The sequence below is a fragment of the Pagrus major genome, chromosome 16, assembly GCF_040436345.1.
Source record: "Pagrus major chromosome 16, Pma_NU_1.0".
NCBI classification, from domain to species: Eukaryota; Metazoa; Chordata; class Actinopteri; order Spariformes; family Sparidae; genus Pagrus; species Pagrus major.
Window position 1 is genome coordinate 26,264,407 of NC_133230.1, and position 65,544 is coordinate 26,329,950.

Here is a 65,544-nt window from a genome sequence, read left to right on the forward strand (position 1 = left end):
ATATAATTTTCTTTGCAATTTTGCTATTAATGCTATCAATTAGGGTGAACGAACAACTGATTCATCCAAATGGTTCCTGTAGTATTACATTATTATATATTTTCTGATTAAAGGGTAAATTCGTCCAAAAATGAAAATTCAAAGGTAAGTGTAAAATGTAAATGTAAGTCTCCAGAAGCCCTAAGATCCCAAATTGATTTGAAAAGATGTTATTTACACCATTGATGCACTGGTGATCTTGTGCACCCACTTCAGACAGGATGCGCACTAAAGGACTATTTTCTATAAACAGTCATAAAAGACTTGAAGAGACTATGGATTGGACCAGGGGCACGTGTTTATACATCTCCGCCTTGTTATATGGTATTTGTTGTATGTTTTGCTGACTGAATATGTAAAATAAAAAGTGAGTTAAAAAAAATAAAAAATAACTGATGTATTAATGCACAAGCAGAAGTAGCTGTCAAGGAGTGTTTCAACCTACTCATAGGTATATGGCTTTGTTGTTTAATCTGTGGTTATAAAGTTATAAGTTATATAAGTTTTAAATATAAATCTTAGTAACTCCAACCATCAAATAAATATAGTGTGGTATAAAGTATCATATTTGGCTCTAAAATGTGATGTATATCTTTTATAAGATGGTAAAGTAAAAAGAAAGTGTGCATGAACACTGCAAGTACCACAAAATTGCACTCAAGTTCAGTATTGAAGTAACTGTACATTTTACCACTGTTGCTCAATATCAATCAAAGACTATGTGCGTGATCATCAATTCATATTTTTTTGTGGCTGTTTTATTTATTTTGGCATCTCTGCAGAATTGTTGCCAACAAACTACACTGTCTAGAATGCAGCATGATTTAATTTGATAAATGTACTTAAATGCAGGAATATTATTTGAGTATTTTTGTACATTATGAAACATATCACACAGTATATCCGGGCTGATGGTGGTTCATTTTAGCTTAAGTGAATGGTGATGGGTTTTGCTTTATTCAGTATAACATCAAACAACAACCATGTAAAGATTTTTACTGTAGGTAAAACAATTTGAAAACACTGATTAAACTGCAGAGGTAAGACATGGCTGAAGCAGTTTGACAATATTTACATCTTAATAATAAGCACCAGGAGAGCAGCTACGTATTCAGCGACATCAGACAGTTCCCAGCTGGCTCCACAGTGTGCTTCAGGTTCCACATGTGACTGTATCATATCAAAGAGGCCATTTCAATATAAGATTGATGCAGAAACAAAGTACTCTTATTTGCAAAATCTCAGTGTGTACCTCAATATAAAGGCACGTACTCTTTAACAAACAAACAAACAAACAGAAAAATATAATTCAGCCTCCACCTTCACAGGCTAGGCCTTTAGTTTGAGTATTTCTATTGCATGTCTCAATGTCTTTCTGCCCCATCAGGGCTATTCCTGGTACTGCCTCTCTGTGGCAGTGAAGAAATCCTCCAGAACGCTCCTCAGGTACTCGAAGGTGGGCCTGTCGTCTGGGTTTTCCCTCCAGCACAAACACATGATGTTATAAAGCCCCTCTGAGCAGTTTTCTGGCCTCGGCATCCTGTAGTTCCTCTCCAGGTTCTGGATTACCTCTGGGTTGGACATACCTGAACAACAGGTAAAATGTTGGAGAGTTTTGTGATGAACTACAATGAGTCAGTGTTGTATCCAAAAGTCACACTAAAAGTAAAGATATCATGTTAAAATATTACTTTAGTAAAAGTGAAAGTCACCCACACAAACTGTACTTGATTAAAAAGTCCTATAGTATCTGAAATTAAGTGTACTTAAGAATCAGAAGTAGGTTTCTGGCAATAAATGTACTTACATATCAAGAGTACAAGTAAAGGTAGAATAATACATATATTTACATTTGTCCGATTCGTCAACTTTGACCAATTTTCTGATATCTGATATTGTGGGCTTGTTGGAATCAGGTTTTTTGGTGTATATTTTTGGTATAATATGCACCTATTTTTAAAAATGCACTATGTTGGCTCTACCTTCCAGTAACTTAATTTTCAAATAAATGTAGGTGTAGGGGTAAAATTACAATATTGTCCTCCAAATTGTAGTGGAGTGTCAATATAAAGTAGCATTAAAAGGAAATACTACATAAAGTACAAGTACCTCAAAATTGTACTTCAATGTACTTAGTTGTAAATCATAGCTGGTATGAGTACAGTGAATGAGTATTTACCAGGGTAAGGAATGCGTCCGTATGTCACTATTTCAGTCAGGAGGATCCCGAATGACCACACATCTGATTTTATGGAAAAGGTGCCGTAGTTAATAGCCTCTGGGGCAGTCCATTTGATGGGGAACTTTGCACCTATGAACACAGGGGCAGAAAAACAAGCATGAACACTTGGTGGAGCTGCTGCACAGATTTTCATCACACTTCAATATTTGTGTAGCAATTGAGATCTTTCCTTGCCAAATACACTCAAACAAAAACTTAACTATAATACAACAAATAATATTCCATGTGTGTCATATGAGTAATCTCTACAAGGTCCAGTTACCCTCTCTTGCTGTGTATTCGTTGTCCTCAATCAGTCTTGCTAGTCCAAAGTCGGCAATCTTACAGATAAGTTCATGAGACACCAGGATGTTGGCTGCTCTCAGGTCTCGATGGATGTAATTTTTAGCCTCAATGAAGGCCATGCCGTCAGCCACCTGCAGGGGACAGGACATCATCAGAAAAGCCCTACTGTGTGTGCGTGTGTTCAAGCAGGAAAGTGTGAGGGACATGCGTATGATTTAGTATTGTGTGTAATATTTGTGTGTGTTGGACATAACAACAAAAAAGATTCCCAAACCAGGGAGTTTACCACTTCCTCGGGTCAATTCTTATACCCTTTACCTCCACACTCCACCCACATACTCCACCCAGGTGCAAAGCTGTGTCTGCTCTACTTCCTGGTACTTAAAGCTGCAGTCTTGCTTTTACTTTACTGTAAGACAGACTGGCTGATTTATCCTGTGACCGTGTTTATGGTTTAATCACACTGCATGACTCATTTCCTCATGGGTAGCCCACAGAGGTAAATTCATAACACACATGTATGAGGCATTTCAGGTAATTGCAAATGATTTCAACAGAAACCCCCACCCACTCTTAATAAGCATCTGTGTCATTGGTTTGCAGTGTGTGTGTTCAAATATGAAACCCTTTATGTTTTGCTGGGTCAGTGGTGCACCTTTCAGACGTAAGAATCTCTCACATAGGTCCGACTGGCCCTGGGGGTCTTGTCAGAAATGTGAGATGTACGTATGCAGGGGATTTGTAGCTCATAAACTAAATTTGTATTTCATGACCGTTGTCATGACTCCCCATTCATCTGACATAATGCCTCTTTAGTCTCAATTCCTCTCATCTGATTGTGGTATGAATCAATCAATGAAGTTGTAGGTGTCATCAAGTCATTAATGAATTTAATTTTCATGGTCCATTACATAACGGTTAGAGTTACTTGCCAAGCGCTTTTACTGAAAATGCTATCAGTGCAGGATGACTGACTTGAAAGCATCTTTCTGTAAAATATATTCACCACAAAGCCCTGTATGAACCCTGCGTAAAGCTCTAAGGCGTCAGAGAATCGGCCCACTCCGGATGAAGAATATTCTCTCTTGTTTAACTTCAGTCTGTCTTCCTGTGGTTGTGTTTCCATTCCCACACCCACAACACATATAAGTCAGAGTTCCTATAGCTACTAACATGTAACATTTCAAGAAGTAGATGTGGTAATGATTAGTGTTTGACATTTCGGGAAATATGTTAATTCACTTTGCTGTTGAGAGTTTAATAAGATGATTGATCGTACACGCTCTCATGTCTGCAGCTAGCTAAAAATGAAGCTTGAGCCGGTAGCCGTTATATTAACATAAAGATTGGAAACAGGGATTCAGTTCGCCTGGCTCTGCCTGAGGGTAAGAACAATGTACCTACCAGGTAACACATTACATTATTAGGGAGCCCCAGTGGCCATAGAAAGAAAAAAATACATCAAGGCCATGTTTTACTACATCGCACACTCAAAATGCTAGGTCAGAAAACAGACAGTTTATCAGCAAACTGTTATGGTTGCTTTGTTATGCAAGTTGGGCAGACTGTGTGTTGATAGCCTGTGTGTTCCACCTGGGTTCATGTTGATGAAGAACTTGGACTTCAACAAATCATCCACAGGCTTGAATAGGCAACCGAGAGAGACAGGGAAGGTCTCATTTTTCATGTGATGTTGCAATCCGCTCACATATGGCCCATAAAAAAGTGATTAATATGTGTAAATTGCTACAAATTGTTAGAAAGAGAACCTGTAATTGTTTGCCCAATCATATTTAACAGACAGATATGACAGTGGTATCTTTCTTCCTATCTCATTATAAAAAAGAGAGATGAGCATTCTTCCCAAAATGTCAAACTATCACGTTGACTTGCAGTCTGTTCAAACCCCACGCTTATACATCTGGCTTATCTGACCCAATTAGTCATATGTCAGGCTGTTACATGAACATAACACTACACAATCACTTTGATACAGCTGTGACAGAGCATCTTAATCATAGGTTGATAAAGGCAGCAAGACAAATTCAAAGAAATTAAAAGGAAAATCGCCAACATGCTTTCGGTTTCAGGTTTTGTCACCCATGTCCGGATTTTGACAGTTTAGCTGAGCCTGCACCTTGGTGAATACATAAAATATTCTGCATGGCACGCACCCCTGCACACACATCCATCCAGCTCTGCTGATGTTACAAGACTAGTGTTGAATATAAGCCTCTGCTTTCTGTGAGGATCATGGTAAGAGAAAAGCAAGTGAAAGAAAAAATGAAAGGGAATCTGGTAAATGGGATGAAAGGAGTATAGACACAGAAGAAGAAAAAAATAGAGGTGTCTTGCCTGAGATGCCATGTCTATCAGGGTGTTCATGGGCACATTGCTTCCCTCCGTTGTTTTTAGGTAATCCACAAGGCTACCTGTAAAAATGACATTAAAGTTATTTCTCTTCAGAAAAGCCCTTTCACATGTTTTTAACGACTTTCTTGTAAATGCAAACTGAGTGGAAAGATTTCTTTCACAAATCATGTCAACCCCAACAGGTGGTTAAAAAAGCCAATGGGCAAACTAGGTTACCACCACCAGCATGTGCTGAGTACTACAGATGCATACACTTGTTTATTGTACTGTATCTGAAGGTTCTACATACGGAAGATCAAAAGTGTGATATGTAAGTATGTTAGTTAAAAACATTCAAAAATTCATTTAAGTTAAAATACTAACCAGCAAGCCCCAGGCCTGAAAACCTCTTTCTCCCAGCGGCACAAATCTCCAGTGCTAGCAGCGTAAACACCAACACTCCCCTGATAATAACGTGCTAACAGTAGCTACACTCATAGATGTATAAAAAGAATACAGTTAGCAGCAGTAAGCATGTACTCTGGTGATCTGCTTCCTCTATTTGTTGGGAGTATGAATTCCAGGTGGCCAATTCTTACATATTGCACCTTTAAGCTCCAAATAAATGCAAAAATAATAGCAACACCCTGATTCCCCACAGACATAAATAGACAGAGTTAGATCAAAATAGCCGTTTCCAAATCAGGGACCATAACACAGTGAGGAAGTACACAGAGCATCAGTCAGGTGGATGCATAGTCTCTGACAGCTGACTTTGTGTTGGGTTTGATTAGCGCAGAACAATACCTCTGCACGCCAGCCAGCCAAGTCAAACCAAAGGAAATACTTTAAGAGGAATGACCGTGCCAGGAAAGAGGAGGCCTTTGCTCCTCTGCTTAAGTCCGGAAGACTGCTTTTGAAGTCTGAGAGCCAGAGGACGACTCTTTGTCAAGGTCACAAAGGGAAGCTAGGATTGACACGCCTGTTATTTTCCATCTTTGTTGTCTTCGATAATAAAAAAGGGACAAATTGAAAAGACGGGAACTGTGAGCCATCCTTTCTCTTGACAACAGAGGCGACGATTGTGTCCTGTCCACACGTAGATCCCAGACAAAGAGGCAGCTTCATGTAGAGCCATTGCTGGTGGTTTACAGGCCACACATACAAGATTATACAAAGGCACTCCATTCAATTCAGCTGTAAGGCAGCTGCTGTGTTTGTGACAGCATCTCTCCATGCATTTTGTTATTGTTCCTCCCAGTGAGAAAGAAACACAAAGACGTTTGAGCTTAAAGTGAGACATATACTGCATCTCTTCCATATGGCTGCCATTTTATAACTCATGTTTGTGATTCACAGTAATTTCACATGTATTTTGTTATCTAGGAAGGTAGGGGAAACGATGATGATGCAGTGGAAAGATGCTGAACAAACTGCCATTGTTGAAGTTTGTTTACTACCACAACCAGTATTTCTGAGCATGTGTCCGTGCATGTGAGTTTCTGTGGACGCATGTGCCTAACACATACTTTGGAAGGTAGCCAGGTCTCATCAGGGCTGAACAATAACCTGGTGATTCACCCTCTCCTCTTTTAACACCGTCTCGTCCCAGACTGGCCAGGAGAGACTTCCCCTCTGCAAGTAAACAACAGTAACCTGTCTGGAGGGGCTCGGGAAAAGAAGTGAGAGTTCATGTTTGCTTTGAAACATTTTAGCACAGAGCGGCGAATACAAGAGGGTCATGAGGAGAAGCTGAAAATAGCCTATCAGAAGGTGGGCCACTTCAGCAGGGCAGAGCAGAGCAGAGCAGCATGCTTTGGGTGGCAAGGCTCATGACTTAATCTGCCTTATTAAGGTTTGCTCATACAGCTACATTCACTTACAATCTCATCTCTTATCGTTCATCAAACACAAATAAATAAGAAGGCAGCTGTGATCAAAAAGCTCATTCAACAAAGTCACTGGAGTGTAGCACACGTCTGACAACACTGTGACTCATAAAAAGGGTGAAACACATTGGGCAGCCCAGTCTTTTGTTTGAACATGTGTTTTTGGCACCCAGAGTCCGATAACAGATCAACATGTTTGATCCTGACTACAGACAGTTTCCTTTGTCTTTGCTCCAGGCACAGAGCTCACCCTGATGATACCATCTTTGGTGTTCAGGGTAACAGAGCGGGAGATTAAGGAAATGATCATTTCAGACAGGCTTAGACATATTTAGATGACTAAACTGAACTGGAACAAGCTGGTGTGATCACTTAAGGATATCTTTTTCATTCATGTCCAATTAAGCATTAATTTCATGGAAACACTGTGGGACTTTTTCTTCTCTTTTGATGCCTTCAGTGATATCTGGAATTTCCTCTAAATGGTTGCCGTGATTACAAAAATGTAGTGAGACGGAGTATTTCTACCTACCATTTTCCATGTACTCTGTGACAATATAGATTGGCTCCTGGGTAACGACAGCAAAGAGGCGGACAAGGCGTGCATGCTGCAAGTTCTTCATCATGTTCGCCTCTGCCAGGAAGGCTTCCACTGACATTGTACCCATCTTCAGGTTTTTGATTGCCACCCTCCTGTCATTATTGTAGACACCTGGAAATGTACATGTAAACATCACTGGGTTGTTGAAAGGCATTGATTAAAACAAAACTAAGAGAGTAATGCAGTGATATGAAGCTACATGCTGACACCCAAAACGTATTGCTGCGTGATGGGCGTGACGTGCTACACATATGAATTGTGCTGACCTCAACTTTCACAGTTGTGACTTTTGTTGTGACTTTTGGCAGCTCTGTGAGGCTGTACTGTACTGTGTAATTGTGCTTTGAGCTTAACTGCTGTAACTGCTGCTAACTGTAGCTGCCATTAGCTAGTTAGCTCAGTTATCCGTGCAGCTAGTAGTCTAGACTGGGAGCTTGAAGCACCGTCGAGTGTTGGTGTTTACAACGCTAGCACAAGAGCAGTTGGCCTGGGATGGGCTGGGGCTAGCTGCTAGGCATGCTAAAACCAGTAGATATCTCTACTACACTGTACTTAGACGTCATAACGTCAAAACTGTTATATTTTCAAATTCTGACGATAATTTTAGTTTAGTTTCTTCATTTAGCTAATTTTTAAAACTGTTTTCAACTAAAATTCTCACATACTGCACCTTCAAGGCTAACATCAGTATGCTTGCATGCACGATTCCAGTGCTCACATGCTGAGGTATACTGTACCATGTTGCCATATAATTTAGCGTGTGAGCATTTGCTGAGTAGCACTAAACTTATAGTAAAACTGAAGCTGATGGGAATGTCATTCGTTTTGAAGGTATTTAGTCATAAACCAAACTATTGGACTAAACTGAATATTCACTTGGTAATGTTGGTAGAGGAAAAGGGATTAAAACAATTATTATAATTAAGTAAGGGTAGAGGGTCTTGAGGGTAGAAGGCAACATGAAAACAACTTGCTTAGTCTCTTTTGTGGTGATGGGAATCAAATCGCCCAAAAATTTGACAAAAGTTTTGAAAAATGTCAATTCACACCTGCACTTATCACCTCTGCATTGACTGATTAAAAACCTTGATGCTTGCGATTGAGTTGCTTATTTGCTGTTTGTTTTGGTATTTCATCTTGAAGGGAAATAGGTCAAGGGTTGGTGAGAAATTCTGCCACAAAACCACAATCAACCTCAGGATGATGCTAGAGGAAAAGTCGGGGAATCACATTGTATCAAAGTTTGTGTCGGTTCATCAAGTAGATGTTGAGATATTTTATTAGATGAACGAAAACAATGACCTTCTGGTGATGCTAAACAAACAGGCAGAGGACACCGAAAGTCATTGGGATTCATCCTCTGGGGACCATGAATATCTGTAGCAATTTTAAAAGTAATCCACCAGATAATTGTTGAGTTATTTCATGGTACCTTTGCACCCTTGTGTTAGCACTAGAAAAGAAAGTCAGTAGGCTTCATCTTCTGTAAATGTCTGAACAAAATGTCATGATAATCCATCTAGCAGTTGTTGAGATACTTCAATCTGGTCCAAAGCGGTGGACCAACTGACATACATTGCCCCCAATAGAGCCATGCTGCAAGCAGGACTAAAATGTTTTGTACACACGGATGAATACACTGCGTTTAATGTACAAGTAAACCAGGAAAATGTTCATCTCAGCTTGTAAGGATCATGAGTTGTGATCAAATGTGTGCTAAACTAACAAAGTTCCACATGACTCTCATGCAAACAAGATCTCATTCCAGCTCTGGTACATTAACACTCCCGTATCATGTTTCATCTTCAGTCATAAAACACTGTGAACATCTCACACCATGCATCAAAGGTTAGCAATGCTGGAAAAAATTATGATCACTATTCAAAGCATTCCTCCATCTCTTTTATCCACAATGGAAATCTTCTCGCTATAGAATATGGTTATCACATATTTTCATGCTATCTAACAAAAATAAACATTACAGAGTAAATGACAGTCACTCCCATTATTCAAGTGCGTCCAATGTTTGGACGTGGATAAAGACACAAATACAGTGCCCAGACTACATGCAAGGAGATACTGTAAATAGAAAGCGGCTGTGAAATGAGGACATAGAGCTCCATGGTTGGCAATGTTTAACTCTAATACAGTGGTTTGTTTGGGATGCTGAATTGTGCTGGCAAATGTGGATGGAAAACAGTAAGAGGGCTGTGGCTCAGATTATTTCAGTGGATACCCTTCTAAACAAAACATTTTTCCTTCTTGTTTACCTCAATATTCCACTATGACAATAGACATTCATGTGCCTATTGTAAAGAGACAATTCCTCCAATTCGGGAGCTCATTTTAAAGGTGGGTTCATATAGTTTGAGTGTTGCTGTACAGGGAAAAAACCTCACATCACTCTCCAGTTTACCAGCTCATTCAAGCCTACAATTAAGGCTGTGTGGAGGAAACTGTTCTGCATACACTGCAGAAAAACCCTGGCAAATGGCTTGCTAGCAGACACAAATTCAAACCCACAACTTGATTGAGCAACTGGGCTTTGTACATGTGATGTACCAAAATCAAGAATACATAGAGATATCTGCCTTCTCTTCAATATTACGGACATACATATGAAATACTCTCTCCAGAAATCATGACCCGGTTACTTAAAATAATCCACAGAATCCATCTCCTCTGTCACTCACCCATCCAGACTTCTCCAAACTGTCCCGCTCCAAGCCTGCGCTCCAGCTTCAGGGACTCTCTGGGAATCTCCCACTCATCCTGCCACCAGGGCTTCTGCGGCGCCCTCGACTGACACGGCTTCATCAGCTTTGTGCACAACCCATCTGCATCACCTGGATTGGTAAAAACAGTGAGGAGACATGTTTGAAATTATTCAGGTAAGGATCAACACATTAATCTTGATTAATCCCCTCAAGAGGGTATACACGCACGTGAGTGATGCTGGACTAGCTCCTTCAGCGAGTTAAAGGATATCTTGGCTGTGATGTAGAAGCCGCCATTGTCCATGTTGCGGATTCTGTAGTGCTTGACTCCCTCGCCAGTGTTGTGGTCCAAGTCCCTGATCGATAAGGAGTATGAGCCTGAGAAAAAGAAGAAGTATAATCGAGTGTGAAATGATGCACATTTCACACAAATTCATATGTTTAGCATTTTAACATCATTAAATACATTTCTAATTATATTTCAGTAGCACAGGAGCAAACGCGATCAGACTTAACACTGATTTTATTCTTCAGCTGACCAAATTTCTTTTAATTCTACTTCTTTACAGTGCAAACATATTGATTTATGGTAGTACAAACTTCCATATAGTGGAGTTTGTGCTGCATGTCTAACAGGAATAGTGAAATGAAGGAAATGCACATGCACAAGTCTCAACATTTTCAACAATAAAGCAAACCTGAAATTAAATAGATGAAGCGAGTTGGGAAACAGGAAAGGGGAATGTGGGAAATGGGTCTTATTTTAGAAACGCTGCCAGTCATAACGAGAACAAGAGGTTCCAAGTCATTTGAAGCATTTTCTCACTTTAGGATTCTTTAAAAATGCTACAGGAAGGACCTTTAAGCAAATGTGACAGACCATACTTATGTAGAAACAACCTTGTGAAATAGATTATGTGTAGATTGTATATGAGTCAATCACCTGGGGTCGTCTCACTCTCTCGAACCAGGAAGGAGCCCAGCGTATTCCCGGGAGCCAGGAGGAGCCTCATGGCTTCGTTTCTAGAAATGTTCTTAAAGAACCACCTGCAGCACAAATACACAACATGCTTCATGCTTTGAGCTAACCACTTCCTTTACACTCTGGGACACAGCATGAATTTTGTGAGATGGTGCATAGGTTAAGTCACATGGTGCTGAGAAGCGGTATCATTATGTTTCCTGTATGACGTACGGTTCAGTCTCCACTGTGGTCATTGCAACAAAGTTGTATGGGATGTAGCCCTGCTGGCCTGTGGTGAGAGACTCTGCCAGATACCACTCAGGATCCTCCCTGGGTGTTAAAAGAGACAGCAGTACATGAGTGAGTACATGTCTGTGATGCCTCACAGCAGTCTAGACTATCTAAGATGAATGGCTACACCTTCAGTATCAGTTAGCCCCTACAAGCAAAAGGAGTCTTTGTAATGAAAATGAGCATTTTTTTGTGTACTACATCTTGTGACACTTTGGTCTGGTGCCACGTATGCAGAACACTAAATACTTTCACTTTGATTTAAAAACAAATAGGGGTCAGCATATCACTAGAGTAACTGCTGCTAAGTCTATTTAGCTGGTTTAACTGTGCATCTAGTGGTCCAGACTGGAAGCTCAGAGCACCAGATGAATGTTGGTGTTTACACTGCTAGCACAGAAGTGTTGGACTGGTATGGGACAGGGCTAGCTGGATTGCATGCTAACTAGATATCTCTGCAACACAATATATCAATACCACAACATCAAAACTTGTATTACTTCACACTCTGTTGATAATTTTTAGTTGATTTTTGAATGTCTCAAATAGAAAATCTGACATACTGCACCTTTAAAGCTACTACAAGGAAAATATTCCCTTTTTTTCTTGATTCTGGTGGCCCCTAAATTTAAATCTAGATTACCTTGTGAAAACATAAACAACACACAAACATGACCAAAAGACAAGACCTTGTGGTTCAAATAAAACCAAATAAATCTTTCCTCCTAAGCTTTTCACATTTCTAGAGACTATCTTTTGATTTATTAAAAATTAAAATAAGAAAAAAAAGATTGTCGCATTTTTCTTCATAGTGCGTTACCCAAGTATTTTATAACTAAACAATAGCCCTGCAGATTTGTACTGTCAGCACAACATGTACCTTTCTTCCTGTATTTATGTGTATTTGTGTGTTACAGGAGTATAGAGGCAGGGAACACGGGGCGAGAGCAGGGGGGGATTGACATTCTGTAAGTCCCCACTCGGAAGGGTGATTACATGATCTGTGCCTTCGGCCACGAGGCCACCGTGAAGACCCAGGTTAGATTTTTGGAGCAGTAAATGATAGCTAACATAACTGGTAAGCATGTACAGGGGTTATCTTGCTGTGTATGTAATGATCCTACACACATAATTATCTTGCTGTGTATGTAGTGATACTACAAACTTACATTACGTTTCAGGTGTTGTGGGCAGTCTGAAAAAATGATTTAAAATTACGTTTACCATGGTTTACTATATATAAATCAGCCGCTTACTTGTTGATGATCTTAAGTTTGTCTCCCTTCTCAAAGCCCAGGTCACCATCATGGTTGGGTTCATAACTGTAAATGGCCACCACGAGGTTGTCTGCAAGAGGAATATTATAAGCTTGAGTTAAAATTCCTTTGATATTAACATTCTGACAAATGACTATTGCTAAGCATGGTGAATGGAGAGAGTTTGTGATGGTTAGACAATGTTGATCGGGTGGCTAAAGGTGAGGCGTACAGAATCAGAAACCCATTTAATGCATGATTCTCCAACAGCATATTAATACCCAGTTTATATGTGATTCTCCAATGCCATACTTTTCTTGTGTGACAAATGGAAATTCCCAGTTTAGTTTGCTCTTTAAGGCATGTGCATCAAATTGTTTTCTTTTGATTTCTATGATTACTGATGTATTTTGTTTCCAAAGAGCCTACAAGGAGCTACAAAGAATTCCAGCTTACAGCAATTAGCTTTTTTAACTTCAAGGTTGAAATGTAATACAGCAACCACAGATTGATATGAGACACCGGGGGATACCATGAAAGCAATAAACGGAAATGTTCCCAGGAAATTGGTGGGAAAAAGGGAAAATGTTGTGTGGGTGAAATATAAAAGGCTCACAAAAAAATTAAGGGGTGAGAAGTTGAAAGATTTGAAACAGATAATACATGGTGATGTAAAACATACGTACATACATATATGTATATATAAATATACATCAATTTGATTTTGGGGTAAAGGAGAAAATAAAAAGCTTTTGAAATGTATTTCGATTTTGTAATATTATTTCTTTATATATTCAATAATACCTTCTATAAAATCTTAAAACTCTGCCTGAAACTTCACTTGAATCATTTTATTATACAAAAAGTACACACACAAACACATAGAGAAAAGTACACTGTCTCACCAGGTAAAGGAGATGTAGGAGGCGAATGATTTGATGGCTGAAAGGGAATCAGCTGGTCTGTGTACTGGTGAGGGAAAAACAAGAGTAGACTCACATTTTAAATTCAACTTTCCATAAAAAAATTGAAGATTCTAGCTGGAACTATCACATGTCACATTCATAGTAAAAGCCAGCTCCATTTCTGCTCTATTGCACAGATCTCATCGCTAAAACATCAGCAGTTTTGTCCCAGACGAAATGTCTAGATGTATTGTGGCACACACAGGTGTTTTTCTCCTTTATTTCTAATCTAATGGTTCATCTAACTCATGGAGAGGAAACAAACAACATTGAGAGAATAATTACACTGCCATTTAATTAGACACAAACAAAAGACAACTTCCCTCGCACTTATGTACGTTGTAAAAGTTTTCTGGATCAAGAGCAGATTTTACATAACTTTCTTAGTTATGTTTATGTAATTTACACAACTTGAAATGAATTGTGGGAAATGTGATCACACCCTCTCACCTCATGTGTATAAGAGGTCACTCACATTCAACCACACAAACAACCAAAAACCACCCATGTCAAGGTCATTTACACACTTTAACACACCACATAGTACAATGTGCTGCCCCTGTTAAACAAATAAAAAACAAAAAACAACAGTTACAGGTCAAATACAAAATGTGTGTAGACACTTACTGGATTACATGACTGAGGAGATATGGGACAATTGCAGTGTTCACAGATTTCATCCAAGTTCTCGATCCACTCGCCGTCTGAATAGTCCGAACTGCAGTTACATCCCATCTTTCCTGCAATTCAGAGGTTCAAGCTTTTTTTAAAAATATCGCGTATAGGCATCAAAGTGTTAAAAAAAATGACAATGACATTTTTTTAATTGCGAAAAATTCTCTAACGGAAGTATTTTATTTTTGACCGGCAAATAAATGTCTCTCATACCAATCCAAGACAGTTTTTAATTGAGAGACAAACAAATACTCTTAGCAAAATAATGTAATTTTTCCCAATTTTTTTTTAGACCTTTTTCATGGTTGCATTTCAAGATTTACAGGTGAAGGACGCTTAAAGAAAATGTTTTCGTTTCAGAAAACTGCTTGAATCGGATGTGACTGAGGGCCTCGCCTCAAAATGGAGGTTTGACGGTGAATCGAGCTGGAAACTAAGAGCCGAATACCTGTAAAAGTTTCCACTTTAGACACTCTTTTGACACTGTATAAACATTTACAGAACAATGATGTAAAATCACATGCGGACCTGCGACAAACGACTACCGTTCAGTGTTGCAATACACAGGCCGTTACATGTTCTAATTCTAATTGAGACTTGAATATCAGGCTTTACTAAAGTCCACAAATACTAATCTTGTATAATCCAACGTCTGCATGTGCTCTGCATTGTGTTTTACACTGGTGCCCTGTACAAACAGGTTTTTCTCAAGCTCACTTGGCTCCCATTGGGCCACTCGTGGAACAGGGTCAGTGTGCTAATCGCAGCAGTCGTCTGTCCCAAGGGCTCCAAGCCGTGAGAAAAATCTGAGGAGGCCTGACCCGGTAATAACAACACACCACTGACCAAAGGAGCAAATCATTGGAGGATCACCAGAAGTTTTTTTGGAATGATCAGCACTCCTACGCCTGCAAGTGAGCACTCAAGGACAAACAAAGTCAGCATTTTCCATTGAGGGGCTACCCTCTTCTTTTTATGATGTGCAGCTGAAGGCCGTTCCAAACAAATAATGAAGATTGTTACTGTTTGCAAAGTATTATGGGTATTGAGAAATGAAGTTAATGTAAGAGGAGCTTGTGGGCTAAAACTGTATCTTTTCAAAAGACTATAAAACGAGACACATTTACACAAAAAAGACTTTTTATGGTTTTTTTTGGTGTTGCATCAGTTTCACATGAACAGTTTGTTGTTCCACATTCTGATTTTATACTTCACATCTTGTCATTATCTCTTGCATTTAGACATGTTGGTGTGACAGCTAAACATTTATAAAACACATAATTGCCTGATGTTTTTGTTAGATTTTTATAGTACACTTATGAGATTAATAAGATAGAGTGTATGTTTTATTGCAGTGCAAAAGCATCCTTGTTCATATGTGATCCCGTATTCTTTGAAATAATGATTTTTAACAACAGTGATGATGACACAACTAGTACCTGAACATGTGTTTTATTGCTAGTTTTTATGTTGTATCATATTGAACAAAATATGTATTTTTCACAATTGGCCATCACTTCTGGGTGCGGCCATACTCTGCTCGTACAATACATACTCGTACGATTTATTTTATAAAAACATCGAAAGATCAAATGTTTTATCTACTCTAACCAACCCCTCTGCTTTATGTAACATATTTTATGTAACAAATATGATAATGTAATCTACCTACCACAGTCTTTTCTTTCTCCATTTTTAACTATGTAACACCGATCAAATCACAAGTTTGAAACTTACCTCTTGAAGTTTGACTTTTCTCTTCAAGTGTCCAGTAATATCAGATTTCAAGCACCGCCATAGAGATATTCTTTATTCAATAGTTCTTTTTTTTTGTTAGCAGTTTTTGAGTTTTTCACCACCGGAGCCTGGGTGTGAAGTTGTCATCATCCGCTTCTCTTATTGCTGATATGTGTCTGTACACACACACACACGCAAACACAGAGCGTAGAGGAGTGGAGAATAGCAGCCCAGAGAGCTTCCTGTCGTTGAAAGGTTGAGGGTTGCTCTGCAGGCTTCTAACAGGTGCTTTACCATGCAGCTGTGTGTGAGCAGAGCGAGGGGAACGTCATGGGCTCCATGGTTAACGGGTCAGGACAGCACCACTCCCAAAGATGTGAATGTTCCAATACAGTTAGACAAGGAGGGTAGGAGACAATGGTGGGGTTATATTTGTGTATGTTTGTGCTACTTTTGTGTGTAACAATTGTTAGTCTGTGACCTTTAAAGGTGAGGAACACCATCAGGGTTGAGGTGGGGGTCCAGGGTTATCCAAAAGCAGTGATGAGTGAACATTTACTAAAGTACTGTACTTTAAGTACAACTTTGAGGTACTTTGAGGCACTATTTCAATTTTCTGCCACTTTTTCCGTCCACTCCACTACATTTGGAGGCAAATGTTGTACTTTTTACTGCACTACATTTATTTGATAACTTTAGTTACTAGCGACTTTGCAGATTACATGATGCATCAGAGCCAAAGCAGCACATTTTAAAAAAAATTTTTTTTATCTGCCATCAGATTAAAACAAAAAACAAAAAAAGAAGCTGATTCCGATAATCAGAAAAATGCTGAATATTAGATCTGATAACACCATCACTGATAACACCAACATCTGTAACACCAAGTCAATGCCAAGTATACAGTTTATACATACATGTAAATATATGTTTAAATTACCTTTAATTGTACTTTTGATGCCAAGTACATTTCATATCAGATACTTTGTATGACTTTTGGATACTTTATACAACACTGTCCAAAAGAACTTACCATGTAAGAGAGTATTTGATAAGACAGCATCAGATTGATCTTAGCAGTATTGTAATTAGTTACAAATGATTACATTAAAGCCACACAAAAGAGCGTTTAGTGATTTGGAACTGTTGTGTTTCCTGTTAAGTAGTTTCAGGCCATCATCAAGACAACAAGACATCAAGGCTATTGGTGTCAATCACACATGTGGTTTGTGTCTGCTCTGTGGCCAGCGACCATTCAAAAAAAGACCCCGACCTTGGTTTTTACGAGTCAAGTGTAAAAAAATGGACAAAATCACCCACAGAGACAAAAATAAACACATATCAATCAGTGAATGACCCTCTTACAAATCAACACATCTTTGTTGAGCAGGGGCCACAGCATGATAACTCTGAGCCCTGAGAGGAGACATGAATTATAAAGTCTCTCACACACTCTGAGCCTGTGCTGTCGCATTCTCTACCTCTCAGACAACTCTGCTGCGGGCCGCATCTCTTGTCTTGTGGTGAACGGCTGCTGCTACAGAGCATGCACTGGCAGGAAGTCAGTCCAAACATTACAGGAAGTGCACAGAAAAATGTGCTTAGAAGACTGCCACAGCATAGATTAAGTCACTTGCGATGAAACCACCTGAGCTCACTCTTTTTCCGTTAAAGCACATAACTGAGAGGGTGTATAGGAGGATGGGTGAAGTAGTCTTACCTTTTTAGACATTTTGATAGTGATGTATGCTGCACACCCTTTTACTGAGCTCATTACAATAAGACAACAATAAGAAAAAATAGCAATGGTATTTTATCTGTTTCTGGCGGAAGAATTTTATCAGGCACAAATTCATCATTAATCTGATGGAATAATACCGTAGATCATCTTGCTTCATCATCTTCAAGCTCAGTTTTTGGCAGGCTCTATGAGCCTTAAAGGGTATTCCTAGTTTCCCCTCAACCGCAGTTGTCACTACTTCCAAATGTGGTTGGAAATCACATTCTGTTACGCAATCAACAGAGATAATATCAATATGTGGAAAGTTTTCCAACCCTCCTCCCGCCCGCTTCTTGATGCAGGTGTTGGCCTCTTTCATGTGAGCGAGCGCCGCTTTTGTTTCCCTGCAGATGCATACTCACGTACCCTTTAAAAAGTCTTAAACAAATTCAAATACCATGCATTTTTAAGTTTGCATAAGTTCAAATCAAAACTATGTGGTTTATTTACTCCCTGATATCAACTGCTGCTCGTACGATGACATGTGGTATGATATGGGGAAAAGGTCCAGGGAAAGTATCTGCAGGGCAGAGCTGAGTGGCATGAGAAACACAAGTCTGCAGCGCTTTCTTCCAAAAGCACTCACCAAAGAGGCCTGGAGGTACAATACCTCTGCTTCTGTGCATTTTCCATAGATATTCATTTCCACTATTGAGGTCATCACATGAGGTCATGTGTCCTGAAGTATGCCACATTATGCACATTTCAGCAGTCTATGACTGTGCTCTCATTTCACATAGTGACCACAGTCTGCTAAGGCATATTTGGTTTCCTGTTTAACTAATTATGCCCAACAATGTCTATGGTTCTGCACATCCCTGTAGGGCCCCATTCATATGTTTGGATAGTACACCAGGTCATGAATGTGTCGCGGAAGAAAAGAAAAGACTATTGTGCAGGTTGATTTTAAGAGCGAGGGAAGGATTTGATGGATTATATGGTGACACTTGGCCTAGATAATACTAATGGTAAACTGTGCATTAACAAATGCAAATAACCACTCCAAAATACCAACTGCACATGTAATAAAATATCACAACAAACGAAATAGATACAGTTAAGTTTATTTAATATTGTGTTGTATGTGCAACAGAAAATAACAATTTACATTTTAAGGCCTTTTTCTTTTACACTCATTTGTCATGTAGATACATTCATATTACAGTAGCATGATCTAATAAGGCTAATTGTAGCATCTTTTTTATATTAACAATCAACAAAAATATCTTCTTCCTCCTATTTGTTGTTAGTAAGCTATGTGATAAATGATTTAACTCTCCCTCAATTGCCCACGCAGCAACAACATATACTTGGTCACTTGTCCACCCATATATAGTTTCCAAACCGTGCTCTGCAGCATCTGGACATGGTAATGGAAAACAAAATGCATTAAGCATAGTCTCCTGGGTGCTGTCACTGCAGTGGTGAGGCTATGGAGATATTTTTGGTTTGTGAAGAAGAGGTGTAAAAATGCTGGAGTGTGACCTCCCACTTCCCTTGAGGACAAAGTTAGAGACAGTCACCCAGATGAAAGTGTTGTTGAACATTTCCTTTATCTGGCCAGTTCACACCAGATATGCCACCTTCATACTGTTTTTATTTCAGCCACCTCCACAAAAAATGTACTAGTACTAGTAATGTAAAGCAGTGGCTCCCAACCTTTTCATCTTGTGACCTCTTAAAATGAAGCGTTTGAACGTTTACTTAAAACCCCTTTTTGAACTTGCATGTTTCATACGTATCATCAACATTTCTATAATATCTGTCATATCACATTCACATTACATGTATATGAGCTGAGTATCATGTCTAGAGGAGGAGGGGTTGGTGGTGGTATGACAGCTAGGCCTTTCAACACGGGGTAAGCATGAAACCACTGAAAAATTTTTATGAGAACCACCCTTCAAGACGGCGTGTTAACATCTGTACTGCTTTTAAGTGAGAGCCCGCTGTTTGAGACGTCGTTTTAACATCTGTAAGAGCAAAACCACTGGATATTTTTGATGAGAGACCAGTGTCTGAGACGGTGTTTCAATATTTGTACTGCTGCAAAGTGAGAGAGCACTGTTTGAGACGGCGTTTCAACATTTTTACTGCTGTTAAGCGGGAGACCACTGGTTGTGCTGGTGTTTTAACATCCGTAAGAGCAAAACCACTGGAAATTTTTGACAAGAGACTACTGTTTGAGACAGCATTTTAGTATTTTTTGCTGCTGCCAAGCGAGAGATAGCTCTTTGAGACGGTGTTTTAACATTTGTAAGAGCGAAACCACTGGATATTTTTAATGAGAGGCCACTGTTCGAGACAGCGTTTCAACATTTGTACTGCTGTTAAGCAAGAGACCACTGTTTTTTTATGGTGTTTTAAAATTTGTAATCGTGAAACCACTGGCTATTTTCCAGTCCTGTAATTGGCAACAAAACTGGATATTTTTGACGAAAAAACAGGATAATTTCTAGCTAAAAACTTTACCAAGACGTCTTGACAGAACCACATAAGCCCAAACATGATCTTTCCGTGACCATAACCAAGCGGTTTTTGCGCCTAAATCTAACCTGACCGTAAGCATAGTGTTGTCAAAACATAAAAATGAAAATTGAACATATAAAATGTAGTTTTGCAACATATAAAAAGTAAAGTTTCTGAAGTTTGCAGAAATGTACAGTGCCAACATTTATTCTGGCGATTCGGTTTTAATCAGCTCACGGCCTCTCAGATTTGTGTTGTGATGCCTTGTCTGGGTGCTGACACCTAGGTTGGGAACCACTGATATACAAAAATAAGACTACCTGTCAGAAGACACTGTCCTCTATTCTGAAGGGAACTTCTTCTTATTTCTATGACAGTCTTCCTGCAAAAAAATCAGCGCTACTCTTCCTGTAACTGTCTTGAACTTCTTTGGCACATATGAAACTTTGTTTTGTACATTACCAAATCATTGGAAATAAGATACTGAACATAATGCCCATTCCATATCTACATTTACATTTCAGTCTAGCTGTTACTCTTCATCTAAATACTCTAATGAACACTGCACTGTGCAAAGAACAGTTAACAGTGGCGCAGCAGATGCGCCGTCCACCAGGAGGGCATGTTTGTATTAAGGGTGTGTGCCCCTGCAGGTCTGCATGCTGACACTTCTTCATGCATGTCAGGCCAAGGTGCGCATCAAAGGAGTCATTTTCATTTCCTCCTAGGGCACCAAAACTGGCAATCTCCCTTCACTCTAACATGAAACACACCTTCCTCCAACAGAGGAAATAACCCTACTAACTAGCCAATACAAACACATGGGAGGTGATGGGAATGTCCTGAATGTTACATGACTAGTTAGAGGTTTTAACACAGTGAGAAACGTCTGGAGTTGATGTTCATCTTGGTGAGGCCCAGGTGTTTAAGTGGGGTGGACAGAGCGAAGGCAGCTTTCATTGGGATGTCACACAGCAGGTCCGACTCCTCACCGCACTCCTCCAGCTCATACGTTGCATCGTCCAGCATCTCCTTGTGGCGGTCGCACACTTGCTCCACTTTCAGCCGGTGGATCTCCCCACGCAGGTGGATCAGCTGGCGGGCCAGATGGTTGTCCTGAACCTGCATCTCCCTCTAAGGGGTGAGAGGTTGTGGGGGTAGGGGTGTTGGAGAGAAAGTGAGCATCAGTGAGAAACCAGAAAATATGTGGAAGCTCGCATTTGGTTTATAGCTTTTATCTTCTTATCAAGGCGTGTAAATCACTGGCATGAGTAAGATACCGGCTATAGCTGAGAGCGTGAGAAAGCAGACACCATATTGTTTGACAAACAGTTTGTTTAAGCTGTGACGGCTGCATGAAGTCAGTCATGCGATTCCATAAGTCAAAGATAACTATCTACCTGAGAGGTGAAGCAGGAAGATAGATCTATTTCACACACATGCTGGAATGGGGAACTTTGGAAATCCATTTTGACACAGTGAAGTTTTCAACATTATCAGAGCTACAATGATAGCACTCTCCAGCAAGGGCGTAGGTTTGGTCTCAGCTTTGGTAGTGACATTACCAGGGGTGGACTGGGACAAAAATTCAGCTCTGGCATTTTCTGTCCAGACCAGCCCACTATATTATCAGCGGACACCACGAAGAAGTCCACAAATCTCGTGGCGTCCTTTCTCACACATACTACAAAGGAGAGTCATATTCCTTGATAGCAGTTAACAAATAAAGCACGTAGCTATGAACTCAAGGACTAAAACTGACAGCTATAGCAATCAACCAATCAATCTTTGTTCATTATAGTGTCAAATCACAACAGAAGTTATGTTATGACCAGGGGTGGGACGAGACTAACGGGAAGAACCCAAAACCAGAGACGGGGTGGAGTTTTTCTCACATCATTACTTACATTTGCACAACAGTTGGTGCATTTCTCAAAACAATTAGTACAAACTGCAAAACCTTGTTGATAACCTGCAAAAGCATGTCACATGCTCAAAATAGAGGTCATTCCTCAAAACCAAGTATTCCTATCAATGAAAGTGTGTGTGTCGTAAAAAAAAGTCCTGACACCATCATTTATGAACAAGATAGTCAAATGGCTTTGTCGTGTTTTCATTAGGACACTTTACTAGTGTTTCCCAATGCAAAAAAGCCAGATCTTTGTGACCTGAAAATGCTCAAGACTATACACTAACACTATACACAGCCATTTGAAAACTACAGTAAAAGTAACACATTTACACACAAATTATACCTATTAGATAGTTATCACCTCAGTAAACAATAAATGAATTGAAAGATTACAATAAATTCAATGGTAAATATTGCAAATTAAATTTATTATTTGCTACAGGTTTACTTGTGTTTTGTATCTCTGTTTACAGCTCATCAGGCCACGTGAATGTTTACTGTTGCTATGGCAACAAGAGACCGCTGACGTTAGCATCTGTTAGCTAGCTTAGCTAAATCATCTGAACAATAATAACCCATAATATCACAATTCGGCGTATTTGAACAAAATCAACCACAACTACCAACAGTCACAGCCCTTTAACTCTGGGCTGATGTGCTGCCACATGTTAGATTGTCAAAGTTAGAAAATAACGACTTCAGTCCCTGAGGAGCTACGTTAGCATTAGCGGCAGCTACGTTAGCATTAGCGGCAGCTGCGTTCATCAGTATGCAGTTAGTGAGGTCGCATCACATTCAATGTAAAAACGTTTTTTTACTTTGTTTTGGACGTGTCTCAAACATTTAGCCGAGCCAGCCCCAGGCTGACGTTACTGACCCTGTCTGCCTCCACTCGCTCATCATCGTCAGGTCCTCCTCCCTCGTCTCCCGGCGCAGCAGCACCTGTGGCTGCTGGCGGGTCGGTGTTACTGGTCCCGGCACCAAAAAGCTCCGTCAACTTCGCACATTTAGCAGCCTCCACCTCCAGAGACTTCAACTTTTTAATCGCTGTTTCTCAGCTGTTTCTTCCTCTTATCCATTTCAAGTAGCGGACACAGTTTGGAAGATGCTCACTACTACCACTCACTAACGTTACTACTGGCTCAGCAGCAGACAAATATTGGTAGTGACTATTTTGCAATCCTCGAACATTGGTTGTGACATGTCACGACCATCTATATAGAAACCTACGCCCATGCTCTCCAGCAAACAAAATGCACTCACCAGCTCTTTTCTCAGAAACTCCAAAGCATCATCAATAGTGTCAAAGCCACAGATGTTGCGCACAACCACCGCTGGGTTGTCATTTCTCTGAGTTGCAGGCATGGAAACTTCTTCTCCTCCAGACTCCGGACTGTGTGCTGAATAACTCTCAATCCACGGTCGGCTCTGTACCCGCTCCTGCCACTCCAGATAGGATGGTCTGCGGGTCTGCAACTTCAGCTTCTCTGTGAGTGCTTTCACGTTGTCCAGATCCTCGGTGTCTCCCTCGGAGGACTCATCTCCAAACTCTTTACAATCCATCGGCGCGGTGATGAATGCGCTCCTTGAGGAATTCGCTGTCTGGATCGGCTGCTCGGCGATTAGAGCGCAACAGGTCCTCACCTCCTTTATAAGAGGCAGTGACCGCCCATCCCGCAGAGGACACACAGGCTCGATCACTTAGAGTTTTTTCTCTTTTTTTTCTTCTTATGTAAGGAAGTGAGATATCCAGCAAAGCCCAGGGGTCACTCAGTCACATTTGGATTGAAATACAAAATAAAGTTGAGAACTGTGCGTTCAGAATTTCAAAATAAAATCATTTTGAGATTTTGGAATCAAGTGTGATGCAGATTACTCTGTATACACTAAATCTACTGTTTTGTGATTTGTTTTAATAAATTCTAAGTACCTAAGTTACCAGCCAAACTTATCTAAAGAATGAAAAATACAATTATACATTGCAGGAAAATGGCCGCTGTGAGTGCTTTATTAGTGAAGTCAAAGTATGAAATAGCATCAAATGAAAATACACAAGTAAAGTATAAAAGCACCCTCAAAATTCTATTCAAGTACAGTACACTGGTAAATGTTGGCCTACTTTTGGTTTAATTCCACCACTGTACTACATATACAAAGGAAATATTATACTTTCTCTGAGGAGTATATTAAAGTTATTTTAGTAGTTTAGTTACTCGTCATTTGCAGAATAAATGTCCCATATAAAAGTGACCAACTAAAATTCTATTTTATAAAGCTTCAGCTAACCGATTATAACATTAAAATGCTGCGTGCACTCTTGTGCATCAGTAATACCAAAACAATAACATAATATTGCCTGTATACATATAATATAAAAACTTTAAACGGAGCGTTCTAGCCTAAGTGTAATAATATAATGCTCTATATGGGGCATTTTAGCCTAAATATAATAATCTAATACTTTAAATTCTACATGTGTACTTTTAATGCTTACTATCCATACACTGTGGTGATACTTTAAGTAAAGACTCAAAAACTGCTTCCACCACCGCACTGAACTGAAATATTGTTTGGCGAGTCGCGCTCGCGATCGACCTACTGTTTACGTTTGACTATGCCGCCATCTTGTGGTCGTCTATCATACAACAAGCACATCACTCCTCCGCACAATGTCGCCTGCAAAACTTTTACCAGCATTTTGTGACACATCTCTGTGTTGCTCTTTCTCAGGAAACGTCCACTTCCGCCTTCTGTCGCCTCGAGCAATGCGTTTCCATTTCCAGGGCAGTCGCGTGCTCACTGCTCAGCCACCTGTGTGCGAGAGAAGGTGTAGCTGCACTACAGGATGATTGTGTTCAGATTAAAATGGCTCTATTTATAGGCTCCTTATCGTCAAATAAACAGAGCACATCTGCAGCCCTACCCAGCAGACTGAGACAGTGAGTGAACAGGAGGGAGTTTGCTTTCATTTTCTTACCGGAGAGGCGAGGAAGTGATTTGAAGTGAGGGGAGCGGAGGTTTTTTTTCTTTTTCTTTTGTTTATGTTTTGTGATTGATGGAGTTTTCTGAGCACATCAAGACGGCCAACGTGGAGGATGTTGTCCTCCGACAGCCGCTGCACCCGCCGAGCAGAGGCACCCTGTGCATCACCGGCCACCACCTGCTCTTCTCGGACAGAGAAGAGGGCAGCTCGCGGCAGGTTTTGCTGCTCCTCAGGAACATCGATGCCATAGAGAAAAGGTGGGGGAGGAGGACTGAGTAGTGGCACCTCATCATCACTGCAATAATATACTTTTGATTGAGTAGTTTAGTTGAGCATTACATCATGAAATTAAGCTATAAAACAGTAGTAAACAGACATTTCTTTCCTAAAGAATTGACATTAGATTCAACAAAATTCAACTGATAGCCTGATTTTATTGCTTGAAATGCTAATTGCAGCACTTAATAACCGGCGTATGGATCATTTTAGCACTTATTTATTCTAAGGTTTATAATTACAAACCAAAAAAATACACTAATTCACACAACTAACTGTGTCAATGTCTAATTCATGTCTAATTCCATTATTCCTCAAATCTTTTTAACCAGTGTGGAAAACCTTTTGGTCTATTCGGGCCTCTTCTCTAATGCAGGCGGTGGTAAAAGGTTGGACATCATCTGTGTTGCCATGTGTCTGCTGTGTGCTGAAATAGGAAATTTACTAATAAGATTACAGCAACTCTGGTTTCTCATTACCTTCCACACACACACACACACACGCACGCGTGCACACATACACACAACATGTTGTGTGTTGCTTGCTACTAACAGCTTTGTATTAGCTTCGTGAAAGCCTATGCGTTAAAACCACTTGATATATTTTTGGCCGACAACAGGAGCGGTTGCACACCCAGTTTGTCAGCAGAAGACACACACAGCTCAGCTGACTGGGTTCGCCTTCCTTTGCTGCTCTAAGTCAAACTTTCTGCACTGCCAGGGTCAAAACATGAGGGGTGAGGCGGGAAGTGCACAGGGGCATTATTTCTTATTGTTTTGCGTGCTTGTGTGTATGTAGGATATCTGGATCTTCAGGGACAATTATCATTAAGTGTAAAGATCTGCAAGTGCTCCAGCTTGACATCCCAGGCATGGAGCAGTGTCTCAACATCGCACACTCTATTGAGGTATAATAAATAATACAATCATTTGATAAAAAATCTGTGCTTTACATTTGATTACATTCATGACATGTCTTACAACAATCTCTGTTTCTCTTCCCATTTCTCTTTCTGTAGACCCTGTCCTGTCTGGACAGTGTGTCGGAGATGTACCCTTTCTTTTACAGACCCTCTGATCTCAGCCTGCAGGACCAGTGGGGACTCTCATCCCCTGAAAAGCACTACAGTCAAATGAAGGAGCTGGTAAGAAACATACTAAACACTTACAAACTGGTTTCTGCTACAAATGAATGTAATCCACCATGCATAAAACGTACAGTACGCACACCCAGCCACTCACAGGCAACCTTTTCTAGCAATGATCTAACATCCGCATGACAGGAAAATGCCAGCAAAAGTGAATGCAGGGGTCGAGAGTCAGGATGTCCTTCTTGCTTAGCTCTCATTTGTTTTCCTTTAGCTCAAGAATGTGCTGCACACAGCTTGATTTTGTGTTTAATAGAAAGACACCTTCCTCTGCGACTGGCATGTTGCTGTGGTGAGGGCTATGCCCTGAGGGCAGCATTGTTGAATGTGTTTTTTTCGGGACAATGTTCCCAGAACATGTACGATATCTTTAGTTTTCAACAGGCCAGTCTGGCAACTGTCCTTCTCCTAGAAGAAACTGGTTGGAGCTTGGGAGCTTGCTCATTAGTCAAGTTGATTCCTGCTTGAATCAGGAATCGGGGGGGGGGGTTTCCAGACACGTCATTCTTACAGTTTCGTTTTTATTGTTTATCGGTTGAACAAGCAAGATATCATTGTGTAACTGTAACTGTTTCCACACTTTATTGTAAACTAAGTTAAGCAAGGCTAAATCTCTCCGGTCTCCTTCCTGTAGCTTCATATTGATCGTACAGACTTAAAAGTGGTTTTGGTCTTCTCAACTAACTATTGGCAAAACAGCAAGTAAGTGTATTTCCTCAAATGTCAAACTGTTAATTTCAAGCTCAGATAGTTTTTTAAAATCTTACTAACCTATAAAAAACAAGGTAGAATTACAGAAAAGCATTCACATAATTTAGTTTTGTCATTTTCTGATGTAATTTTGGCATTAGGGTTGACCTCTTCTTCACCTATAGGAGGTGACAAATAAAAAAAAATGAAATTGAAAGGTGAAGTACAAAGTTTTTTTAAGAGTGAGTAAAGACATGCTGTGTGCAGAGGAAGCCACATCAGCGCTGTTTCCTGTCATTCTAGTATCCGTTGACATTAAGTCATTACAGACAAAGCAGCGTGGAAAACAAGGCTGTGCTGTGTGCAGATTACTGGCAAAGGTTTACATGATTAATGTGTATTAAGTTCAAATTTTCCAAATAGTGAGTTATTGTGAATCCAATTGTTTTGCATTCATTTATTCATTACCCATGTGTCACTGGGACTAGCGCTCATCATCCTCTCTCTCTCCTGTTTGCAGCATGATAGGTGGAGGCTGAGCACTGTGAACAGAGACTACTCGGTGTGCCCCTCATACCCTCCAGCTGTCATCGTCCCCAAGAACACAGATGACGAGGTGCTAAAGAAGGTGGCCAAATTCAGACAGGCAGGACGCTTCCCTGTCCTCTGCTACTACCACAGGAAGAATGGCATGGTGAGGTGCTTTTATGTATCTCTATTGTTAGCTCACAATCCACAAATGCAGCAAAATGATTCTAATCAAACAAAAACTCTTCAGGTAATCATGCGGAGCAGTCAGCCACTGACAGGAGCCAATAGGAAACGCTGCAGGGAAGATGAACAACTCCTCCAGGCTGTGATTGAAGGCTCAGATAAAGGCTACATTATCGACACGCGCTCCAGTCAGCAGGCGCAGCAGGCACGGATGACAGGTGGAGGGTTTGAGTCCAAATCGTCTTATAGCCACTGGAAGAGACTGCACAGACAGATGGAGAGGTGTGTGTGTTTGTAAACCGTGTTGCTCACCTTTCTATAATATCTGTTCTGTTCCATCAAACTCACTGTCTTTATATGTGTGCACAGGGCTAAAGCACTGCAGGAGAGTCTAATTAAACTGGTGGAGGCTTGTGGTGACTCGTCCCATAATATGGATCGTTGGCTCAGTAAGCTTGAAAATTCAAAGTGGCTGTCTCACGTCCAGACGGCTCTGTCGACTGCTGGCCTGCTGGCGGAGTGTGTGGAGAGGTAGGAACTACACCCACTGTGTGTGTCTGTGTTGGGATTACAGTTTGTGTGCTCTGATCTCCTGCTTGTATAACTGCAAACTGTATGCAAACAACCTTTTGAGAAGATTTTTTTTTTCACTTCACAGGAAGAGGGTAAAATCCACAATTATAATGTGTAAATAGAATGATAATATTTCATTAATTGAACCTGTACACAACTCAAACAGAATACATTTAGTGTGTGCAAGTTGCAACACTTTAATCAGCTTGTCTATAGGGACAGTCGTAGCCACTTGAAGTAATATCGGGGGGAAAGAAAAGGTAAATTTCACAGAAGACAAAACAAATCACATATAGAACATGATGTCAAAAGACAGTAAAATACCACAGGCATAGGCTGGACATAAAAAATAAGAATAAAAAACAAACATAAAATATGTTAACAGTACCAGTAGAAGGGCTTCAGTAATTTTTAGTATGCCTTTTCTTATACATGTGGAAGAACAGAACTGTATTACTGTACATCTATGGGTTTTTTCCAGGGACGGTCATTCAGTTCTAGTTCACGGCTCTGAAGGGACAGACTCCACTTTGCTCATCAGCACTCTGGCTCAGCTCATCATGGACCCATGCTGCCGCACACTGGAGGGCTTCCTGGCTCTGCTGGAGAGGGAGTGGATACAAGTGAGTGTACTGTGTGTATGTGCATGTGTAAAAGACTGGAAGATGTCTAATTTTGTAAAGATTTGTGAGTATACATTTTATTTTGTAGGTGATAGAATAAAGCTCAATGGTTAGGTTCATGCTTACCACACCTACACTACTTAGCCACTGTGTGACATCACTGGTAGCAATTTATCAGATTAAATGCAGCTTCCTTTGGAGCCACAAAAGGCTGTGTAAAAATGGTGGAGTTATCCTTTCATAATAGTAGCTTAGCTAAAGAGAACAAGACTGTTTCCAGCATGTGTTCTTCTCCTCAGGCAGGACACCCATTTCAGCAGCGATGTGCCCACTTTGCCTACTCCCATGCCCGTCTCCAGCTGGAGTCCCCGGTCTTCCTGCTGCTGCTGGACTGTGTGTGGCAGCTGTGGCGTCAGTTCCCTCTGGCACTGGGCTTCTCTGAGGCGCTGCTTCTGAGGCTGGCCACTGAGGCTTACGCATCCAACTATGGCACCTTCCTTTGCAACAGCCATCAGGAAAGGTCAGTGGCACCTCTCAGAGTGACTGGGCACTTGGAATTTAAAGGCTGACACAAAAACCCAACAGCTTCATCATCTTACACACTATTCTTACCTTCCACCTGTGTCTTCCCTCTCAGGTGTTCTCTAGGAGTGATGGAGAACACTCACTGTTTGTTCTGGACCCTGTTGAGGCCCAGCGAGAGAGATTACTACTCTAACCCCCTGTACGAGCCCACTGAGCTAGCAATCTGGCCCTCAGTGCACCCTCAGTCCCTGCAGCTTTGGAGAGGTAAGCTTTGATTTGCACATGTATTGTAACTTGATCTCACTTTTTTTTTTTTACCTGTAGTTGGTGTCAGTAGTGAAGCTCCTACAACACCGTAGCTTCAAATGAAATCACAAGGCTTCACATTAGGCTATAAAGTATCGCCCACCACTGGATTTGTAATGAATTGCAATAAACTTGAGCTTCAGCGCTGAGATTACTTGAAATGAAACATTACCCTCTTCCATTTTATAATGCTTAGTCAGTCTCATGAGTGTTGTTAACGCTCACAGGAGTTTACGAGGCTCTCGTTCATGTTCATTAGTTGCAAATAGTAACATTCAGTTCATCGTTCGCCAAAAATAGTTTTTTCGGTGAACGCAGTCTTTTAGCGTGTTGATGTTCTCTGCAATTAGGTGGAAAAAAAATACTTGAATATCATAAATCAGCCAAAATGAGCTGGAAAATATCTGCATAACTGATGTTGATATTTGAGTGAATGCTCTGTTTTATGTTGCCATTGACTGCTGACTCTTCACTTCTATTAACTGGCCAGTAGAGGTCGCAAGTGATCAACAACTACTTCAATTTTGGAATCTTGTGTCCACTTGGGGACCACTGTATATGGAGGTCACCTGAGGTTTTTTGTGATCCTTTTGTTGGCATTTCCTCTTTGAAATTGGCATTTCACATCGCTGGTGTCTTGGAACCTGCATATTGTTTCCCATTTATTCCACTACACTCATGCATACACGCTGGACACGCAACCTGCCTTGCACTCCTTGTTTCCCACCCACATGCCCCGAGACACGCCTAGCAGAGATCTGCACTATACTGAGTAGGGATCGACTGATGTTTTTTTCATAGCTGATACCGATACTGATTAGTGACTGATAGAAACTGTGACTTAGAAACTGATACTCATTTGTAAAAGTGAAAATCTTGGTGTCAAAATTTAGAATAACCAATGATGGAATTTAACTAATGGAATTTGCTCAAGTACTGTAATTAATTACAATTTTGAGGTACTTTATTTGAAGTTTTCCATTTTCTGCTACTTTATTCCACTCTACTACATTTGTTCGATTGTTACTGATTACTTTGCAGATTCAGATTATTCAGCGTTGATATTATTGCTGCATCAGAGTCAAGTAGCACATTTTAAAAATGAATATATTTTTTCGGCAGTTGGATATTTAAAAAAACACTGATACGGATAATCAGAAAAATGCTGAATATCAACCCCGCCAGGCTGATAATCGTGCACTGTTCTAGTTCGGTGTTGTAAGTAAACCGTGTTGCTAAATTTGATGATTCTATGATTTTGTTGAAGTGTTGCTGTTGACTCAAACCATGTCTGATCCTTAGGTTTTTTTCTGAGGTGGACCCCACAAGCTCGCCACCTAGAAGAGGCTCAGGAGGAAATAAGGAACATGGTCATCGAGTGGGGGAAGCTGGCACTCAGCTGAAGCCCTTTCAGTGGATACTCAGTCTGAACATGTAGAACATGTTTAAAGGAAGAATGTTACCAATGTGCAATGTCTTTTGACATCATCATTTTTTATTTCCCAAGTCTTAACAAACTACTGTGTCTTAATGTACAGTCATTTTGTATTCTTTTTATAAAAAAGTGTATAATAAAAAAAACTATTTTCACATTGTGTTTCAGTGTTTTAAAAAAACTGATTAAGTGAAAACTGATTTTATATTTTCTCCCTGTTTTGCATAATTTCAATGGAGTAATTATTTTCTGACGTACGGCACATTCACTCATAAATATTATCAAAAGCGGATCCCTGTGTAACGGACACACCTCCCAGTCCTGTTAAGCTCAGCTAAACACTCTTCACAATACAAATCCCTGTGCAAGTCAGCATGTTTGCACACATGGAGCTTTGCAAGCTGGAGACTGTAGTTCTGTTCGGTCAAGAGCCACAAGCCCTGGTGATTATACAAAGTAGACAAGAACCACATAGCCCAGCATGACTTTCTTCACCTGCTTATATATCCAGTGTTGTCGAGTGAACTGAAACGGTGACCCATTGGATGGTAATCTTTTAATTCTAACACTTAAATGCTTCGAAAACTGTCTTATCAGCTCTTATTTCATGATTTAGAGGAATAGTTTTTGATTTTTTTCCCTTTTTTTTGGTGTAGTTGCTTCAGCTGGTTTTGGATCAAGAATCATCTGTCTGGGATTTCTGATTTCGTCAGGTAAAAAGTATTCTTTCTTTATCATTTCAGTTCAGTTTGTGCCAGTAATTTTATTTTAACACAGCCTGTATATGCCTATGTTGTAGGAGGTTCTGTGTCATCAGTATGGTCTGGTTAATTTAACTTTTTAAAGGACTGCTACTGGATATGCAACCGTGTGTGCGGGTCTGTGTGCCCACTGCGGCTGTGCTGGGCCTGTTTTGCCGAGGTTGTCTCAGCAGGGCGCGGAGCTTGCCCAGTCGCAGCTTCAGCTGTTTGCCCAGGCAGATGAGCAGGTGGAACAACCAGGAGGGCTGTGGCCCCCCACCTCCTCAGGAAAACCCCAGAGTCCTCATTACGGGTAATGCAAATTTTCTTTCCGTCATGAGCTCATAATATCGGCGTCCACCTGAATTCCTCCTCCTGTATACAATCAGGGAAAGATGGACTTTTCCACAGCCACCCAAACACTGAAGCATTGTTTTCTGCCACTGTCAGTGTGTAGCCACTGTTTTCTGCTGTTGGCCAAAGAAAAGTTACATTAGGGGTTGAGTGAAGGGGACCTATTTACTCGAATCACTTTTAAGCGGATCCCATGTTTGAATAAATTAAATCCAAGAGTGTATTGCAGCATCAACGCCATGAGTGGAATACTACAGACACGTGCTGTCTTTTTTTTCTTTTCGAGTTGTTTTCACTGTGCACCAGCAGCAGGACCCCCATTTTGACTCATGACAATAGGGTGCGTACAGACAGTGCTGGTGACATAAAAGAGCCAATGAGCAGCTGTGGGTTAGAATAATACCCTACTGTCACGTTTTGTCCTCGGATAAAGCTTTGGAACAAACAAAAAGCTGAAACGCAGTGCGCCGAAAACATTGATTTCATTTTTAGACCTTCAAAGATTGTCTTGTTTTCTCTGGAGAGATACAATATTTAACTTTATCTCTGTGTGCAGGTGGTCTTGGGCAATTAGGTGTGGGACTCGCACAGATACTGAGGTGAGATAGGTTGGGGAAATTCCTGAGACATCAAAGTTATTTGAAATGTTTGAAATGTGAATGTCATCATCTGTGTATTAATGTCTAGGAAACAGTATGGAACAGAGAATGTAATCCTGTCAGACATCAAGAAGCCTCCACCTCATGTTTACAGCAGTGGTATGCAAAAATCTGTTTGTTCTCTTTTAAACACAATTTGCACTTAAAAGAAAGCACTAGTTTTCTTTTAATTGACCTTCTCCTCTTTTCCCATTAGGCCCATTTGTTTACGCTGATGTGTTGGACTACAAACTTCTCCGAGAACTGATTGTAAATAATCGTATCACTTGGCTGGTGCACTACAGCGCTCTGCTCAGTGCTGTGGGCGAGGCTAATGTGGCTTTGGCTCGCAAGATCAACATCACAGGTTAGCTGAATACACACACAGTTTAAATGTACTGTCTTTTTTATGGATTGAACTCCACTTTGATGTCCTGCTGTCCATCTAGGCCTTCATAATGTGCTGGACTTGGCCTTGGAGAACTGCCTGCGCCTCTTTGTCCCCAGCACCATTGGAGCGTTTGGTCCCTCTTCTCCACGTGACCCAGCCCCTGACCTCTGTGTCCAGAGACCTCGAACCATTTATGGCGTGTCAAAAGTGCACGGAGAGCTGATGGGGGAGGTAGGTTAATCTTAAAGTGCACACACATTACACATGCACACACTCTTCCACTACATATATATGCAAGATTGTGTGGCATCTCAATATTCTTTGCATCCTTTATTCAGTATCTCCATCATAAATATGGTCTGGACTTCCGCTGCCTACGTTACCCGGGTGTGATATCGGTCAACACGACTCCTGGAGGAGGAACAACAGGTATTCCATCACTGGACATCTGCATATGCCACATAGATTCACTATAATCAGCTTGATGTTGTGGACAAAGCTCTTATGACCTCTATTTTCACAGACTATGCCGTTCAAATTTTCCACGACGCTCTCAGCACAGGTCACCATGAGTGCTACCTGCGTCCCAACACTCGTCTTCCCATGATGCATATCTCCGACTGCCATCGTGCCACAGTAGAGTTCATGCAGGCTCCAGAGTGCCAGCTGTCCCTGCGTACCTACAACATCGCTGCCATGAGCTTCACTCCAGAGGAGGTGGCCCAAGAAATCCGCAAGCACCTCCCTCACCTGAAGGTCACCTACAATCCTGACTCTGTCCGCCAGACCATCGGTAAGACTGGACACACGTGGTATACAAGTAAAACCAGTGTGGGATGACACATCTTTGCATTGTTTTCGATCTGTTAAAAGATTATACATGTTGGCAAAATGGGGTCCATCTTTCACAACACAATTCCAGTCTGATTGAGGCTAATAAACCGTTGGTCCAAAGTGATGAAAGGTGCAATTTGGAAGATAAGGCCTGAATTTTTATTTTAAATGAAATATGAACAAACATTATCAACAGAATGTGAAGAAATAATTAAAACAAAGTTTTGATCTATGTATTTTGTTGCAGAGAGCTCCGGCCCATTCTGTCTCATAATACCACTTTGTACCTCAAGTAGTGTGCGAGCGGCTGGTTTGTTGCGTTTCACAATCTTTCTTGGCTTTTTTAGTCTAATAAATGAATAAAATAACAAAATGACATCACAAAATGTCAAGAAATAAAATATTCTTACAACTATTTTTCTTTTCAAACTGAAACCACAACCATACACTTTCTAAATTAAGTTTCTCTTTTTGACGAGTTTAACTGGTTTGTTAACTTTGACTCACATCACTCAAACTCGACAAACAAAATAAACTTAACACCACTTCCTGATTGCAACTGAACAGACAATGGATAGTGAAAATCCGTCCATACTTCAGGGTAAAACAACATATTGATAAACCATTTGCTAACGTTAGACAACAGCCAACAATAGCATTCAACCACCTTCTAGTGTAAAATAATTAAAAAATGTCACAACATCTTGGACACATTTATTTAAACCTGAAAGTGAAATGCACTGGTTGTAATCAAACGGTAGCTAGGAAGTTGTTGCATGCTAACATTAGCTAATGGGTTATCGAATGTGTTGTTTTACCCTGAAATATGGAAGTATTTTCACTATCCATGGTCTTTTGAGTTGCTAATCAACTAGGTAGTTGTGAAATTTTGTCATATTCAGTTTAACCTGGAAATACGGTCTGATGTCCCTCCAGAATTTCTATATCCATCATCTTTTTAGTTGCTGATCAATCAAAATGAAATGATAACGAAATGATAACGATCTGTAAGATTCTCCACATTTATACGACTTGCATCCTGGAACGCTGCAGTGTGACACTATGCCAGCATTTGAGCTTCCCGACCTGAGCGTGACATCAGAGAAAAATGGCTGCCGTGTAAATATGGTCTACAGGGCGACAAGCTGTTGTTAATTAAGAGCACTACCTAATGGCAGCTAGTAGCTAGAGCCAAAGACAGCTACAGCAAAGACTATAGTGTGCAGCGGTTACTCTGGTGATATGCTTCCCCCTATCTGTGTGGAGTGACCCTGAACCGGTGGCCAATCTTAACACAGTGCAAAAAAATACATGTAAATATGACTTCCTTGTGCATTCGACGCTGCATTCTGGCAATGAAAAATTGCAATGGCTTGTTTTCATGACAAAAACTGCAACATTACTGATGATTTGTTCACTTGCTCAAGACAAGATGTTGTATATCATTCATGTCCTGGCATGTGTTAACATGTTAAAGTATGTGACACTTGCAAAAAGCTATATCTGTAAGGTTTTGAGGTCTTTTCTTGGATGGACATGACAGTTTTTACTTGATGTTTTATCAAATTTTGTTGTGAAATAATTATTTGTGGCATTGATATTGCTATCTTAAATTTAAACTGACGTGTTTGAAATAATTTGGGGATTTTGCTTGTCATCTGGCAGCAGACAGCTGGCCCGTGAGGTTTGATGACTCCAATGCCAGGAGGGACTGGGGCTGGGCACCTGCTTTTGGGCTTGAGGAGCTGGTGGCAGACATGCTGCGCTCCATTCGAGACAAGAGGACAAATGAGGGTTTGCCAGTCAGCTAGCAAAACCTGCTCCACAAAGACTGACCATTGCCCTAGCCCTGACTTTTCTTCAGCCAGCATTCACCACCAATACACTTTCTTTCACTTCACTTTCGCAAGTTGTCAACCACTATCCTCCGTTACTCTGGAACATTACAACAATGAGCCAGGGACTGTTTGTAAAGTAGGAATTCTCAGTCAGAACCTCTCAATATACGGTAAACAGTGAGATGTCATGTGCATGCTCTCAAACGCGCACATTTCAGTCTTTTTCAGGGAATCATATACTGTCAAATCTTCTCTTCATCTTTGTTGTTTTTAATTGTTATCATGGTATAAGCATCACTTTACACATGTTGCCTCAGATGGGATAGAAAAGTACTTCTTAAACTTTAGAGATTTCCAAATGTCATGTTAATCTCATCCATGGACACAACAGTCTGTTACAATGTCTATTAAAATGTCGAATACAATATGGACCAGTTGCACATTTAAAGTAACAAATCTGTTGTACACTTTGATTTCAGGATCATCAGGAGTGGCAGGCTCAGATAACTCTGGACTGTAATGACTCATCATGTATTCTGGCTGTCTTAAAGGGCAGTCTTTTATAATATAGTCTATCAAGTGAAAATCACACAATTTATACAACCCCACTACCCCTGCTGTGGCATCTAACAGGGAGCCTTTCTTTAACTTTTTTGCCAGCTGTGTGATTTTGGTTACGAAGGAGTACCAATAATCAATGAAGCCTTATTTACTGTAGATTACTTTTGACAACAATGTATAAAAATGCAGTGTACTTTGAATCAGACCTTGATAATAAAAGCAAACCTCAAAAAAACATTGTAAATTCTTGCACTTCATGTATTCCACATCTGGAATGTGGAGTCATTTTTAATAATGAGTGAGCCATGATGCTGTCGATGATGATGCTGACAAAAATAGCATTGATTATGGTGGTAACTCGGCACAATTATAACAATAAACTGTTCGATAACTGTACCCTACTACATTTCAGGGAGAGAGTAATTGTACTTTTATTCCATAACATTTATGCAAAACCATGAATACTATTTACCTTGCAAGTTCTGATTTTACAAACAAAACATTAGAAAAAGGAAGACTCCCTTGGTTTTACCTTAGCAAACAAATAATGGGGTAAGTCAGCTCTCTTTTATGGCAGGAACAGGCAGTCACCTCTTTATCAGTCACAAACAGCCCAGAGAGTGTGTCAAGTGAAAATCTGTCCAACAGCAGTGACACAATCAGTCATTCTAAGCTACAAACAGTATTGCAATGAATCAAACAAACCTTCAGGGAACGTTCCCTATAGGTTCTGTAAAGGTTTATCAATAATAACCATTAGACAACCCTCAGACAACTTACTTGACTTTCTGACATCACACTATGTCACCATGTCACACATTAGCATAATGTATGCCTTTATTCACTAAAGCTAACTGGAAGCTGAAAACATGACAGAGCCAACCAGAGACACGGTCAGCTATGCTGTCCCAGGCTTGTGTGAGCTGACCAATCAGAGCAGACTGGGTATTCAGGAGGGGGGATTTCAGAAAGAGGGGAAATATAGTGCTGCTGCTCTGGACAGTGTAAGAAAACTCCTTTTTTTGAGCATTAAAGCATGTAAACCTATTCTAGTAGTAGCCCAAAATAAAATTATGAAATTGAAAAGTAGCATAATGTGTCTCGTTTAAGATACTGATGTATTAATGGAGGCAAGTATTTTTAAAGTATCCACTTATTCACTTTGTACCTTTCTTTGTTTTTGTTTGCTGCCTGAAGCAAGCTTGTGGCCTGTCATACTGTGAGGTTTTCATTTTAACCAATAGGAATCCCCCCATGTGACCCCACTTTTCCACTGATACAGATAGTATGAAAAGCACCGCCCAGGAGAAATCACCAGTTACTTCTTGCACAGGACTCATTAAAGCCGACCTGAAAGAGTTTCTTCCAGTCTTTTCCTCATCTTTGTCTGAACTCCGAAAGACGTAACAACTTCAGGAAACATGGTGAGTATTAAAATATAGCTTATCTTCACTTACCATGTGTTGATTTCAGCAAATTTAAAGCTCTGAAGTGTGTTATCACATGGCAGCCAACTCGAAGAAGCAGCATTAACCTTCTACAATTTCACTTTTATTTGAAAGACTTTTCAAACGAAACCCATTCACTTAAAGCCTTAAGGACCTAATTTGTCATGTTGCATGATTTGGAGGCTTCTTTTATATGAACATCTTTCACTACAGCTGTGCTGTTTGTTACAGAACTCTGATGGGGAATGTGAAGTTTCAAAGCAAGATTTTTGGTCTTATTTAGGCACGTTGTATGTCTGAATAATGAGCCTCTTTGTCATATATTTCTTTCTAAAAGGTGTTCTTTCAGAGGGAAAATGACTGTGCACCGTGTCATCAGGTGACTTAAGTCATGATGAGCTGGTGTCTGATTCTTTACAAAAGAACCTTGTTTCCTTCTCCTAAGATCTTATATTAGCTCTAGAGAAGTCCTCAACATGTGATGAGAAGCCTCCAGCATTAAATTAGCTACAGTTGTTCCTAGAACTTTTCAGACAAGCAAGACTTAGTTTTATTCTGATTCCTTAAAAACCTTTGTCTCCTTCCACAGCGTGAGTGTGTCTCAGTGCATGTTGGTCAGGCTGGTGTCCAGAGTGGCAATGCCTGCTGGGAGCTTTACTGTCTGGAACATGGAATCCAGCCGGATGGACAGATGCCCAGTGACAAGACCATTGGAGGAGGAGATGATTCCTTCAACACCTTCTTCAGTGTGACTGGAGCTGGAAAGCATGTCCCCAGAGCTGTTTTTGTTGACCTGGAGCCCACTGTCATTGGTAAACTGAAATTGAATTTTTAAAATTGTTTTTTGGGTTCCTTTCCAGTTGTTACTGTCATGTTTTATGATAATTCCCATTAGATGAGGTGCGCAGTGGGATCTACCGCCAGCTGTTTCACCCTGAGCAGCTGATCACTGGCAAGGAGGATGCTGCCAACAACTACGCCCGTGGACACTATACCATCGGCAAAGAGCTCATCGACCTGGTAATGGACAGGATCCGCAAACTGGTGGGTAAATTCAGCGCAGAACACTTTAATTCAAAATTTGTTTTCAGAATATTTGATCATTGTCTCCTCCTCTCTGTCCTCAGGCTGACCAGTGCACCGGCCTTCAGGGCTTCCTAGTTTTCCACAGCTTTGGAGGTGGCACCGGCTCTGGTTTCACCTCCCTGCTGATGGAGCGCCTGTCTGTTGACTATGGCAAGAAGTCAAAGCTGGAGTTCTCGGTCTATCCCGCTCCCCAGGTGTCCACCGCTGTGGTGGAGCCCTACAACTCCATCCTGACCACCCACACCACCCTGGAGCACTCTGACTGTGCCTTTATGGTGGATAATGAGGCCATCTATGACATCTGCCGCAGGAACCTCGATATTGAGCGTCCCACTTACACCAACCTGAACAGGTTGATCAGTCAGATTGTGTCCTCCATCACTGCTTCCCTTCGTTTCGATGGTGCCCTCAATGTTGATCTGACAGAGTTCCAGACCAACTTGGTGCCATATCCCCGTATCCACTTCCCTCTGGCCACCTATGCCCCTGTCATTTCTGCTGAGAAGGCTTGCCATGAGCAGCTAACGGTGTCAGAAATCACCAATGCCTGCTTCGAGCCAGCCAATCAGATGGTTAAATGTGACCCTCGCCACGGCAAGTACATGGCTTGCTGCCTGCTGTTCCGTGGTGATGTGGTGCCCAAAGATGTGAATGCTGCCATTGCCGCCATCAAGACCAAGCGCACCATCCAGTTTGTGGACTGGTGCCCCACTGGTTTCAAGGTTGGCATCAACTACCAGCCGCCCACTGTAGTTCCTGGTGGAGACCTGGCCAAGGTCCAGAGGGCTGTGTGCATGCTGAGCAACACCACTGCTATTGCAGAGGCCTGGGCTCGGCTCGACCACAAGTTTGATCTGATGTACGCTAAGCGTGCCTTTGTTCACTGGTATGTGGGTGAGGGTATGGAGGAGGGAGAGTTCTCTGAGGCCAGGGAGGACATGGCAGCTCTGGAGAAGGATTATGAAGAGGTTGGAACCGATAGTCAGGGAGACGACGACGATGACGGAGAAGATTTTTAAACAGGCATGCAAATAGCAGCTACTATGCTCAGACAAGGGCTTGAAAATTGTTTCTATTTCTTCATTCTTACTTTATCAATGGTGATATGTTGTAGTTTCTTTCTTGTACTTATACTTACTTATACAAATGTACTTATTGTAAGTCGCTTTGGACAAAAGCGTCTGCTAAATGCCCTAAATGTAAATGTAAATCCCTTGTACTGATCACTGATCTGTGCCTTATCAGTGTAAAAAATAAAACATTTTCTTGGCTGGTCTATTTCCTGTCATACACTCATTACTTTTCATAAAAGCATTTTTAATAGAGCAGTTCAGGTTGTTTTCTGTAGTTTGACCAATGCTTAAAGCATAGTGCTATCCTGAGCAGTATCAATGACTCTTACTCTGCTCACCAAAACTGTGTTGATATTCACCTTTTTTACTCTAGCTGTATGTTTTTACAGTCCCAGGTCTATTTCTATGAGAATTGTGTTTGGAAAAAACACCTCAAACAGTCATGTTAGATTTATCATCATAGCTCAGGCAAGTCTCATTTTTAGCGTCAGGTTATGAGAAGGAAGAAGAATGCGTGGGATAAAAAAGGTGATATCTCTGGTTCTGCATTATTGATTCAGATCATTTGTTTTATCAGCTGTCCATAATTAGTCCAACAGTATTACAGGAATGCAATGCTAGACCAGTGGACTGCCTTGGAATACCTACATTACCCACAATGCAATTTAGCCACTGAGTGATATCACTGGAGGAAATATATCAGATTACATGCAGCTTCCTCTGGAGCCACAAATGGCTTTATAATACTCATCTTTTCATTTTTAAATTGGATTTGGTTAAGGTGTTTTTCACATGTAATTAATTCATGTACAGGTCAGGCTATGTGCCTGATGTGCTTCCCCTGCCCTCCACAGTAGATGTAGTGTCTGTTTGCTTCCTGTAGAGGCGCTACCTTCATCCGGCTAGCCTCTCACAATTTCACCGGAGCCGCACACACGTCTCTCTGAACGCCGCCTGTTAATTTTCTCCGATAATGGACGCGGGATTCTTCCGCGTAAGTCTTTACATTTGTTTGTAACCTCATAGTATTTGCTGCAAAGTTGCGTGGGGCTAAAATCCTTTTTGAGAACATAATATATGCAATATGTATTCAGGTGGAGGGCCATACAGTCGGAAACGGTATGGTCAGGGTGGCTTCGTCTATCAACTGATGACAAACAATCTTGGATTTCGACACGAGTCTTTTTTCAGCTGGTCTATTTCTGTAGTTTACGTGGCTTAACGAAGTAAATGTTACCCTGTAGTATTGTGTGATGTTAGCGTTTATTGCCTATAAAGCATAGCCTTTGCACATTCGTAAGCAAATACATATTTGCAGGAAATAGACGAGCCAACATAGCTAGCTAGCTGCTACTAATTTGTTAGCCTTGACTGAAAATGGCGTCCAAGGGGTGCATCGTTTCTATCTTTGAGGGAGCTAGTCACGACCGCTGCTATGCTAACGTTGGCTAGGGTAAAGTACACCTAAATGTGTACTGAATAACATCGCTGATATCACTTTGATATTATCTCCGTGTAAGAGTCGTAGTCGGTCAAAATACTCTCCAGACTTTGGCTAATATTAGCCTGTCGGGTCTCTTTGGAGGATTAAGCAGGCTAACTCTTAGCCTCTCAAGCTAACGTTAGCTTATTTGCCTTCAATTTCATGGGTTAAATTCAACATGTTTCTGTGGGCACCGGGCATGTGAACAAATGTTGACCAATTTGCCAACTTTCAAATACTCGCAGTAGCATAATGTTAATGTTTGCTAACTTAACTTAAACTCATTGTTTTGGTTTCGATGTCAGTTTCACCGGCATGTTTTTGAGTGCACATGTTTACGTGTGTGTCGATGTAGCGTTAACTGTGCACTTACTTTAAATAGGTCGACTACAATTTAATTTTTTATTTTTTTAGGGCACAAGTGCAGAGCAAGACAACCGGTTCAGCAACAAGCAGAAGAAACTGCTGAAGCAGCTGAAATTTGCAGAATGTCTGGACAAGAAGGTATCAGATCATCCACATTTACATTATTTTTTGCCACACTCTTGATACTGATTTGTTTGTTGAAACATGTGATTACTGATTAGATTGGTAATATGGCAGTCACTGTTGCTTGCATGAAACTAAAAGCCCAGAGCTCCCTGTCGACATTGTAGCCTCAGGTCATTTAGTCATGCTTGTTTTGCTTGTCCTGCTTTTCTTTACCAAGTGGTTGCTTATTTTATTATTTTTTATTATATATTTATTTTGGCTGCTTATTCTGCCCTTAGGTGGACATGACCAAAGTGAACCTGGAAGTCATCAAACCTTGGATTACTCAGCGAGTGACAGAGATTCTTGGATTCGAGGATGACGTCGTCATAGAGTTCATATTTAACCAGCTTGAGGAGAAGGTAATGTCTTTAATTTTGTCTATTTTTGTTTTTTTCAGAACTGTGATATATTTGAGAGCATTGCTTACTCATTTAGAAGGGGTATAAGCACATAATTGCACATCCTAGTCAAATTGACATTGAGTGGGTAAAGTAACAATTGGTGTTAAACTTATTTATAATGACATAACCATGTTTTGATGTTATGTGACAAAGTGCCTTTATTCAGCAGTCTTCTAATGATGATGTGATTTATGATTTAAAAGGCCTGAACCAATATGGATGTTATACCTTGCATCAGAAGTATAGCACCAACACCTAATTAGCTCTCTCCTGAGCCCAAAGTCACTGAGCCCAACTCTCCCTTCATGATGCAGTGTGTGGTTTGAGGTGAGTTATATGCAGGGATCACCAATATCATGTCAGTGAAAGACACCTGAACAATGCCATAATCATATTCTCAGTGGGTATTTGCAGTGCATCATTAAATTGCCCAGATCCTTTTAAATATAGCTAGAATTATCGGCTGAAAAACATTTTTTAAGAGTATTTTAACACCAAGCTGAAAAGTATTGTGTCCACCTGACCACCTCTGAAAGTGTCAGGTGTTTTGCACCTCTGTTGGTTGTGGTTTATGTAACCACACCTAACAGTGATGTGAGGGTGCTGTGAACCCATCCAGGTGTACCTCTACATCACTGTAGGAAGTTGAGACTTTCAGCCACTGGAGGTCAGCAAAAACAAGATTTTCAGCTGATTTAGAAATATTCTGCAACAAGTCTGTTAAACCTCTGCATCTCATGTAGGTGTAATTAGATGTTGAACAGACTGGAGATTTTGAACCATAAAACAATACTTTACAGTCTGGCATTAAGCTACTCTTTTGAAACTGGAAGGCCATTGTAATAGCCATAGTGATCATGTTTTTGAACTTAACAAAATCCTTCTTGCCAGCAGAGCTGTAATACTGAGCCCCACAATGCTATGCATTTTATTTTTGAAGACTAAATTGTGCATGTTCTTCATCCTGTAGACTATTGACTCCTTTATTCAAATAGAATTATTATGGCCAAATTGTCCTTTAATTCATACTGTGTATCCCACTTATATGTCAAGCCACCTGAGATGGGTAATGGGTAATTTCCATTGCACAGACTGACTTTTGAAAAAAGGTTAAGTAATTTACACACATTATTCTTGAATGCAAGTTTTGGCATATGCCTATAACCAATTATTTTCCTTCTTCTAATATGCTTAAAACCACACATGTATTAAGTAATGATATAGGTGACATAAGCACTGCACATAAAAATATTACTTTTTGTCTTTTCATTTGATCTTTTCCTGCCATAACTTTTGGGGGATGGGGGCTGTTAAAGCTAAGTTTAAAGGGTACTGTTGCATAATGGTAAGAGAGGGTGATTTAATTGAGATTACGGTATCTCTCAATATTTCTAGCAGTTGTTGAAATAAAACTCCTTTTTTGTGTAACTGTGTACTCATTATTGCTTGTTCGTCTCTTGCAATTTAGATAAATGATATAACATTAAGCTCAAGGTGGTTGAGTCTCAAGCAGTAGGGAGGCGGAAGCAAGCCAAGGGAGCTCCGTGCCCACTGATCCCACGGGACTCACTGAAGACACCGGAACTGTACTTGCTGTGTTGGGTTTTAATGCACTCTGTATTGTGGCTATTTGTTTAACTCCTGAAGTGTAGACTGTGGGGAGACCGGAGAACACGGGGTGGGTAGGGACACAGAAATGTAATGTAGTGGGGATAGCACTGAGGAAATCAATATAATGACAACATTTTTTGTGTTATGTGAGTCTGTTGATTGAATATCTGGGGAAAATCAGATCAGAAATGGGTAGAACAGAATATTGCATGCAGTTTTTAAGTCTCTAGATATGTCTCCCCTCAGCTAGCTCGCTTTCTCAGTTTGATGAGTTTGTGAGTACAAATACACTTTTATTTTGATTATTGAGGTTATTGAGTCAAGTATTGGACCCAGGTATGTTAAATATTGTAGTCAGAGTCTAACATGTTTTGATTATGGTTAACTGCATAGTTACAGGTATAGTTTAGTGAGGACTAGAAGGTAGGCAGTCCCACCAGTGGGATCCTACCTCCCCATGATATTTTGCCTTCCATTATTTCAATGGCCATTTGGTCTTTTCTCTCCCCCTTCGTGTGTGTGTTACAGCACCCGGATAGCAAGATGATGCAGATCAACCTGACAGGCTTCCTGAATGGGAAGAATGCCCGGGAGTTCATGAAGGACCTGTGGCCCCTGCTGCTGAGTGCCCAGGATAACATTGCTGGCATCCCATCTGCTTTTCTGGAACAGAAGAAAGAGGAAATTAAACAGAGACAGGTGAGCTTCTCCCAGAGATGCACTTCAGCACTTCTTTGTTGATCATAGGAAGGTCATGGATCTGTGGTCAGAGTAGGAGGTTGTGGATTTCTTTCTTGGTGGAAAGAGTGTACAGTTCTAAAGCATTTTTTTCTGAAAAGCTACAGCCTCTTTTGTGTCCTACAAGAACCATATATAGACAATACCTTTTGAATTCATGTTTGTTCCCCATTGTTTTATGTCTGATAGATTGAACAGGAGAAGCTAGCTTCTCTGAAGAAGGTTGACGAGGATAAGAAGGAAAAGGACAAGGACGTCAGAGAAAGGGCTCAGTCAAAGAGCCCTAGGAGGTAAGAGAAAGATGTCCAAGTGTTGAAGTTGTATTGTGTATTTTTTTACAGAACATGACAACAAACTCTTTGTTTACTGCTTATTTGTCCAGGCGGAAGACAAGGTCACCGTCACCACGGCGAAGATCGCCAGTGAAGCGGGAAAGGAAACGCAGTGCCTCACGCTCCCCTAGACGCAAACCCAGTCCAGCTGGTGGCAGTTCACCCCCACCACCCCTGATGCAGTTGCCCACGAAACCGCTGGAGCCACTCGTAGAACCAGAGATATCTGGAAGAGCCATGCCAGAACCAGTCATCCAAGAAACATCTTCCACCTGGTTTGTAGAAAAAATCCTTTGTGTTCAATTTGACATTTTCTTTGTAGATTTGGAGTTGATACTAAATTGTTTGTAATGTTGGTTTTAGTAACAAAAACAAAGTGTTCTTGTGTTTGTTTTGCTGTTACTTTTGTATTTTATCTTGGTTAGTTTGTTATACAGTCATGATTCTTAACAAACAGAATGTAAACAGTTGACTGGGTCAAAAATAATGTTGTTACATGAAAATGGGTATTGTAGTTTTGTTTTTAGATAAATAGAATAATGTCCTGAAGGGTAACATGTAGAACGAATATGCTTTCTGTGGCCTGTAGTGAAACGGTTGTGGAGGTGGTGAAGGCAGACTCTGTGATTGAAGTCAAAGAACCTTCGCCAGAGAAGACTCAGAAGAAAGAGGAAAGGCCCAGGTCTCGGGAAAGGGAAAAGGACAACAGAAGGGAAAGACCTCACCACCGCTCTCGTTCTCATTCCCATTCCCGCTCTCGCAGGCGACGCTCCCGTTCCAGGTTATTTCTGATTTTCTTACTTATATTACAATATTACAGTGTCTTCTGGTTCTTCAAAAGCCTTGTCTAATTTATCTTGTTTAAAATCAAGAACTTCAAAGTTCTTGAACATATTAAGAAAAATTAAAAGCTTTCTAAGCTCCCCCTCTCTACCTTATTTCAGATCTTACTCCCCTCGTAGAAGACAGAGTCCTAGGAGGAGAATGTCTCCTCGACGAAGGAGCCCCCCGAGACGTGGCCCCACCGGCTCCAGACATAGGCATAGACGCTCCCCAGTCCGAAGGTCAGTGAATGCAGCTTACAGGTTTAGTTTCTCAAGAACTAATTTCTATTTGTATTGTTTAAATATATTACTGGCCACCATACAATTTGTGTACAGTAGATCATGGATTTACAAGGCTTCATTTTTTAAATTTGTTTGCTTCCTGCAGGAGGCGCTCTCGCTCTGCTTCATCATCTGGCAGCAGCTCCTCTGGCTCTCGCTCACCTAAAAAAGCAATGAAAAGAGTATCAAGCACACCACCACGAAAACAGGTCCATCATCCTGACACCTCCATCAGCCCTGCAGGGAAGGACAGAAGATCACCATCTCCACGGGGCAGAAGAGGCAGAGGCTCTGCATCACCAAATAGATCACTGGGTATGATGGGCTGGGCGATATCTGCTGAATTGGCACGTGACGATGTCTACAGTCGACGTTGTGATGGACGATAACATTGTTTACGAATTTTAGGCAGTGTGTCCCCTCAGTGTTGTCCTAAGGCAGTAGTTGCGTATTAGCTCACCACTGTAGCCGCTGCTGTTTCCCACCACTGCTCTGACATGAATCTCCAACTGTCTCACCCTGCAGATGTATCTCCCGTTACACCGACATACATCCCTGTGCCAGGTTTAAAAGTGTCCTCATCTTAGTACCACATGTCCGTTACTTGGCTTTGTTCGGCCTCATACGCATAAAACAATGTTGGCCGACTAGCCAAGGAAGCTAAGCTAAGTAGAATGTATATAAAAACGGCATGACTGAGACAAACAGCGGCCCGCGGGAAAGGAAACACTGCTGCCACAAATTTAACCGAGTGCCTTGGGTTCGCCTAACTGATCTGATTTAGTGAGAAAATAATAAATGAGACACGGAGACGTAATGTTAGTGCACTGAGCAGTAACATACTTCTTCCCATTTCCACTCCCCACATATCGCAAACGACAACAACAAATCTTGCCCTACTGCAACTCTGAGGGGGCATGCCTCTTAATTGTGCTCTCTGGTGTGTAGCCTTTTGAATCACGATGTTATGATGGTCAGGGATTAGTAATCGATGGCTACATCGGCGATGGACGGTGGCATTGTTCATCGGCCACATTAGCTCCTTGGCTCCCTCTGTGTCTTTAGAAATAAGATTTCATTATTTCAAATCGTGTGGTACTTTGTAAATAAGGTTACAGAACCAAATCATTACAGTCCATTTTTCAGTATGAATTGTTTCCAGACTAAACCGTAATTTCACTAGTTATAGTAAAGGAGTATGATTATCATAAGTGCATCTAAAATTCTTGTTTTTCAGGTTTAAAGCGAAAACCAGGAGGAAGGAGTGACTCTCCATCAGATAATGCCAAGCCCAGACCTTCTGAAGGGTCCGAGTCAGGTAAGAGTTAAACTATGTCTGTTTGAAGAACTATAATGGCCTTTCACTTTAAAAATTGGGATGACCGGTCATATGGAGTTCCCAAACACTTGTACCTGTCAGAAATGGATACTATTTACCTGGTCGGTTTGCCCTGACTTTCAGTATGAAGGCGCACGTTGAAATGATTATTTCTGATAATGCACTACAAGTTAAGCTAATGGTAGAAGCTTGGTCTAGCTGTGGAGGAAAAAATGAGAGGACATTTCCAGGGGCTTCTTTGAAAATCCTATGTTAACATCAAAAATGAATTTTTTTCTGTTGTTTTAGAACCAGGTTTTTTTGCCAAAATATTTTTGACCATTGCAAATGGAAATAGTCTGTGAAGTAGAAGGTTAAGTAAATCTATGTCCAAGGACCTCATGCCAGTGCATAACCTGCATTGATAATTCTGTGTGATAATTGTCTAATGATCCCAGTTATGGTATCAATACAAACTAAAACATGATGAATCACACTTGCACAAGAAAAAATGGTAGCATATGTCTCATTACATTGTGCCACATTGAAACCTAAAGAGAACTCAATATACCCAGATATAGGGATCTTTTATTTTTCTGTTTTATCTGTAACTTTTCCATGGCACTGGTCTGTTTCACTGGCTCTGTTTACACTGATGGGACACTCATTGCTCTACATTTCAGAGGAGGATAAAAATGAGAAAGGGGCAACATCAGATTCGGTGCAGCAGCGGCGTCAGTATCGCAGGCAGAACCGACAGTCATCTTCAGGTTATTAGCGTTTTTATCCCCGTTCTGTCCTCTCCCATACTCAACCCTCTCTTTTTAACCAAGTCTGTCCATGTCATCTTGCTCTCATCGTCTCATGGACTTTTGAAGCTGTGCCCTAACCCCAACCTTGGTGTTTTTTCCTCTTCGCATATGGTTGTGGCTACAATAAAACTAGTTGTTGATGTCCTCTGTCTCTTTGGTTTCAGATACAGGGTCTTCCTCCTCGGAAGACGAGGGGCTCAAGAGGCCGACAGCAGGGCCAGGTGCCAGGAATGGTGAGGTCAGGAGGAGACGTAGTCGTACCCCCTCCCCACGGAGGCGACACAGGGATATCTCTCCAAGGTCAGACACATTTTTATCTGAATGACTTAACTTGATGTTCAACTGAAATCCATGGTCTACATTGTACGCATGTATTTTTTTGCCTTCAGAAAAAGACGCTCTCCGTCTCCTGCACGCAGACGTCGCTCCCCTTCTCCCCCACGTCGTCGCAGATCTCCCTCACCTCCTAGACGAAGGTATTAACATTGTCATTTTATCTCCAGAGCTATCATTTGTATATAATATTTGACAATTTGAATCATTTTTTTTTTTTGATATTTGAATTTGATGCTACCCAGGTCTCCTTCCCCACCTCCCCGTCGTCGTTCTCCGTCCCCCAGACGATATTCTCCCCCTATCCAGCGTCGCTACAGCCCCTCACCTTTGCCGCCACAGAAGAGGAGGATGTCAAGCTCTCCTGCAAAACGCTCATCTCCAGGGGCCAAGCGACGCCCCTCCAGGTCCCCCAAGCGCAGAAGTTCTCCCGCTCAAAGGAGACGCACACCTCCAACCTCCTCATCTCCCCCCAGACACAGGAGGAGCCCCATGTTGCCTTCTGTCAGGCCAAGCAGGGATACACGATCCCCCAATGGAGCAGCCAGCCGCCTCTCCCCATCGCCTGCAAACCGCAGTCGCAATGTTAGGGGTTCCACTAGTCCTCAGGGACGTTTTGAAACTACCAGTTCATCTCCATCTAACCAGCGGAGACAGCAGTCCCCTTCACACAGTGGTAAACCCATTCGCAGAGTGTCCCGCACTCCAGAGCCACGCAACAACCAGAGGTAATCAAGGCAGCTAGCATGCCTGAATAATGCTGTCTTATCTTTTTGGATGCAATAATCTGTTTTGTACATGTGCCATCATTTAAATGTCACCCTTTTCTTCTTCACAGACCGTCTCCCAGTCCTCAGCCTATGAGGAGAGCATCCTCCAGATCCAGATCGGTTTCCCCTCGACCAGCAGCTCAGAAACGTCCAGCCCCGGCATCTGCCTCCCCCTCACCATCCCGCTCAGCCAGTGGGTCTCCACCCCCCGCTAAAAAGGCCAGCAGTGGTTCCGGCAGTCAATCTCCAAGCAAGGTTTGACATTACAGCTTACATCAACATACTAACATGGTTTTCTTAGATCAGCTATATATTTATGAAAGATCTTAACTTGAGTCTTGATTATCATGGGTATTTTTTGGAGATTATGTATTTGCACAATTGCTGCACATTGTAAAATGCCCATTAGGTTGTTAAAAAAAATTCACTCACTGTTTTTGTCTGGTGCCTCCTAAGTGGCAGCATTTAAAATTATTTTAGAGTTGGAAATTGCAGTGAAAGTATGCAGATACATTGCATTTCCGTAAATAGTTGAGCAGCAAGCCAAAAACATCATCATATGCTCTCAACCAATAGTTGTCCAACATCACAGCAACAATTCCTTCAATAAATTAGGAATATACAGGATTGTGAACTTTTCTCTGAAGATTAAATCTGCAACATCATCCCACCTCTTTCCCACCCCTCATTCAACCTTTTTGTAGCCTAATCCAATCTTGGCACATTAATACTTGATGATCATCAATTTACTTAATTTTGTGTTGTTATTTTCGAAACACTTTTAAGGATGTCCTCATAATAATCTGTTTTACCACAGAATTCTGATGTCGATGGCAGTGGAAAGAAAAAGAAGAAGAAGAAGGAAAAGAAACATAAGAAGGAGAAGAAACACAAGAAGCACAAGAAGCATAAGAAGGAGAAGAGTGGTCCCACTGTGACTGGAGAGGGACAAGAAAACCAGGGCATCGAGGAGGATGGAGAGTCAAGAAAGGTTAAATCCGTTTCTGATTGTGGCCACCAAGGCCTTCTGCTCCAAAGAAAGATATTGTTTGGTTTTCCATGCACCAACATTCTGTATTTGTGTGTATTTCATGCTGTTTTTGTTTTAGGAATCAGACAGTGAAGTAGAGGACAGCTTGGACGACCTGGAGAAGCACCTACGAGAGAAGGCACTGCGCTCCATGAGGAAGGCCCAGATGTCTCCATCACAGATGTCTTGAAAACAAGAGCCTTCGTCACTTTTGAATTTTCCACTCACTTTTGATGTTTGTCATCAACCTGGTTCAGCTTTAGAATGTACAAATTGTTAAATCTTGAGTCTTTGTTTTCTTTTTACTGGTTTGGTACATTCTGAAGAGTGTGTTTGACTAAAAACTTGATTTGTCAGTTAGTGTATTATCTAAACTGTAAAGACGCTTTTGTTGTCCTTGATTTTAAAATGTTGAGCAGGGGAACAGTTGAAGAGCTTTCAGATGTTTGAAATAGGCAGGTTTAAAATATTTCCCACAGGCTTCAATAGATTCCACTGAGAAATGATTGCATGTGCAGTGATTGTCTCTAATGTGCATGAACCACTTATGGAGTGTAGAGAAAAACCAACATACAGTAACGTACTGTTACCAATGCCTTTCATTAGTGGAAACAGTTGCATAGCTGTGTGAACTATCAGAGGCTGTAACAGAATGTCTTGTCCCTTATTGTAACCGAATAGAGGTCTTTGGCACTGTTTACCTGGCTGTTTCTGACTCTGACATGGTCTCATTTCAAGACTAATCTGATGTGATACAGTTTGCTTTAATTTTTCCAAATGGATTGATATGCAATTTTATGTTGAAACCCTTGCACCAAGCTAAACTCTGTGGGACTGCTATATGATTTGTATTTAGTACCCCTGGCTCTTGTCATACTGTCATCCTTTCGGAATTAAAACCTTTTTATAGGATGTGTGCATTCCTTAATGTTCAGATTTTTGTCTTTTGTTTGAGATGGTAGATATCAGAACTAATGTATTTAGGAGAATGGAAAAAAAGAAGCTGTTAGTTTTTGGGTTTGAATGTCTGCTTCTGTACGCAGGTCTACATCTGATACAAATAAGTGTGAAACACCTTTGTGTGCTTGAAGAGATGAGTGGCAAACTCGCCTTCAAAACCCACAACACATGATGCAGCACATTAACAGCTTAACTGAAATGTGTTCACTGTAGCTAAGTCAATAAAACTTTTGTAACAGTAGTACTGGCCAATTATGAAAATCCCAGTTAACCTTAATTTGTGTTCTTTGACATTATTAGTGAGTTAATCATTGACTTATTCATTAAAAAGTGGCAAATTTTAATGATAATTGTCAAGTACCTGGGGGAGACCAGACAAAGTAGAATACACTATGTAAACAGGTGATTGGATCAATAGCACAAAAATAAAAATTACGTAATACAAATCAAAGTCAAGAGAGTTGCATAGACAAAAGTAAATGATGGATAAAGTTATTTTAAAAGTGCAATATGTAGTTTGGAGGAAGATCTTCATTGATGCTTTATGTCTAAACAAACTAAACCAAAATCTTTGTCTTCATGACTGAATAAACAAACTTAAAGGACAGCACAATCTTATTTACTTTGTTTATGTTTGGCGGACCCTGCCACCTTTCTAGCTTCAAAAAATGTTCTGGGGACTTAGTTTTCCTCTGAGAACAGCTTGTTGATTCAGTTAAAGAAAAAATAAATAATGACTTTGTATTATTACCGCATTAGTAAATTTTACAATTATGAGTTTGAATTTCTTGTCCAACACTACATAGTGCTCCTTTAAAAAGAAAATAAGTACTTCTTGAGAATTCAAAATGGATTAATTTGTTGATAAGAAGCAGAATATATCTGTCTACTGCATATTTTCACGCATTATTTCTCTGTAGCCATGAGCGGCTCTGAGGCATCCTCCTCCTCCTCCTCCTCCCCCCAACAAGAAGACTCCCCTCCCAAAACCCTCCCACATTTTTTGTATGTTTGCGCTTCAGATGACATCACGGCTTTAAATAATCCCGTTGCCTCTTCCCACCCGTCCTCATCATCACTACATACCCAGGAGGAAGAGCCTCACGGTCTAACAATGTTGTAATAGCTTAGCGTTATATACTAGCACCGTTTAAACAACTGTATCAGGCAGACACCGCTGCCTCCTCGTCCGCTTTGCTACAGAGACTTTTGTGCTCCCAGCACCGGGTCCTCCTCGGGGTGACAAAGCGCCTACTGGGCTCCAGTGCGGGAAAAAAAAAGAGTGGTGGAGAAGAGGACCGAGCTAAGTCGGGCGTGGTAGCAGGAGAAAAACTCCCATTTGATAGCAAAAGTTGAATAGTAGTAGCCACAATGTCGCTGTCGGTACCGCAGAACGGAGTAAAGGCGGATAACGAACCCGTTATCGAGCTGTTTGTGAAGGTAAGACCGCAGCACGAGCCGCATGGGAGAAGTTTTTCATTTTGCGAATCTCCCACTTAGCTTAACCCATACCAGTGTATTGTGATGATGAAGGCTTCGCGGATGCAGTGTTTGCTATTGTCTTTCTACAAATGAACGTTGGGGTGTGTTTTTTTTGCTTTGCCTTTCACTCACGAGGCGTTTCTACATTTGATAAAACCGCGAGGAGAAGGGTTGTAGTCCGACTAAGTTTAATGTTTAGGTTTTCCATCCGTAACCCAACGCGCCACGGTGGCCATGTGGAGCCTGTAGTGTCACCAGCAGGGCGGACACGGCTTCTTCCCCCTGTCGAGCCTGCCATGCTGGAAAGCAGGGCGCTAATTCGTTAACAATAGCTCAGTAGTTGTGGTCCCCTACAGTCCATTCAACACTGTAGCATTTGCTGACGTGCTGCATCTGCATGTTCATGCTTGTAGGCTGACAGATAAATTATATAGCGACACAAAGTAATGGATTGTATTGCAAGTGTGTACGTTATTTCTGTCCAGTCATTAATGAATACTGGAGTAGACTAAAACCAGCTATTTTATTGTGAAGTTTAGTGTGTGGGTCACCTTGTCATCACTGAAGTCTGCCATCAAAGATCACTGAAATAGTTTGGTGATGCTATTTTGTTTTCAGTTTTCCAAGTTCTTTATTTATATGAATTGTGGGCTATTGCTGCTGTATGTTGCAGGCATCTGTCATTAATGGTGTCTTAGCACTGGTTGTTATTTAATGTTGTTTAGCTGCCGTTATTGCTTTCTGGAAAGCACAGTTCATCTGTGTATTGTGATAGATGTGGGAGCTTAATTGATGGTCTATTCTCTACCAGCTCTACTGCACAACTACCTTCCCTAAAACTGTGATCATGCATCATTGTCTCTGCTTCAGCGGTGAGGATGGTGATGGTCAATGGGCTGTGAATGGCTGTTTTTCTTTCTTCAGCCTGCTGCTTTGCAGGGCGGGAAAATGGCAAAGGAAAGAAAAAGGGGGAGTGTGGGGCTGGGACAGGGGGGACTGGGAGGGAGTCATCCTGAATAGACTGGGGTAGACTGTGGGTCATGGTGCTGTGGGCTGTCAACAGCAAATGCCTAAAAAGTAATGGCGATGGTGAATGCTCTCAACCCTGAAAAAAACCAAAACTGTAAATGCTACACGCGAGAGTCATTACTTTAAGAGAGGATTACATGCAAATCTACTTTATTAAAATCTAATCAAATAATGCATTTGCAATACCATTGGCTCTGACCTGTAAAAGTTGTACCCTTAAGTTGCAGTAGCTGTGAATAAGTCTTCTAGTTTTCCAGATTCAGTCAAACCCCCCCAAACCTCTGTCCTGTTTGTATTGTTCCTGTTGCCCTCTTTAAGAGAAGCCTTCTGTATATGAGGCTGAACAGAGGGCCCCTTAGTGACGAGGCAGAATGGATGGAAAACGAACTGGCCAGCACCATTTCTTCTAACTACCTCTCACAGCCTACAGGAGAGGTTACATCATCCCCAGGCCTGGAAGGTTTACACATGTGGCATGCTCTTCCCTCTCAAGCCCTCCCTCCTCGGACCTTGAAAAGAAGTTTCTTCCACTGTGTGTTTTCACTTGTGTGCGAGTCTCTATTGCCTCTTTCACAGCTCAGCATTATGTACCAGTGTCTGAGATGTCCACATATATTATTGATGCCGTTGTTCTTACCATGCTGCGTTAAACACAGTCATGGGAGACAATGGCAGGCATGCAGGTTGCCATAGGCACACTGTGTTGAGCCGGGCCTCTGGGAACAGCTGATAACGAACTGTGTGTGCTCTCCACACACAGCAGTGTCTGATCTGTCAGGGAACTGCCACATATCAAAGAGAAACTAATTATGCTACTAGAACAAGACTTGCCACTGAGTCTGTATAGACTAAGCAGTAACAACACTAGTGGATGTCTGTCCCAGTTTAGAGATTCTATGATCTTGCAACTTTTCCTCCTGCAGTGTTTATAGCAACAGTTGTCACATTGCTATGGGGACAATTTACATTATGCTCACCTTTAATGGGCCCCGGAGGTGAAGTTTGTCAGTTTATATTGCTCTCAGTTACAAATGAGCGCGTTATAATGACTTTGGATCAACCCTTGACCTCATCACAGTACAGCGATTTAGATATTGTTTAGCACACATGAGAAGTAGACGGAGCTTGATTGCTGTAGAAGGTGACTTCCCAGCATCCGCCCATGTCTGTTTGACTTGGCCCTTCCACACGTCACATACCTAAAGTGGCAATGTGAAACCCTAAACCTGGCATTAATTGTGCTGTGATAGTTGGGAAATGTATTACCCTGACATAAAGCCAAAAAGGATGAGTGCAGCTGCATATTATAACGTAAAATTACAGCACTACCTGATTGAATCAGTGATTTTCTTGAAAGCCTTTCTGACGTCACTTAGATGATTGTCTTGTGTTACTTCTTCAGGAAGGTGAAGGAGATTCACTGTTGTCAGTGTACCCAACATTCATCATTAAATCATTACTAGTTTGGATATGTTTTTCATTCAGTTTTTCACAGATCTGAATCAACTAAAGCATGCCAGTGACTCATCCTCCACCGGCGTATGACCTGACTATATGAGAGGGAACAGAATACAGATGAGTCAAGTGAAACAGACAGGCTTTATCTCTACTTGTGTATGCGTCTCATGGCTGCAAGTGTGCCAAGGTCGCACTACTGGTTGCAAAGCCTTCTGCTGCCTCCAGATTTCCACTTTCTTGCCAGCAGACAGCGACAGCGGAGCCAGAAAACATGGTGGAGAAGTGCTTTTAAGTCTGGATGGCATAAGAGCCTGTCTGTGTTTGTTTGTGTCCTCCAGCACAATCCCATGGGAACCGTCTGTGGAGATGCTTGTGTTAAGGGGGAGGACCCAACAAAGCCACACTTCTGTAGGGACGTTCAGGGTCTACATTGTTGGACCACTTTATAGAAGGAATGAATGCTCAGCAGCACATATCACAATGCACACTCAGATCAAAGTCTGTCTTCCATGGACAAGGGGAAATATGTTAAGTGTCGCACCATAAACACGTAGTAGGTCTGACACTGTTTTATTTAAAGAGCCTTGGGAAGAGCTGCTCATGTCATATTGTGCTATCAGTTGCACATGTGACAATCAGACTTGTGCCTTGTGATGTGCTCTTTTATGGAAACACAATGACCTTTTTCAGCAGTTCCTGTGCTCTAGTCAGTGCTGTTGCATGAAAATACATACAAGGCCACTTTTTTAAACCACTGTATGAATAGTGGTAATAATACCAAGACTTTATCTTGCTGGAATTTCAGGCACAATTTGCCTATTGGTAGCAGGTTGCTTTTCAACTTAAAGGGCAATTACTATATTTTAAAATCTTGGCCCCATTTCTTACACATTTTGGTGTGAAAATGACTATTCAGTACAGAAGTTTTGGAATTGGTCCAATAGATCACCTCAGTTGGCAGCTGCAACATGGGCTGCAATGACTGCAACGAAATCATTGGGGCAATTTCACCTGTCAAAGTATATATTAAACGTGCTTCTTTTTTGCTACCGGCATGTTCGTATTGTAATTCCTGTGTCTGACAACATTATGTAAAAGGATTCCTACAGAGATACTACTTTTTGTTAGAGTATGATAATTTTTGTTTAGCCAGAAACGGTTGTTACATTGCTTTCTTCGAAGCCAACAGACTCCATTGACAAAAAGTGCAATTTACTTTGCAGTACCCTGGAGTCGCTGTACTACATTGCCACAATTGACTACTTTGTGTTATTGTGTGACTTTGGTGTTTTAAGTTCAAGTTCAAACATACCCTTTAAAACGGGAACCAAACATTTTGTATTTGTTAGTAATTTTAGTTTTAACGCCAAATAGGTCCCAGGTTTAAAAATATCAGACTGACCCTTTTAAAATGAACTCTTCTCTCCCCCTTGGGCAATACTCCAGGTAACTGAGTACTGTTTTTTATAGGAAAATCAATAGCCCAGTTAATGTTTCCCAAGCATGTAGCAATGCTGCAGTCAGCATCATGAGTTAGTGAACAATAATTAATGGCTTGTTTCTCTTGTAGAGTGCTGTGCTGTTGTTTCTGATATTTTGCTATTGCAGCACCTGGCCCTGTCACTGCTTTTACCACTGTTATGGTCTGGTTCACTGACTCTGGACACTGGCCAAATCGATCTTGCAATGTGTTATTACACTAGTTTAAAGAGGGGTTTTCTGACCAATCTTTACATTTTTATGAGACTGAATGTGCACAATTGGTTGTGTCTGCATGAATATTTGCTGTATATAATCATCCTGTGCCAATGTATCCTGAGGAAAAGCTTTGTGCAGCCTTTTAGAAGGAGGTAGAGCTTGTCTTGTATGTACTGCCTGTCCAGGAAGTCAGTGGCTAATGAGGCATTTCTCCTATGAGCTCAAGAACAGGAAGTAAGACCACCCTAGAAAAACATGAATGGAAATGAGACTTTGAAGGTTTAATTCCATCAGAGAGTCCTGTTACTTCATGGGCTGGTGTGTTTTACTTCTTAACCAAGGTGGCTGTACAGATTAGTGCAGGAATTATATTCCTCCAGATCAGGATACAGAGGGAAAACAAGCCACTGACTCTCTGTTGTATCATCTTTACTGTCAGAAGAGGTGTGTGACCTCTTAAATGAGGAGAATCTCCCCTGCTCGCTACACGTGTAACTCAATCAGTCTTAACATGATCCAGTCTGCTTGTGTTTCACGTGCTGTGTTCTTCATAGCGGAGCCAAAGTGTGTGTAACCCAAAGTGTAGTAACTGAACATGGAGGATAGGATGACTGGGGCATCTTTTTTGACTCCTCAAACTATCTAACCATCTCTGCCATCAAGGTGTACAGTGAACCTTGAGTGTCCCAAATGTCCATCTAGGCTGTCTTTGACTTTGAAGCACTGAGAGACAAACTCCACTTAGCTGCGACTTACACTTTTTTAATTAGCCGATTAATCGTTAAGTCTATAAAATGTCAACAAATTGTGAAAAAATGCTCATCACAGTTTCCCAGAGCCCAAAGTGACATCTTTAAATAGCTTCTTTTGTCCAACCAATAGTCCAACCAGTCAAAGACTCTTTATTTACTATCATAAATGACGAAGAAAAGAAGGAAATCCTTACATTTAAGAAGCAGGAAGCAGCAAATGTTTGACCTTTTTGTTTAAAATTGAATTAAACGATTGATTATCAAAATAATTGGTGAATAATATTCTTTTGATTGACAAATCATTGCAGCTCTGCTTGGTAATGTTTACATCCCAATCACAGCTTCTCAGTCAGGGCTAAAATGTATTCATTATAAATGCGTTTGGCTGAAATGTGTCTTTGAGTATTGACACTTAGATAATAAATAATTGAACTGCATCATATAGGCTACTTTAATACCATTGTGACTAAACTACAGCAGAAATGTCAAGTAAAATTTGGTTTCTATTAATACTGGTTTGATATGCCACTTAATATTATGACTTATAGTAATGTGATGTATAAATGTTCAGTTTACACTCATGCAAACTTAAAGGCTAGTGCATGAGCTGTTCCTCAAGTGTTTTGCATGTTTGATTTTTATGATGTGAAAAGCCAGGCAGCGTGTCCCATACTGGTACCGAGAGGCAACTCAATTGCAGGTCAGAGTGGATGCAAGCAGCGAGTGGCCAGAGAGAGACACACTGTCTGCTCAGAATTACAGATGAGGCCAGTGTTTGAGTGGCCACGGTGCAGGCATATATTGCCATGCAAATCTGGCATGAGTGGTAGGTGCATGCTGGCATTGTGTTGGTGCCAAAGGGTGGTTCACACAACTGTCTAGACATTTGTTCTGAAAGAATTGCGACAAGGTTAATTTTGGTGAAAATTTCATTGTGTACAGAGAAATTACATTTTGAGGAAGTTTCAGATAGGCGGAGGCCAGTTTTTCCTATGCAAATGTGGGGAAAAACAGGGAGGATGAAAGAGGCATGGGTTTTTGTGTGTGATGCATGAGTCTGTCCTAGTCATCAGCCTGGGGTCTCTGAATGTGTAAGCGGGTGGAGCGTTGGAGCCGCTGCAGTCTTCAGTATGCAGCACACTGTTTGTGCAAGACACTTGAAACAACAGTTAGGGCGAGGGTGATTGCTGGTTCATGCTGATCTCCCACATGGCTGTCTGTTTGTTTTTCCGTCATTTTGGATCTGTATTACTCATCACCAAACACCATTGTGTGATTCTAGAAACCTGAACTGGCATCTATGTGTATACAGAAGTTATAATAATACTGATTTGGTTATGCAGTCAGTCTCTTTTAGACTTCAGTCTCCAACTTTCCACATAAGCCATTGGTTCTTAGACAGCGCTGATGTGCTCCAGAACAGTAGGCATGTGTCTGACTGGAAGTGTTGAGGTTTCCACTGAGTGATGTAAGCCTGAGTCAGAGCCACACCAAGGATGTGATGGCATTTCCATGTTATGGCAAACTCGGACTCCTCTGTACACTCACATCTCTGAGTGAGGGATTCAGCTCTCATTACCCACCCAGTCAAGCTGAGTCATTCAGACAATGAGACTGAAATTTAGTACTGTTTGGTGATGGCCAAAACCTTCCCATAGAGTATTGAAAGGTGGCATCAGATGCGTAGTTGAATCCTTACTCTTCTTTGGTTATTGTTTGATCATATGGTTCCTAATTTAAATCGTAAGTTCTTGAAAGGCTGCTTGTCTTTAGACAATGAATATTTGAGAAGTTTTCTTTTTTGAAAACATGGTTGTATTCCTCAGAGTAAGATATTGAAAGAAAACAAGTTTTGTCATGTATTGGTACTGAAACCAGTGTAGATGGAGCTGGTGCCCCATCTACAAAGGTTATGCCCTCAACACAATGACCTGGAGTCCAACCTGCTGCATGTTCTTGTCCCCTCTCTCTAACCCTATTTACTGTCATTCTTTGCCATCCTATCGAAAAGACAGCCAAAAGGCCAAATTAAAAAATCTTTAATTCTGCTGATTATTTTCTCAATTAATCAATAGATATTGCTTGGTCTATAAAATATCCCAAAATGGCCAAGACGATGTTATCAGATTGCTTGTTCTGTCCCAACAAAAGTTCAAAGATATTTAATTTACTAGCAATACCTACCTGCTATAAAGCAGTGTAAAGCAGTTTTTTCCCAAACCACAACTGGCTTGTGAACCTTTTTAAATAAAGAACCCTCTACTTTCGACCCCTCTCATATTGTCTTACTAAAAATGTAACGACTGAAGATATAGCAGCAGCATGAATCTAAAAATATTGTTTGTGGCCATCAGTATTTTGCCCAGGAAATCTGTAATTCATGCTGATGACCTGGTTCTTATGCCTTGGCAAGTGGCTGCTGACATGACCTTGAGCAAGGCATCAAGTCATTCCAGGTGTAGGGCTGCTGGTCAGTAGTTGGCCTTGCCTTTGGAATAGGACATATGATAAAGATTATATGGGTCATTAACCTAACTTAATCATTCAACCTGGTTCAGTTCAGCAAATTGACGAAGACGGCCAGCTTTGGATTCAGCTGCTCAGTCGAGTCACAGTCCTAACCCACCACCCTGCTGCATACTTGCCCAGCAAACAGGGCGAGGCGTTGCTGCTGTGATGTTACCATGGCTGCCCACTCTCTCAAACGGACATTCCTGCTGTGTGTTGGAGCAGGAGGAGGAAAGCTGCTGCGCTTGTTACAGTGCAGTTCCTTATTCGGTCAAAGTGTGCCTTGAACTTGCTGAGCAGCCCACCCAATTTAGAATATGAAATCTGGGAGGGGAGCGCTCAGGCCTCCGTGTTACTAAAATTAGGCTGTGAGCAGAGACTGGGAGGACTGTGCCCAGTCTGAACAGGATCCATTGTCCTTGAATGCTGACTACTGTAACTGTGATCTCACATCACCCATCTAAAAAAAGGAAAGCTGTGTCTCAAGTAACGATGAGAGCTCTAAAACGTAGTAGATATCACTAAATAACTGAGAAATTGGGAGTGTTTAAGAGGTAGGTTGAGTTGAACAGCTCTTGCGCTTTATGAGCCTGCTCGTAAAATGTAACAGGATGGTACTGAAGAAGAAACCTTTTGTGCCTGTTAAAAGTCCATATACCTTGAAGTGCTCGAGGTAATCAGTTGAGGCCTAACATTGTCCTTATTTTTGCTGAAATGTGTTTAGTTGGTCCATTACATCAGTGGCTATGTGAGCATTGTCTTAGGGAAAGTGATAAAGAGGTATGATCTCACTGTGTGTGTTATAGAAGAAAAAGCGTAAAGATACTGGCACCCATGCTGACTGAGGTCTCATTGTCCTGCTGTGGGGCCACGCTGTCCTGGACACCGACTCCTAGATAACATCCGACTTGAGCGTGACTCACACTCTCCGCTGGGCAGCTGTGTGCTTTTGGCATTAAATAAACAGGCATCTGTTGACTCACGGTCCATCCATTGAGCCTAAATAAAGCTTGAGAGTCTGTTGGCAGTCGTCAGCTGTTGTGGCTTCTGTCGCCCAGACGTTGTTATCCACATCAGGGGAAATCTCTGTTCGAATCTCAGTGAAAGATGGTGTAACTGTCTGCAAGATGTGAGTCATTTTTGACACAGGAGGCGAAATGGCAGGCTTAACACAGGGCACTGTGAAGTGTTCCTGTGAACGCTCGTTTACTTCTTGGAAAATGCCTTATAAGGCCTCCATTTGCAAATCATTTCTTTCCTCGCTTGTGTGTTTTTTTTATTGGGGTGTTTTTCCCCCCCTTGCTAACTGGTGACGTACCTTAGACTCTACAAACAAAAAGTGCTTTGTGTTGTTGCTGTATAGAAGGTTCTCCAGAAGCCCTTTTCTGAATGTCACACTATAATAGTAGCACTCTGGAAAGTGTTAGTAGGGTGGAGGAGGACAATGTTTGGAGGGGAGTCCGAAACCTCTACAAACTTGTTTTGGCCAATTGCCTTCATATAACATTTCATTTTAATTTCTATTTCTCATCAATCCACTGAGCTCACTCTCTAGGGTGCTACTTTGAAATGTTATTCAGCACAATTAATGCTGAAGACCACCACACACTGAAATGTAGGGCAGCAGTTCTTTAACAGCGAAGCAGTTTATATTTTACAAGCAGCTGAAATGCTGCTCCAACCAGCATCATCACTTAAACTAAACCCTCCTCGGCGGTAGTAACAGGACATTTCTGGAATAGTTTCTCCCTCCTCCCCAAATGCCCATCCCCCCGCCCCCTGTCTGACTCTACAGAGGGGCCCAGGATAAGGGGAGAGGGATAAAGGAAGGAGAAGAGGAGGAAGAAAAGAGCAATGTGCAAACGACACACAGCCTCCAAAGCTTGCAGTCTCACCTTCCTCCCATAGAAAGCATTTATTACTCCCGTTCTGTTAGCACTACTCATGATCTCTAATTCCTTACCTATTTCCTGTAATATCTCCTTCTCTAGCTGTCTGTTTTCGCTAGAGAGCTGCTCTACTACAGACTCCAGAGGGTATGAGCACCGTCATGGCTCCGAGAACAGACGGAGAGAGAAAGAAAAGCGTGAAATGTCATTCTCAGCTGCTGTGGCCTTCTTCCTGGCCACTTGAGACACAGAACTTGAAGATGAGCTCAGCTTAATAGCAGCTCATTATGTTGAAGTACAGTAAGCATCTTTTAGATTTAAAATGACAGTGCATTGTGTGGTTTGCATTTTTGTCCCCACAGAGAGAAAACTTTCTTCATGGTTTACCTGTGAGGCAGTCATCCCCTCAACACTGTGTGCTCTGCTTTTCATGTCATGTGTCTAGGCCATTGCCATGGGAACGTTGCTGCGCTGCATTGCCACCCTTGATCCAGAATTGAATGGGTCTCTGTAGGTGTAGCGCTGTGGGGAAAATGGAGTGATCATCCCATTGATGTAATTTCTGATCCCCCTAAGAAACATCTAATGCTAGTCCAGTCTATTAATGGCCATGAACCACAATACCCCCAACTTTTCATGGCCGAAGCTTTATTTTAAAAATTGAATCACGTAAGGTGAAAAAGGGACTTTCATTTGCCAAACAAAGGCAGTGATCTAATCCAAGCTTTTCAGATATTGAATTCAGAGGGAGGGGAGGGGGACAGCCGCAGTACAATGGATGCCAGCAGGCAGATCAAACAGAGCCATCCCACTGGGCGTTACACAGAGGACAACAGCAGCCAGCCCCCACACTAGCCAGGAGATGCTGGCCTGTCTGGACACTTGAGAACAAAGTCCACTATTGAAGACAGTGCAGAACCTGTCTCTCTGATACTAAACATCCATTTGTGTAAGAGTGAAAAACTCATTTGAAACGTGTTTTTATGCAGCACCCTTTGCAAATCTGTCCACAATTTAAAGTTATATTCCAGTATTTTTAAACCTGGGCCCTATGTTTTGGTGTGTAAATTATTCAGACTCACCAAAAGTTTTTGGATGGGTCCATTAGATCACCTCAGCTGGTACCCACGACACAGCTGCAAGGGCTGCAAAGATGTTACGTTTTTGCCTCATCTAGATTGTTAAAATCAGTTTAATACTCAGCCATGACTTTAGAAAATAGTTCTTGCAGGCAGTTCCTCTAGGTTAACTCCAAACTCCTCTTTCCAACGAGATTTCAGATTGAGACTTCTCCTTGAAAAAAAGAGGGATTGGGTTCTGGTTACAGAAAGAATCTGATTATTTAGAAATTGTTTCCGTAATGTTGTCAGACAATTGGTAAGAATGAATCATTATTCACCAAAACATGTAAATATAAGACCCAAGGTTAAAAATACCAAAATTAATTTGTATGAAAATACAGCCACACTTTGCATATCACATCCTGCAGGACAGATGTCGAGGTGAGAATTGCAGTGAATGGGTGGTGACTGACGAAACGATATTTAGCCGTTCCACAGAGGCTCTGCTACATTAATTCACTGGATGAATAAAGAGGTGCATTCCAGAGCGCAGGTACTTGAATGACCTCCATGCTTGTCCTTGTGAATAGATGAATACGGTGCATTCTTATTTGGCCTACCTCGCCTGGAGAGTGGCATACCTCAACATTGTATCCACAGCAATAACGCTCCAGTTAATGATAAAGGTTGCAATTTATCACTGGTGTATTTAAGAAGCAGAATCACATTTTGAGCGATGCACTATGATTGAAAAGGAGCAAATAAGAACAATTTCTGTTTCACCGTGATGGTTCAGAATTTTGGCCATTATGTGACCTAACTAGGAATGTAATTGGTTCTCTTGGAGCAGACATTAGTGTGCACCAGCCAGCATTGCAGATTTCATTAAGATATTGCGCAAAGCTCAGTTAATCAAATGAGATGCTCAATTTGCCCTCTCGTGTAGAACCCAAACCATATTTGTCCTCTGCTACAGGCTCCTCACTCCATACATGGCTGTGGTGAGCTGAAGTAAAGGATCATTTAGAGATTGAGAGAAACGAAAGGAGAGCACATGACAAAGAGCAGGATGGCTGCTGTGAAGACAGGAGATATCTCTGACAGTTTACAACACCCTCCCTTTCTGTTTACTGACAGAAACACTGCTATTGTTACTTTTTCTCATCCACCATTGAGTGATCGCTTCTGTCAGCCTCAAATAAAATCTACATATTGTGTTTTTAATGCTTGATATCTCTTGTCAACATCCAGCCCTGTTTTCAGTCTGGTGCTAAATGATGAGCATTCCTCATTAATTTGGAGGACACGCGCCGCTTCTATTGATCCCATTCCTGCCGTCGCAGCTCACCTCTTGTGTTTGTGCAGTCTAGCAAAAGAGGAAACAGGAGGCCGTCCCAGTCTTAATCACTCCAGAAGTTTCCTCTTACTCTTGGACAGTAGTTCTGCAGATTAATGGAGAGGAAGTGTGCTGAAGCATTTAAGACAAGGGGGTCGGCTCTCCTACTTAAGGCTATTTGAGGGCAGCCTGTAATGTGTATGAAAGAGTCATTGTCTGAAATGGGCCCTCTCTGGGTGAGTGCAGTAAAATGCTCTGGGCCATAAAGGTTGTGCAACAGAGATGTGATCTCTATCAAGATTGCAGGGACCTTTTTTTCCCATTTTGTGTTCAGCTATAAGCTAAGTGCTATCAGTGCCATCAGAAACCTGTTCCAGATGTTTTTAAGATCTTGCAGTCATTCATTCCCAGACATTTCCACTCTATCTTCCGTGGTCTTCATAGGATAGAAACAGGTTGGCATTGTTTATGTATTCATTCTTCAGGAATGGTAC

At 41.2% G+C, this 65,544-nt stretch overlaps 6 protein-coding genes across 9 annotated transcripts; 4 read left to right on the forward strand and 2 right to left on the reverse strand.

The window, feature by feature from the left end:
• Nucleotides 1-948: 948 nt before the first annotated feature.
• On the reverse strand, nt 949-16,209 carry lck (LCK proto-oncogene, Src family tyrosine kinase). Its single transcript, XM_073484315.1, has 13 exons — nt 16,014-16,209; nt 14,229-14,341; nt 13,542-13,605; nt 12,637-12,727; nt 11,321-11,419; nt 11,069-11,172; nt 10,354-10,503; nt 10,102-10,254; nt 7,336-7,519; nt 4,922-4,994; nt 2,544-2,697; nt 2,219-2,350; nt 949-1,625 (listed from the first exon to the last, which is right to left on the reverse strand). Exons 2-13 carry the CDS (start codon nt 14,334-14,336, stop codon nt 1,429-1,431), a joined length of 1,509 nt encoding a protein of 502 aa, XP_073340416.1. The 5' UTR covers nt 14,337-14,341; nt 16,014-16,209; the 3' UTR covers nt 949-1,428.
• A 2,632-nt stretch (nt 16,210-18,841) lies between these two features.
• fam167b (family with sequence similarity 167 member B) lies at nt 18,842-23,792 on the reverse strand. Its single transcript, XM_073484462.1, has 2 exons — nt 23,438-23,792; nt 18,842-21,396 (listed from the first exon to the last, which is right to left on the reverse strand). Exons 1-2 carry the CDS (start codon nt 23,735-23,737, stop codon nt 21,133-21,135), a joined length of 564 nt encoding a protein of 187 aa, XP_073340563.1. The 5' UTR covers nt 23,738-23,792; the 3' UTR covers nt 18,842-21,132.
• A 1,180-nt stretch (nt 23,793-24,972) lies between these two features.
• On the forward strand, nt 24,973-31,601 carry LOC141010596 (myotubularin-related protein 9). 2 transcript variants are annotated; one of them, XM_073483633.1, is made up of 11 exons: nt 24,973-25,414; nt 25,766-25,822; nt 26,232-26,340; nt 26,452-26,577; nt 27,791-27,964; nt 28,049-28,266; nt 28,354-28,515; nt 29,039-29,180; nt 29,480-29,700; nt 29,818-29,969; nt 31,314-31,601. In XM_073483633.1, the coding sequence occupies exons 1-11, from the start codon at nt 25,230-25,232 to the stop codon at nt 31,412-31,414; spliced, it is 1,647 nt and encodes a 548-aa protein (XP_073339734.1). In that variant the 5' UTR covers nt 24,973-25,229; the 3' UTR covers nt 31,415-31,601. The 2 variants fall into 2 exon arrangements, with proteins under 2 accessions (XP_073339734.1, XP_073339735.1); XM_073483634.1 differs by lacking the exon at nt 25,766-25,822 and having other exon boundaries at nt 25,139-25,414.
• A 531-nt stretch (nt 31,602-32,132) lies between these two features.
• Nucleotides 32,133-37,007, forward strand: tdh2 (L-threonine dehydrogenase 2). The gene is made up of 9 exons (XM_073484408.1): nt 32,133-32,159; nt 32,293-32,499; nt 33,097-33,139; nt 33,228-33,298; nt 33,396-33,545; nt 33,628-33,800; nt 33,908-33,998; nt 34,093-34,362; nt 36,069-37,007. Exons 2-9 carry the CDS (start codon nt 32,307-32,309, stop codon nt 36,212-36,214), a joined length of 1,137 nt encoding a protein of 378 aa, XP_073340509.1. The 5' UTR covers nt 32,133-32,159; nt 32,293-32,306; the 3' UTR covers nt 36,215-37,007.
• A 1,919-nt stretch (nt 37,008-38,926) lies between these two features.
• LOC141011164 (tubulin alpha-1C chain-like) lies at nt 38,927-40,515 on the forward strand. Its single transcript, XM_073484409.1, has 3 exons — nt 38,927-39,062; nt 39,146-39,294; nt 39,378-40,515. The coding sequence occupies exons 1-3, from the start codon at nt 38,942-38,944 to the stop codon at nt 40,353-40,355; spliced, it is 1,248 nt and encodes a 415-aa protein (XP_073340510.1). The 5' UTR covers nt 38,927-38,941; the 3' UTR covers nt 40,356-40,515.
• Nucleotides 40,516-41,314: 799 nt separating this feature from the next.
• On the forward strand, nt 41,315-51,800 carry srrm1 (serine/arginine repetitive matrix 1). Of its 3 annotated transcripts, none has more exons than XM_073482852.1 (17): nt 41,315-41,403; nt 42,307-42,396; nt 42,663-42,785; nt 44,967-45,137; nt 45,366-45,466; nt 45,559-45,783; nt 46,098-46,289; nt 46,453-46,572; nt 46,721-46,929; nt 47,852-47,932; nt 48,616-48,702; nt 48,909-49,044; nt 49,134-49,220; nt 49,323-49,805; nt 49,916-50,102; nt 50,665-50,838; nt 50,957-51,800. In XM_073482852.1, the coding sequence occupies exons 1-17, from the start codon at nt 41,383-41,385 to the stop codon at nt 51,065-51,067; spliced, it is 2,598 nt and encodes an 865-aa protein (XP_073338953.1). In that variant the 5' UTR covers nt 41,315-41,382; the 3' UTR covers nt 51,068-51,800. The 3 variants fall into 3 exon arrangements, with proteins under 3 accessions (XP_073338953.1, XP_073338954.1, XP_073338955.1); XM_073482853.1 differs by having other exon boundaries at nt 50,964-51,071; XM_073482854.1 differs by lacking the exons at nt 41,315-41,403; nt 42,307-42,396; nt 42,663-42,785 and adding an exon at nt 43,092-43,154.
• The last annotated feature ends 13,744 nt before the right edge of the window (nt 51,801-65,544 follow it).

Coding starts and splice junctions, on each gene's coding strand:
- lck (XM_073484315.1), bottom strand. CDS start 14,336: ATGGGATGTAACTGCAGTTCGGACTATTCAGACGGCGAGTGGATCGAG. Junction 10,255..10,353: donor GCTAGTCCAGCATCACTCAC/GTGCGTGTATAC, acceptor TTACCAATCCAG/GTGATGCAGATGGGTTGTGC. Junction 7,520..10,101: donor GTTTGGAGAAGTCTGGATGG/GTGAGTGACAGA, acceptor GTACATTTCCAG/GTGTCTACAATAATGACAGG.
- fam167b (XM_073484462.1), bottom strand. CDS start 23,737: ATGGATTGTAAAGAGTTTGGAGATGAGTCCTCCGAGGGAGACACCGAG. Junction 21,397..23,437: donor AGTTTCTGAGAAAAGAGCTG/GTGAGTGCATTT, acceptor CTCACCCCTTAG/AGGGAGATGCAGGTTCAGGA.
- LOC141010596 (XM_073483633.1), top strand. CDS start 25,230: ATGGAGTTTTCTGAGCACATCAAGACGGCCAACGTGGAGGATGTTGTC. Junction 29,181..29,479: donor TGGAGAGGGAGTGGATACAA/GTGAGTGTACTG, acceptor TCTTCTCCTCAG/GCAGGACACCCATTTCAGCA. Junction 29,970..31,313: donor GTCCCTGCAGCTTTGGAGAG/GTAAGCTTTGAT, acceptor TCTGATCCTTAG/GTTTTTTTCTGAGGTGGACC.
- tdh2 (XM_073484408.1), top strand. CDS start 32,307: ATGCAACCGTGTGTGCGGGTCTGTGTGCCCACTGCGGCTGTGCTGGGC. Junction 33,140..33,227: donor GGACTCGCACAGATACTGAG/GTGAGATAGGTT, acceptor ATTAATGTCTAG/GAAACAGTATGGAACAGAGA. Junction 33,999..34,092: donor TCCTGGAGGAGGAACAACAG/GTATTCCATCAC, acceptor CTATTTTCACAG/ACTATGCCGTTCAAATTTTC.
- LOC141011164 (XM_073484409.1), top strand. CDS start 38,942: ATGCCCAGTGACAAGACCATTGGAGGAGGAGATGATTCCTTCAACACC. Junction 39,063..39,145: donor CCTGGAGCCCACTGTCATTG/GTAAACTGAAAT, acceptor AATTCCCATTAG/ATGAGGTGCGCAGTGGGATC. Junction 39,295..39,377: donor TGGACAGGATCCGCAAACTG/GTGGGTAAATTC, acceptor CTCTGTCCTCAG/GCTGACCAGTGCACCGGCCT.
- srrm1 (XM_073482852.1), top strand. CDS start 41,383: ATGGACGCGGGATTCTTCCGC. Junction 45,784..46,097: donor CAAGAAACATCTTCCACCTG/GTTTGTAGAAAA, acceptor TGTGGCCTGTAG/TGAAACGGTTGTGGAGGTGG. Junction 47,933..48,615: donor TTCTGAAGGGTCCGAGTCAG/GTAAGAGTTAAA, acceptor TCTACATTTCAG/AGGAGGATAAAAATGAGAAA.